This window comes from Thunnus maccoyii, chromosome 16, assembly GCF_910596095.1.
Source record: "Thunnus maccoyii chromosome 16, fThuMac1.1, whole genome shotgun sequence".
Classification (NCBI taxonomy): domain Eukaryota; kingdom Metazoa; phylum Chordata; class Actinopteri; order Scombriformes; family Scombridae; genus Thunnus; species Thunnus maccoyii.
Genome location: NC_056548.1, coordinates 3089329 through 3145172, shown reverse-complemented (window position 1 = coordinate 3145172; position 55844 = coordinate 3089329). Strand labels below are relative to the sequence as shown.

At 40.2% G+C, this 55844-nt stretch overlaps 2 protein-coding genes across 9 annotated transcripts; both read right to left on the bottom strand.

Moving 5' to 3' along the window:
• Positions 1 to 218: 218 nt before the first annotated feature.
• Positions 219 to 46219, bottom strand: ppp2r5eb (protein phosphatase 2, regulatory subunit B', epsilon). 5 transcript variants are annotated; one of them, XM_042387971.1, is made up of 14 exons: positions 45542 to 46219; positions 34176 to 34339; positions 9379 to 9575; positions 7499 to 7600; positions 6772 to 6864; positions 6524 to 6654; positions 5733 to 5792; positions 4279 to 4387; positions 3831 to 3884; positions 3119 to 3169; positions 2905 to 3024; positions 2603 to 2730; positions 1486 to 1587; positions 219 to 411 (listed from the first exon to the last, which is right to left on the bottom strand). In XM_042387971.1, exons 1-14 carry the CDS (start codon positions 45568 to 45570, stop codon positions 312 to 314), a joined length of 1440 nt encoding a protein of 479 aa, XP_042243905.1. In that variant the 5' UTR covers positions 45571 to 46219; the 3' UTR covers positions 219 to 311. The 5 variants fall into 5 exon arrangements, with proteins under 5 accessions (XP_042243905.1, XP_042243906.1, XP_042243908.1 ...); XM_042387972.1 differs by having other exon boundaries at positions 34176 to 34336; XM_042387974.1 differs by having other exon boundaries at positions 45764 to 46219.
• wdr89 (WD repeat domain 89) lies at positions 36958 to 54156 on the bottom strand. Of its 4 annotated transcripts, XR_006091608.1 has the most exons (4): positions 53927 to 54155; positions 51163 to 52888; positions 43223 to 43226; positions 36958 to 36967 (listed from the first exon to the last, which is right to left on the bottom strand). XR_006091608.1 is itself a non-coding variant. In XM_042387976.1 (3 exons), the coding sequence occupies exon 3, from the start codon at positions 52856 to 52858 to the stop codon at positions 51722 to 51724; it is 1137 nt and encodes a 378-aa protein (XP_042243910.1). In that variant the 5' UTR covers positions 52859 to 52888; positions 53330 to 53355; positions 53927 to 54156; the 3' UTR covers positions 50049 to 51721. The 4 variants fall into 4 exon arrangements, 3 of the variants coding, with proteins under 3 accessions (XP_042243910.1, XP_042243912.1, XP_042243911.1); XM_042387976.1 differs by lacking the exons at positions 36958 to 36967; positions 43223 to 43226 and adding an exon at positions 53330 to 53355 and having other exon boundaries at positions 50049 to 52888; positions 53927 to 54156; XM_042387978.1 differs by lacking the exons at positions 36958 to 36967; positions 43223 to 43226 and adding an exon at positions 53330 to 53355 and having other exon boundaries at positions 50049 to 52888; positions 53931 to 54156.
• Positions 54157 to 55844: the final 1688 nt, after the last annotated feature.

Here is a 55844-nt window from a genome sequence, read left to right as displayed (position 1 = left end):
AATCTACTGTAAAGTAAGTCGCACAAACACAGGAGAAAAAAAAAAAAAAACATAAGAAAAAAAAAACAAAAAAAAAAACAATTAAGAAACCAGCGGGCGCTCCGTGTCCATCCAGAGACGGCCTTTATCGGGGGGATTTCTCGGAGCTCTGGGCAGACATGGCTGATGTGGAGGGGAGGGGAGGGGGCGGGGGGGAGGAGGGGGGGGGGGAGTCGGGGTCAGGATGGAGGGAAGAGGGAGTCAGAGGGGGGAGAGGAGGGGATGGGGGGAGGGAGATGGGCGGTGCAGAGGGGAGCGTGGCGCTGTCTTTGTTAAGTTGGGATGATCCCGTCGCTCCTAAGGCCCCTCTTCAGCTCCAAGTCCTCCAGCTTCTTCCACAGCTCCTCCCGCTCCTTCTCCTTCTTCTTCTCACTGGAAAATAAAAACACGACACAGAGGACCAGGTTTTATCGTCTGTTTGAGACTCGGTAGCTCTGTGATTGGTTCAGTGAGTCAGACAGATCTGCCGTATCCACTTTATAAGCGTGAGGTCGGGTATTGTTTGGGTTTTATCTGATACTGGTGCTTAAATGATACAGTACTGGTTAAAATGGTGCCTGAACCGATTCTTAATAAAAATTTAATCAAGCACAAAACGACAGTCGACGACATTAAAGAGCAAATTTGAGCTTGAAACTGAACAAAATATGAACTCTTAACAGTTTAACAAATTCACATAATCAATAAAACTAAACTCAGCACTAATAACAGTAGAATAAAGGTTGAGCTAGGATCAATAACACCCACGCTGCCAGCTGATGTGCTCCGTATCGGGTCAGTAGTTATAACTAAGAAGTGATTTGTAGTTAAAGCCTCATTTCACCTTAAATATACTGCTGAGGAATAATAATCCAAATCTGATCTACAGTAACATTTACAGATTATATAATGACAAAAGAAAAACAGGACGCTGATCAGTAATCAATAACCTGAATTTGGGAATCAGGATAATAAAAGTGAGAACTGTACGTCCCTTCAACTAAACTGTTGGCGAACTCTGAATCCTGATTGGCCAATAAACACCAAACTTAATGACATAATCAGGAAGTTTCACTTTAATGTTTATATATTATTATTATTATTATTACTGCTGTGAGTTCAACAGTTACTACTTGCTGTTATTATACTATCAGTCCTTTTATTACTGCTGCTGTTATAACCACAGCTCATATTAATCCTCATATAAAGCAATAAAAATCAAGAGAAAACACATAATAATAAATAGTCAATAAATATATAAATATGTATAAGTGTGAGCTGTTATTAACACTATTGGTCATTTTACTGCTGCTGCTTTTAAAACCACAGTTAACATTAATCCTGATATAAAACATGATGATAGTAACACTGTGTGTGTTAAGCATCACATTATTCATGAATCCTCAGTCAGTGATGATGATGGTGATGGTGATGATGATGATGATGTGAATGTTGACAGTTTCTTACCGCTGGCGGTCCGACTTGTAAGTGGCTGTGAGTTCATCGAATAAGGTACTGTTCATCTCCATGAAGGCCTTCAGTACGTTGTACACCAACGCCACGATCGCCCTGCGCACACAGAGAGAGAGAGAGACCACACAGTTCACACCTGACCACCACGGCTTCACTGAACTCACACTTTATGAAAATGATGAGTTCAGTTATGATTTTATGTTTTATTAGTGTGTTTGTTTAGTTTTTCGGAACATTTGAGTCCAAAGTTTTTCTAACATGAAAAGAAACATCGCTAACGTCACTGCTCAGTTGTATTTTCCTGTGTTTTCTCGTCACGTTGCGACTTATTTTCACACTTCTGGATGTTATTTTTCCTCATTTATACTCCCAGCAGATTCTAGTTTATAAGTCTGTGTCTGTTACAAGTGTACACACGTCTGTTTTCAACCTCAATGTCAAAACTAGCAACAGAATCCATATTTGTTACTGTAAAACTTTGTAAATGTGAATATATATATATTTTTTGGTAAATCCAGTTCATGTTTCCCCCATTTTTATATCTTTATTCCCTTCTTTATGTTGTTTGTGCTTTCTTTGTTTGGATGTAGGTGTCAGGATGTGAAGTTTTCTTATCTTTTGATATTTTTCTTATTGTTGATGTTTTTTTTATTTAATTGAAAAGCGTCAAATGACATTCTGTTTTTTAAAAAAAGAAAAAGAGGATCCAGTTTCTACAAAACTAATTCACTAAAGACGCCAACCTTGACGTTTCTCTTTAAATTCATCTGTTTAATTTACAAGCGTTTAAATACCTGGATATCAAATTCTCAAGTTCATTTTCCAGATTTTTTAAAAAACTTTCCAAATTTGCCAATTTAGAAGGAAAAGTCTTTTTTTAAATATCACCAAAGCTGTGCTCACATCTGACATCATTAAATGACGGTTTCTATCAATATCAGGATGTAAACCTTGTTCAATGATAGAAATATCAACCAGAATCCAAACACAACACAACTTTCAGTGGGAACATAAATTTGGGGCCAAAATCATCTAAAACCAAACGACACCTTCTGAAATCTGAACATTAGTAAAAATCTATATCACACAAAGCTAGCGAGGAGTCACTCACGGGTTCCAGTGCTCTTTGGAGATCCTGTAGAGGCTGGCGAACATGATGGGCAGGATGACGCTGGAGTTCTCCTCGATCAGACTCATGATGTACTCGTTGTTCCAGTAGTACAGAGCTCGCTCTGCAACCTGAGACGGGAAGAATCCACGTTTAAAACCAGGAATTACTTCTATAACTCAAGCGTTCCACCTTAAAACTCTTTTATATTCAGTAGATTTTTAAAAAAAGGTTGTTACAGGTCGATCACAGTGATACCGAGTCTGTCTTTTATATTGTGACGTTGGCGCTGGATCGTCACTGACCTGGAAATGTGGGCTGGAGACGCATCTGGAGATCTGTTTGAAGAGCGGCTCCTGGATCTTGACGAACTGTGTGGGTTCGATGACGTCCAGGATTTCCTCCAGCTCCCCTAGAAACATCACCTGCATCGCAGCGCGGGAGGGAAAAACATTACTACACATAAAAAAAAAAAAAACACACAAAAACAGTTTATACATGAAGAAACAGCAGCTTCACCTCTTTTTGACTGCAGGTTTTTGGCCAGAACTTCAGTAAGCCTCTGATGACCTGATGATGAAGAGGAAGAGGAAGAGTTAGTCAAACTGAGCCGACTTCCACGTCCACAAACAAACCGTCTAACTGTCTATAGAGCGTCTGCTGCCCGAAGACATAAAACATTTCACAAAGTAGTTTTCCTTCCAAAAAAGTCACCAAAACTATCTGATGAATCATACACAGACGATACTTTTAGTTATTGTGGTTTTCGGAGCTTTTATGATTTGTTAGTGTTGCTGTGGTCTCGTGGATCTCAGGAAGACCAGAGACCACTTTGTGGAAGCTAAAGAGGATCTCAACAAAGAAGGAAGAACAATTGTTTTTGGTTTGTTGTTTTAACTTTGACATCAGCGGTTTGAATCAAACGTTTTAACTACGTTCTTTAAAAACAGTCTCAGCTCTCATGTGGTCGCTCAGCGGCTGCGGCTGCATATTTCATACTCTTTTATACTGAGATAAGGATTGTTTTATAGTTTTAAGCATTTCAAACAAACAACCATCATCAGCACTGACTGACTGGCTGTTTTTTCATTAACAAATTCATCATATTTCAACTTTAACTTGTGTTGAAATGTGTCTTACAGCCGCAGAAACACACACGCAGACGTAAACAGAAACTGTATACGAAGAGATTTTATATATATAAAGGACGTAACAAATGAAAAGTACTTACTGGTTCTGTTAATGTTGGGTCTTTCTCTAGGAACTGTACAATGCAATACGCCAACTGCAGGAGGTCAAAGGTCAGAGGTTAGAACTTTATCTTAAGCACAGAAACTCAGAGAATAAAACTTACAGTATAAATATATAAATAAAACTGTCAAGATGATTCAAACCTACATATTTGTCACAATGGAGCAACATTATCATTCATGTGGAGTCGTGTTTCTGTCTGTATCTGCTCTTTAGCTGCTAAACGCTCCACTATGTTCACCAGCTTGTTTGGTGCTGAGCAGGTAGTGAACAGCAGCTTTTTTTAGAGCTTTTATTTTGAAAACAGCTGCCTGCTTCCGCCCCAAAACGACGCTACGAGAGCGCCGAGAGTGAACCAGAACAGTGAATTTGCAGCCGGACAGCGAAGTGACTTTGCACACATGCGTTCACAATCAAACATATATTACCTGTGCGTGGAAGAGGGACAGACTCCTGACAGTGTGGAGGGGGATCAACACTTTGACCAGAAACTGTTTATGCTCCGCTTTCAGTGGCAGAGCGAAACCATTGATTATACTGGAGACAGAGAGAGATCAAGAGTGAGAGTTAGAAAGGGGGGGAAAAATATAAATATCAACATAAATTAAACATGAAGACATGAAAGAGCTTCATTGTGACCCTCTGAAAGCGAGTGGAAGATCACTGAGCTGCAGGACAAAGAGCCGGCTGTTTGTACGGGATAAATGAAGAGATGGAAGTGATGAGCTGCAGGAACCTTCAGACACGATGCTGCTGCTTTAAACTACGGCTGCAACCATCAGTCCATCCGCTGCTTTGATCAACAAATGATCATTTTAGTTGATTTTTAGGGCAAAAACTTCCATGACTGTGAGGATTTGAAGCTTTTCTGTGTCGTACATGATCGTAAACTGAATGTCTTTAGAGACTGAACAGCTGATCAGATAAACATGAGCTTTAAAGAACTACAGCGGACATTTTTGTAGTATTTTCTGATATTTTACAGGACGAAACGATTAATGTAGTGCAGCCCGACTTAAAACTACAACTACAGTCAGCTGTGGGATTGTTTACACTGTTGTTTTAAACAATAAAAACACATGAAACTCATCTTTTTTTAGATTAATCAAGTAAAGATTTGCTCTAAAATACTAAAATTTCATCAGACATTTGAATACTTGGACTGTGGGAAATTACAAACAGCATTTTTCACTATTTTCTCACATTGTACAGACAACATGACTAATTGATGAATAGAAAAATATTCATTGATAATAAAATTGACGGTTAATTGCAACCGTACTTCACTCTGAAGCTTCTCTGGTCTGTGATGCTGATTGAAGGAATTACATAAAAGGTGTAAATGTGAGTCTGGCTCAACTTGACATTAAATATTCAGAGCACAGAAGCAGCTCTAAAGGGATTATGCAGATATATTTTTATATATATATATATATGGATCAGTGTGAGATGATCATCCTCGACCTCGTCTGCATGTCAAATGACCCGACGCGACTCCTGACATGAAGCTGATAAACTGTCAGTTTTGTTTTTTTTTTTAAAGGATTAAACGACTGTTGAGAGAATTAATTTATTTCTTATCTTCAAGTCAAACTGCTTCTGAACTTCACATCTCTAACTCTGTTCAAATCCTCTTTTTATGGTGCCGAATCATCTTTCTTCGCTGTTTCTTATCGATTTTTTTTGAAAATGATAGAAATCTCTACAAGACCGCCTGATTAAATAAAAGATGAAAACATCCTCGTCGTGAGCACTAAACAAAAACAGGCAGATAGATATCGAGGGGGGGGGGCGAGGGGGGGGACTGAGCTCAGTTCTGCTGCCGTCGCTAACAGAGCAGAATGTAAATGTGCGGATGAAGGTCGGAGGCCTCTTCACATACCTCCCCAGGATCTCCAGCAACTCAGCCACCCCGTTGAAGTGCTCCGTCTCATAAACAAAACTGCACGACAGACAGACAGAGAGGAGAGAGAGAGAGAGAGAGAGAGAGAGAGAAAGGTTAAACAACTGAAACACATGAGCTAAGTGGCCCAAAAAAACAGATGATCTGGAAGTGAAAATACTGACTGGAAACTATAAATGACGAGCTTTATAAAAAGAAAAAAGACAGCAGGGACTATTTGATATGAGTCACATGTGTTTAACTCTGCATTTCACAGAAACCAGGAAGTCCAAAATTCAGATTTCCTACTTAAAAAAAGAAACACGATGGAGGAGTTGAGTCCAGATTAGAAGACTTCTCAACCTCTAGGTTTGGTTTATGAAGCTCCTTTTCATTACAGAAAAGTGTTTAAATGTGATGGAAATGTTACACGTCGCTTTCTTCACTTAAAAGAATAGAAGAATCAAATCTGAAAACTATTTGATAATCGTTTTTTTCATTTTTCAAACATGCTAAATGCTAAATATTTGATAGTAAATTGAATATTTTAACATTTTAGACCCTTTAGTCAAACAAAGCGAGCAAATTAAAGACGTCATCGTCGCTTCTGAGAAGATGCAAATGACATTTTCTCACTATTTCTTAACATTTCAGAGACTAAATGATCAGTTGATAAAATAATAAAATCTTTAGTTGCAGCCCTAATAAACACGAGTCGCCGTAACATTTCCGACACACCTCGGTCTAAACCGAACGGCGTCAGGTTAACGTGGAGACGAGCGTCGACTCACCGTAGAAAAATATTATTGATCTGTTTTCGTATAAAAGCCCTCAGCCCCAGGAATTTGCCGTAGATTCTATGCAAGACTGTCTTCAGGTAGTCTCTCTCCCGAGGATCCTCGCTGTCGAACAACTCCAAGAGCTGGACGGAGGGACGACACACAGACAGACAGACAGACGTGATGCAACAGAAAAGCAAGAAATAAACAGAAGAAATAACAGAAATATAAGAAAGAAGCAGACGGTCTCAGTGACTCACCTGTAGGACAAACTTCTGGTCTATGTACTTTTTGGCAATGCTGGGCTGGAATTCCTGACTCTCCAAGAACCGGATGAAGAACTCGTATACCAACTAGAAAGTGAAGAAGAAGAAGAAGAAGAAAAGGATGGAGTAGGGAGGGAGAGAGAGAGAGAGAGAGAGAGAGAGAGAGAGGAGGAGGATGAGTGAGTTGTTGATGTTTAAACAAACAACAACAACAACAACAAAAAAAGTCAAAATCTGTCCTGAAACAAAGAGAAAAAGTTTTCTTCTGAGAAATGAGAACTTTTAAAGTAACCCCGGAAACACTGGGACTGGACTGGATTAGAGGTCAAAGGTCACAAAAGGCACAGGGGTAGAGCTGGGTAAAGAGAAGTGTCTGGACTGGCCTGGATGTGGGTGATAAAATGGGTTTGATTGAAGGGAGGGTGGGGGTTTAAAAAAAAAAAAAAAAAAAAAGTTGTTCATGATGTTGGAAAATTTGGCGAATGAGACAAAACAAAAAAGAAAAGAAGGTTTTACCAGGAAGCTTCTCCTTGAGATTTGCATCTCATTTCTAAAGGAGTCCTGGGCAGCAGGCACACAGAGAAGGAGGAGGGGAGGTGAGACACAAGAGAGCCTGGCTCTGAACCTGGACCCGAACCACTAAAAACCCCCGGAGCCAAATGCAACAACACACTACAAACACACACACACACACACACATTACATCTCTAACTGTGTTTACCTGTAAGTGTGGCCAGGAGGCCTCAAGTGTGGGCTCGTCCTCCTCTGGGTCAAACTCATTACTGTCACTGGGCGGAAGGGTCCGGAATATGTTGTGAGACACCTGGAGGACGACAAAGAGGACGCTCAGACTGTTACGACTGCGTTAGCCACACGAAAACTGTACAATTACCTCCTTAAAAATCCTTAAAAATCTACTCCTTCTCCCTCCTGCTTCTCTAGAAAAAGTCTGATCTAAGTGTTCACATTTGTGTAAGTTGCATACTGGACCCACGATTGGCTCCAAACCAGTTGTGATGTCACAAATCATGCTGGTAGGTTCACATAGTAAACTGAGATGATTGTGAAAACAAACTCTGCACGTTCAGGTGAAGTTTTAGTGAGCGAAACACATTTTTTTTGAGCTGGTGCGAATGTTTGCCCGCCTTTTTAATACAAATGTGTCCACTGAAGTGTTTGTGTCCCTGTTCTTTCGCTGCACACAGATAATATGACAGTACAGATGTCAGCTGTATCTGCAGTAGCAACATGTACACTTCACTTCCTCTCCTTCCTGTCTCTGTACATTGAGCCACGAAGCCGTGCTGGACTCTTTTCATTGACCACGAATGAAACTATGACACCATTTAGATCATCTTCATATTCAGTCTTAAACCTGTGTTTATCAGTCACCATCAAGAGTTCTCTGCAGAGGTTTGTGACACCCTGCAAGATGTCACAACACACCAAGACACCAACTTCCTGTAACGGTTTCCTCCTGATTTCTAGGAATGACTACACACACACACACACACAAATAAAAACACTGAGAAATAAGACTGTTTACTTTTTAAAAGAAATGTTTCTCTCGTTGTTTACAGTAGACTGAGTTCATGCTTTTATAGGCAGATTGTGAACATTTCTGTGTTTTGAACTATTACTTTGGCTTCAGTGGTAATTTAGTTCACAGACATTCGCACGTTCACACGTTAACCTCAGCTTCCCGCTGCTGCTGAGATCATACGGTCGTGTTTACATTTCGTCAGCTGTTCTCTGAGGTGATGCAGAAAGTGCAAGTGAAGCTGTTAAAATCTACAATATCTTTGTATTTGGAGTCATTTGTTGGGTTTTTTCTGTTCAAGTTTCACTTTTTCTTTTGCAAAAACTCAAAACGTGACACTGAGAGGAACGAGACCCGAGTGCAGGTTTGAATGTGTTGAGTTTAAACATCTGTATTTCATCCAAAAGTGTCAGATGAGACGGTTCGTCTGAAGCGTGTTTAGACCTTCAGACCTGTGAGGGCGGCAGATATACAGACTGTGACTCAAGCTAAAAGATTTCAAGCATTTTTTTCCACCAGAGTGACTCTGTGTGTGTGTTTGTGACTTTTTCAAGAATTTCCAGAGAAATCGCTCTATCACTATAACGTGTATATATCACACTACGCTGGAAGATTTCCGTATCACGCTTCAATCAAACATGAGTCACAGTATGAACTTCTCAAATGTGAATATTTGCTGGTTTCTTTAGTCCTTTATAACAGTAAACTAGACATCTTTGGACTGTTGGCTGAGACTTTTGAAGACGTTAAATTGGGCTTCTCACCATTTTCAGACATTTAATAGCCAAACAGCTAACCCATTAATCAAGAAAATAATCAACAGATTAATAAATAATGAAAAGAATCGTTAGCTGCATCCCTATTTGAATTTAATCTCTCATCTTTTTATAGGGAATATCAGATAATTTTACCTCTTTGGGTCTTGAAAATGTGTTTAAATGAGAAAAAAAGAAGAGTTTAACAGTTGAAACTTTTCACTGGTAAACTTCTGACGTCTGTGTTTCATCAAATTAAAGAGTCATTTTGGTGCGTCCAGCGTGTGTGTTCCTCTCCCTCCTCACCATTTTGACGACCTCAGGGTAGGCCTGCTCTGTCAGGTAGCCCCGGCTGACGGTCACGTAGTCCACCAGCTCGTTGAGCGTGGAGCGCTTGTACTCCTTCATCTTGAGGTCTGACAGCGTGTCCATGAAGTCAAAGACAGTACAGCACTGCTGCAGCTTCTTCAGGAACAGCTCCGGCTGCTCCGGCGCTGGCACGTCTGGATACGTGAAACAAACGCACACACACACACAGAGGGAGAGAGAGATGAAGAGAAAAGTGAGTTACATTGGTATAGAAGTAAATTTGAACCATGCAGACGTTTCTGACTCCCGCAGAGCTCAGAAAGCATCGATAGAAAATCACACACTTGAAATAATGTCAAGCCAAGAAGTCTGAAATACAATTTTTTCCTTCAATATTCTTTGATTTACTTCATTTTTTATTGGTTTACAGTTTGTCTTCCTTTATTTCAGTTCTGCTTTACAGTATTTTTTGTCTTGTTGGTTCAGTTGTTTATCTGTAATGTTTCATTTTAGTGGTGTGTTTGTTCTTGTCTTCATGTTCTTCCTGTTTGTCGTTTCTTTTGCTGCCAATAAAGACTTGCTAGCTTGTTCCAGAGCTTTCAACCGTGTCTTCATCAGTCAGTAGAGTTTGCTCAGTTGTGACCACATGACAGACGTATATGCAGCTTTAATCACATGATAACAGGCGGGGTTTGGATCTTCATCATCATATATAATACACCTGTTACACTGTGACATAAACTTCAGTGAAGCCTGAGTAAACTCCACCCGCTGATGAAGACGAGATGAAGTTAACAGCTCTGCAGAAAGCAGATAATACTTTTAATATTATTTTGAAGGATTTTATATATATATTTTTTAATATGTTTTACACAAAGTCAGTCTGGTATAAACAGAAGATGATCAGTCCTATAAGCAGGAGTGAAGAAACAAACATAAAGGATGCAGGGATGCAGGTTAAGCAGCGGTTTCAAAGTTTTCTATAAGTGCTTTCAGACGGATCTCGACAAAACTGTTTGCCACAGAAAACAAAAGGATGCAACAATCGCGGGTCTCTGGTTTCCTGCTCTGCGTTAGCTTTTTACTTATTCATCTTCCCTGCTAAGCTGCTCTGTGCAGACAGGATGAATGCGACAGCCTCATTATCCGGAGCAGTGAATGTTTCTGTCGGGAGCGACGGAGGCTGAGCTGTCGCAAACCGTATGGATGTACAGGCGGAACGAGGCGGCAGGTGTCTTTTGTTATGATCTCACGGTGACAGACGTGAGCGGAGGGGTCACACGGAGTTCAGACCTGCTGGGAGACGCGCGGCGTTCCTTCCCTGATCGCCACAACTCAGACCTGATGTTCCCGTCCCAGCAGGACTGGGCCGTTATTATGTAAGAGATAAGCTGCTGTGTGTGTGTGTGTGTGTGTGTGTGTGTGTGTGTGTGTGTGTGTGTGAAGTGGGAACATGCTCCAAAATTAACTTCAAAGTGCCCGTTTGTCATTTTGAATTCTGTTGCACTTTACATGTTGAATCCCAACCTGCATGTAAACAAAGCTGCTTAGAACTGAAACAATCAGTTGATTGATCGGTTATTATTGATCGACTGAACATAAACCTGCAGCTATTTTGATAACTCGTTTACTGTTATTTATTGACAGGAGTCTACGGCTACGCTAGCAGCTCTGTGAGACTGTACTTAAGGGCACAGCAGTGTTTTGAGCTAAATGCTAACGTCAGCATGCTAGCACGCTAACAGTGACCAAAACCAAGTTCAAAACCCAAAGATACTGAATTTACTAATATGTAAGACGATGAAAAGCAGTCAGTTCACCCATTTAAGATGCTAAAGTTTGGTATTTTTGCCTGAAAAATGACAATTATCAAATTAAAGGATCAACAAAGGAGGATCGACTGACATCCATGGAGCTAATAATGCTAAACATTCTCCATTTACAGCTTTTCTAACTGAACATCTTTGAGTTTTGAACTTTTTTGACGTCATTATGGATTCTGGGAAACTGTGACGGATAATTTTTCACCATTTTCAGACATTTTACAGATTAAACCATTAACCAAAAACCAAATTACTGACAGATTAATTAAAAACAAAGATTATTTATGTGTTGCAATCCTGTACTGTTCACGTCCTGATTATGTAACGCGGTATTTAACTCCCTTCTGAAGGGCACCTTTTAGTCTGCACAGTAATGTACATATATGTCCACACATGCATGACCCTGCACATTCATGTCTGAGCGTATGAATGAATGCATCCATACAGTTTGTGTATCAGAGTGTGTTAACTGCACGGCGAGTCTGATAAAATCTGGTTGCTACATTAGATCTTGTAATGTAGACAGACAGATCTTGTGATGTAAATGTTTAAAATGAAGACTTCATAAGGGTTCATTCTGGATCTTGTCAAGAAATCTTGATCATACAGATACGATTTGCTAAATATAAAGATTAAATAATACTTCTGGATGACGATTCTTTCTCTAATAAACACAGTTTTAATCATTTTGCAGACCGATGGGAGCCTTGTATCAGTAAGCGTCTTCTTCTAGATCAAAAATCGATTCGGCTGTTCAGAGTGAAACGGTTAAATAGTTGAAATCCTCTTCTTGAAGCTCTGACCGCTCAAAGAAAAAAAAAGTGCAGCTTCCTGTCCTTGGAAACAACCCTCAGCAGATCTCATCAAGCGCATTTAAAGTGATTATTCTGAACATGTTTTGATCCAAATGCCACTAGTTACTCACGACCTGCTGACCTCCTGCTTCAGCTCAGCTCATTGAGGCTGCATCCAACCAGGCCAGCCACAAACAAATGCAAAAAAAAAAAACCCAAACCCCTGATTGACTGGCTGGAGTCCTGGTCTCTGCAGGGCTCTGCAGGGCTTTAATCCCTGCTGCACAAACTTAGTGGGATGGAAGAACCGGCTCCTCGCTCCCACAACACTCACAAACATCATTTATCAGAGGAAAATGCACACTAATGTTTGACTTTTATCAAGAATTACATCTCAAATAAAGACGTTAACTGACCTCACTGTTTATCCAAACTGTTTTCATCACTCAGTGATCTAAATACCTAAAAAAACACAACACATGTGGACCAGAATGTTAAAGTAGCTGCACGGTCTACTCGTCCTTGAGAAAGATATTCAATGTCTCTCCTGCTCCTCCTCACTCTTTTTAAGTTGCCCTGAATAAAAGCATCATAAAAAAAAACCTGCCACATGTAGACGGGGAACTAAAAGCAAGTGTTAAAGCCTCAGTATAATTCAAACAAAGTGTGTGTCCAATCATCTGACAGCACACGAAACCTTCCTGATGGCAGAATATCATGCCCACTTTAAACTGTGATAAACAAAGTAGTAATAATTCTATTTTAAGTGCCTTTTACGTAACCCAAGGACACTTTAAATACAGAAAAAAAAGCAAAAAAACGACATTAATGAAAAGCCTGGTTAAAAACATGAGTCTTAAGTCAAGATTTAACAACAGGAATCGGCTCAGTAAGTGTGCAAATGTGTAAAAGAGTTTGAACTTCTCTCTCAACTTCTTTTTTTTTTTTACAGCTACTTCCATCACTTTCCTTGTGAACAACCAAGTGAAACACCATCAATTCCTTCAAGGAGAGACTGACTCAAAGTGTGCCCCAATTTATCGTGCTGGCCTTTCTTCTCCGCCACCTTCGAGTGCGGCCAATCAGATCAGTTTTGCCTTTAGACACGATCAGGAAACACGTCATACGAGCTAGTTTAAGCCTCATCAAGTATGTTGTATGTTTTGTTTCTGTGCACGGGAGCGGACCCAATCACGCTCGTAGGACTCACCCGGGGGGGGGGGGGGGGGGGGGTTCAGGAAAGGCCGGCATCCTCTAATAGCCGCCGTACAACTTAGTTAATACAAAAAGCACGAAGAAGAAATCGTGCCGCCAAACGTGACGATTAGATACGTGAGATAAATCAAATGGCCGGAGTTTTGAAATGCTGTTTGCTACGTTACACTGCAAGTTTGTGTGTATATGTGTTAAATATCTCTCCTCCACAGTCTGCAGCAACGTCACTTTTACTCTCAGCCACACGTGTGTTGCTGCTGCTGTGTTCAGCCGTTCAGTCACATTATGGTTAATAAAATCACATGAGCTACTGGGAGTCTTATGTATTGTGACATGTGGACATGGAAAGGTGTGTGTGTGCGCATTTATAACATTCAAAGGTTTTATGAGTCACATGTTTATACAATATGTGCAATAAAATGCAGCGTGACGTATTCTCGAGGCTATAAAACCTGTTATTGCACACTAAACCTGAAAAGATCAACGTTCAATAGTATTTAGAATAAAAGTACAAATAAGAATTCAAAGATAAAACAACAACATGAGATCTAAGTATGAAGATGTTTAAGTGTATAAACTGGCCGGGTGTGAAGGTGAGCTAAGCCGTTTTTCACTTTATCACAATTTAAAATGTTGTTAAGTAAACTACATAATAAAATGTAATAAAATAAAAACAATAAACAAATTTGAAGGGTGGTGCAAAAGATTAGAGCTGCAACCGTTGATCGTTAGTTGATTGACAAAAGATTTATCAGCAACTATTTAGATAGCTGATCATTTTTCGAGCATAAAAGTCAAACCTTTGATAGATGTAGCTTCTTAAAACTGACAATTTGCTGCTTTTCTACATCTTACATGATTATAAATTAAATATTTTAGAGATCAAAAGAAGTTATTGGATGTTGGGTGTTGTGATTTTTGTCATTTTTTTATTGTTTTCTGATGTTTTTAGACCAAACAATTGATCAACAGATTAATCGATAATGAAAATAATCAGTACTTGCAGCCCTACTGAGGACAAAGAGCTAGAGGTCAGAGGTCACCATCGTCATGGCCTGACGACAGGAAGGAAGTCTCAGTTCAGAAGGTGGAATAATATCCAAATTATATCTTGTTGCTTTCGTTTAGTGCTGTGAATGTGTGCATGCTTGTTTTGTCTGCACACTTGCTGTATATATGTGTGTGTGTGTGTGTGTGTGCGCGCGCAGGTCCTCATGTCTCTCTCTCTCACTACAGTAGTGTACAGTACGCTGTGGTTCGTTACAGTAATTACTGGCTGCGGGCTTCGGGGGTCGGCTTGTGTTGCGGAGGCCCCGGGGCCTCAGGATCCTGCAGCTCTGCCGCTATAGGAGCATGTGAACGGCCTTAAAGGAAGCTATTAATAGACAGATAATCACACAGGACACAGTAATCCCTCTACAGAGACACAGAGAGCACAGCTAACCGGCTTGGAGCAGGGCGAGAGAGTACCAGTGTGAATGTGGGAGAGCGAGAGAGAGAGAGAGAGAGAGAGAAAAAGAGAGTCGGTGTGCATGAAAGTGTGTGAGAGGGAATGTGAATGTGTGTGTGTGTGTCTGTAGCCTAGAATAACCCAGAAACTACCCGTCTTACACATCACCAAAGAAGAACCCTGGAGAGGAACTGCTAACACACACACACACACACACACACACACACACACACACACACACACACACACACACACACACACACACACACACACACACACACACACACACACACACACACACACACACACACACACACGCAAGCCTTTGGTGTGATGCTGGCCGTCATCCATCACATGTCAAACCTCTGCACAGGGCTGCAACTAACCATTATTTCATCTATTTATCTGTCGATTATTATTATTATTATTATTTCGATTCATTATTCAGGCTAATAATTTCCCAGAGTCAAAGCTGCGGCTTTTGAATGTCTTGTTTTGTCCGACCAACAGTCTGAAAACCTCCAAATATTCAGTTTACTACCACGTATGACAAAGAAAAGCATTAAAATCATATTTGAGGATCATATTTTCTGTCGATCAACTACTCGATGAATCAACTAACTGCTGCGGCTCTAATTTTCACATATTTCAATAAAATTTCTGTAAAATGGTAGAAAAAATTGTGAAAAATGCCTGTCACAAATTCCCATAACCGAAGGTGACATATTCATATATAATAATATTTTTCCGGGCCAACATTTATGATGATATAAAACAGAGAAAAGCAGCAAAGTCTCACAACTCGAGCTGCAAATAACGATTATTTTCATTATCAATTCATCTGTTGATTACGGTCTTGGTTAATCAATAGTCGTTTGATCTATAAAATGGTGAAAAATGTCGATCACTGTTTCCCAAAACCCAAGACGACGTCCTCAAACAGTCAAAGATATTTACTTTAATGTCATAAAAGACTAAAGAAACATGAATATAGTCACATTTAAGAAGCTGGAATCAGATAATTGATATTTTTTTCTTAAAGTATGACACCAAATGATTATCAAAATAGTTGGCAACTAATCAATGAATCGACTAATCGTTGCAGATAAACCTCTCAGTAAAAGTCTGTTAGTGGCCTTAAAGATTCATATGTTCTGCTACAAGCTGAAAAGTGATGAAATAGTTCAGTTTCATATCAATATGTTGTTGAGTACGTGACAGGCAGGAGAGTTCAAGAAGTTCAAGGTCATTACCGCAAATGGAGCCTTTTGACAGCCTATAAAGTTATTTAATTATTGCTCTGCTTTATTGCCAAATCACATCATTTCCTCTCTGACTTTTTTTTGTAAACGATCCGCAGCCGACCACCAGTCCACAGCTGCCTGGTTGGGAACTGGAACCATCACTCTGGTATTAAAACTTGCTGTTGATTATTTTCTCTGAAATATACTAATCGATTAACTATTTCAGCGCTTAGTCAACGTGTTCTTTCCATCAGTGTCGGTTTCTGGGAAGTTTGAGGAATCAACCCTCTAAGAACAACGCCGACTATTTTTTGAATCCATTAATGGTGAATATATAAGGTTATAAGGTTTCACTCCACAGCTTATGTTTCCATCAGGAGCTAATTTAATGCACACCAAGGTTATCCAAGCACATGCTAGTTAAACATTTGATGAATTTTTGCATATATTTCTGACCAGGTTTTGGTACATGGCCCGATGTCAAACCACATAACACCTATACGCCTATAAAAAAAAAAAAAAACACCTGACCTGCTGTTCCTGCAGGCTGTTCATGCCTGCACACAAAAAAATATATATAAAAAAATAGATAAAAAAGCAGGAGGGGAATAAATATACCCGCCGCAAGCTAAGTGCTGACAGTTGTCATGGCAACAAGCTTCCAAAAAAAAAAAAAAAAATCACAGGAACTCTGTATGTCACGGCAAAGAGCAGGAAGATGTCTCTAAAGTTAAAAGGGTCAACTCCACACAGGAGACTGAAGTTAAAAGACGTAATGTAAAAATCATACTGGTGTCATTATAACCTAAACCTGATAATCATGACCGACCCTGTTGTTAAATTCATAATAAATGTGGTTGAAGGCATTTGAATGAACTTACGGACCCACAGTGGAGCTCTTTCCTGTTTAAAACTACCTCTATCATGGAGGGCGTTTACTTTCAGGGTTTATTTGTAGCGGCCCGCCACGTATCTGGGCTCTACAGTGCGAGTATTTCACGAGCATTTACCCCTAAAAATACAGCAGATATGTGTGAACCGGAAAGATAATCTAGAGCGTGCGAGTAAAGATTACAACCTAACGTGTCAGCAAAATACAAGACAACTGTGGTTATTAAACATGAGCAGAATGTGAAGCGCTAACGTTACCACAAGCCTACAGTTACAGCCGCTAACAGAGAAGCACAAAATATCAGTTATTACTAGCATTTAAACACGTAGCATTTCCTGTGGAAAGCTTTTATGAAACATGAGACAACACACACACACACACACACACACACACACACACACACACACACACACACAGAGTGAGAAAAGAACCTGTATTGCAGAACCAGTACGTCTGTTAAAATGAATTGTCAATATTTTAAAAACTGCTTCAGTGATTCAAAAAGTTGTTTCACTGCTTCAATGTTAAAAAAAAACAAAAACTTTCAAATGTTTTAAAAAGCTTTTGTAATTGTTTGATTTAAAAAGCTTTGTCGATGTTTTAAAAGCTGTTTTCAATGTGTCAAATTTTCAAAAAAATCTGTTTCAACGTTTTAAAAAAAAGCTTTGTCGATGTTTTAAGGCCCATGTTTAGTGTCTAATAGAAACTTCCACTGGTTTCACATCATAATTACACACAAGGAAAAAGAGAACAGTATAAATATGTACGTAATAAACTGTTTGATACTGTTTGATTTAATTTAAGAGCACTAAATGTACTCTTTGGGAAGAAAGTTAGCACTGAAGCCTGCATATTGATTTTCTATTTTTGGAGCTGCACACCCCGCTCTCTCTCTCTCTCTCTCTCTCTCTCACTCACTCTCACAAACACATGACAACAGTCTGCCAACAGCATGATGTTAGAGCCTCCGGTACAGCAGGTGGCAGCATGAACATTTAACGTTTGTTTGTAGTCCACCAGTAAAACCAAAGAAGAAGAAGAGGGAGAAGACAGCTGGCTGAATCAATCCAGAGATGACACAGTTAATATCATGAACACCTCTGCACAAATTTGTCCAAAACTGATGCTTTCAAGTTAACTCTGATAAGTTAGTCTATGTTCTTAACACAATCTCAGAGACCCAACTCTTCAAATACGTCATTAGCGAGCATGCAGGGCTCAGACAGACCTCCCGCCTTCCCAACTCCAGACATCCACGCACCCCACACTTGAATTAGCAACTATTTTGATATTTGATTAATCGTTTATGACTTTTCAGGAGCAAAAATACCAAATATTTGATGGTTCTGGGTGCTCAAATGTGAGAATTTGCTGCTTTTCCTCGACTTATGTTGTAGTAAATAGAATATTTTGGTGGTTTTGGTTGTTGTGTGATGACATCACCTTGAGCTCCAGGAAACTGTGATGTACTTTTTCTGTAATGAGTTTCTTTTTCTGTGGTTTTATAAATAAATAATTAACCTTCAATACATTTTTTTTTTTTTTTTATTAATCAGTGATGAAAATAATCAGGTGCGGCCCTACAATAAATGTGTTTGTTTTATGAAGTAAAAAATTTATGTCATGCTTCTGAGATGCATAAGGGAGTGTTTTTAATGTTTTTATGGCAGCTCCAAACGATAGCTTAAGATAACTTTCCTTTCTGTTTAGGTTAATGTTAATGATCCTCAGGGGTTTGGTTATGATTTGGATGTTAAAGATTAGTCTATGAATCTGGGAGGCGACTGTGTGTCTGCCTTCAACTGCAGCGGATCCACAAGAAATCAAATCTGACTGGTTGGTAACCGAAAAAAACAAAAACAAAACAAATGTCGCCAGCCCAACTCTCTCACTCATGAGTGTGCCGTTAGTTTCCGGGTTACTTTTTGTTTACTGAGAGCATTGATTAATCGGCTCTAATCGGCCTCTAAAAACTCACTTTCTCTACTATCTATTAATAACAAACTTTCAGTTAGCAAAACCTCAGTGCAAAATTAATATTGTGTTCTGGGAAAAGAGTGTCAGTCGAGCGGTGACCCCCCCCCGCCCCCCCTTGGTCACATTACTATAAAAGCATCGCCATATCTTAAGAAGCAAACTGGTCTCATATCAACACGACTATTCTGAGATACTTTATGAGTGCGGCCCCGGTCTGTGGAAACACTGATGCTCTGCTCTGGCTTCAGCGGCCTCAGCCTGGTTTTCTCCATCCTCCCTCCCCGCCTGCCTGCCTGCCTGCTCTGTTCTGTTTCTCAGCTTTGGAAGAGACTCATCTGGGCTCCCTTGGCAGACGAAGAGAGAAGTCGCTGCTGCTTAATTAATGGTGGAAAAAAAAAGCTTGATGACTCACAGCACCAGAGAGAGAGAGAGAGAGAGAGAGCGAGCAGTCGGAGGGCTCACCACAGGAACTCCTTTAAGTTGTACTAATTACATAACAGCGTCAACGTATTGCACATAGGGTCAGAATTTACTGCCTTGTTGGCTAGACTGGCCACAGACCATTGGTCAAAACTTCCCGGTGTTGGAGTTTCCCCATTGGCCGTTGCTCTTTCAAAATGACTTGGCGCAAACAGTTTCTATTACGTCCTCAGGGTTACCCGTGGATAAAAACAGACATGACAGATCCATTTTACCAGCCTGGAGGCCAGCTAGCAGCTTGTTAGCATGGCTAGCAGCTAGTTAGCATGGCTAGCATCGTTAGCATAGCCGTGCCATGCTCTGTGTGTGTGTAGCCCACAGACTGCATAAAAATAAGGTGAAGCCGTGGTGGGTTTCACAGCACTGTGCTGGGCAGGTGACAGGTGTGTTTACGGTGTTTGGGTGCTCTGAAAGATGTCACCGCGTGGATATAAGGTCACACAGCTGACGGGCTGCTGCAAGATGATTTTGGTCAGAAGCCAAAAAGTTTGTCACTGTCTAAATTTGCAGATATTAAATGATGCATTTCAGGTAATAGTTTCCCCCCATCACTTATAAAAAGTGAGCTTTTTTGTAATTTGGTTGAACTTTTAGGATATTATACTTTTATATATAATCGGTCAGCATGTAAAAATGGTTTAATGTAGAATGGTTCACTGCTGTGCTTCACTATTCTTAGATTATAGTGTTCTGCAGGCAGAGAGGTTTTAGTGGGAACACAAGTCTGGGAAGGTGTAAGATGACAAGGCAACATACTCTTTAAGAACAGTACACACACACACACACACATACACACAAACACACACACACACACACAGTGTAAAGGGGAAAGCCCCTTGTCACTAAAAGCAGTGAGTGTGTGTGAGTGTGTGACCGGGCGAGCGGGCTTGAGTTACGGCAGGAAAGAGAGTGAGCAGCTCCAGCAGATGGACTCAGCAGGTGACAGGACCCCAGCCTGAAGGTCAATTTGTAGGATAATATGTACGAGGTACGAGGATATTATGTACACACACTCGCACAATTCTCCGCCATCACAGACACCCTCACGTACAACATAAAAAAGGTATAAACAGTCGAGGCTGGAGATTAGGTGAACAAATCAGGCAGACACGCGGGGCTACTGATGGAGGAATGTCAGGGCACTGTGGCTGTGACCTTTGCTCTCCTTCCTGCTGATGGCTTCTAATTAACCTCATTTAGTCAGACGGAGTTGAGGTTTTATCAGCCGCGCCCTGCTTCACCCACCCCGTACAACAAACCAGTCTTCTAGCGTCGGTCACTGAGTAATCTGACGTTACAGACGCCGCATTAATTTAAAGTTTTGCCACTTTCTCACCTCTACAAAAGCAGCCTTCTTAGTGGTTGAACTGCAGGTAGATTAAGCTTCTAATGCCGTTTGTCTGAAAGTATTAATTAGTCTTGACTATTGTTCAGAGTCAACTTCTCACAGTTTATTTCTTCTTAAGTAGAGCAACAAAGAGCAGCAAAGTCAGCTGTTTAAAGCTGTGCATATGATACAAATAGGCACATGTACATATGACACCATCTGTTATGATAGTCAAAAGCCTAAAACAGACAAGAGCTGCAACTATTTATTAGATTTATTTATTAGTTGATAGTCAGAAACGTAATACTTAACAACTATTTTGATAATTAATTGATGGTTTCAGCCCCCCCCCCCCCAAAAAAAAGCCAAATGTTTGATGGTTCCAGCATCTCAAATGGGACCAGTAGTAGTTAAATTCATAATAAACAAAGTAAAATAAGTTGTTTCCTGTTGGAGGTGTGCTGGTTGTCTGCAGCTCTTCATCAAACATCATCATCACTGAGGCTGTTTCTGCTTGTACTCTTCCTCTCTGCAGTATTTCTATCTGACCCGCTGAACAAAGAGCTCCAAATATCTCCAGATCTTATTGTGTCGACTTGTTTTTATTGAAGAATAGCATCTCTAGACAAAAGATCTGCTGCTAACTCTGTGATAAACACATTTCATTTCCTATATGTTACAATAAAAGCTTTCTGTTAGTTTGTCAGTGGAAAGCTTTTAATACGAAGCAGCAGCAGCAGCAGCAGCAGGAAATGTTTTCATCAGCAGTAACTTAACACGGCGCAGATACAGCTGAACTTGATCAGGAAACAGTAAAATAAGGCTGATATCTGAGAGTACAAACAGGGACGCAGGAGAGAAATTCCAGGCGCACATGTGTCGGTAAACTGGAAAGGATTTTTCAAAAGGCTCATTAGGAATCTTGTCGATATTTATTTCTTTACCTGCTCTCAAGGCACTGAAATTTGGCACCGATTGATCTAACGTTAATAGGTGCTCGGTAGTACTGATGTAATTCAGTCTTTAACCCTTTAGAGTTCGGTACTAAACTCTAGTTTCTGGTGGACAGGCATGTCCGTCCACTGAGCCCTGTTAGTCAGCACGAGCGACGATTAAATTAAACCGGTTTGCGATTTCGTTGCCGTGGATCCGACACCCTGCATCTCCGTTCTCCATATGCCTGCTCACCAAAACTTTGCTCTGCGATCCATAAGAGTAGTTAGCATGATGGATATGATTTGGATTGTGATGTTAAAGATAAGAATGTTAAACAGAGCATGACGCTGTAATCCATGGACGCGTGCTGTGACATAACTCCCACCACCCCCTCCTAGTCTCATCACCTCTGATATGATGATATGAAAATATTTTCTAAAATCACCTGGATTAGAAATTCTTTTAACAGATTAAATATTGTCAGATTATATATTTACTATATTGTCGTATATGTTGGCTGATCAGTAACACAAATTTGCAGCACAGAAACCGTCTCTATTACAGTTTAAAGTTTATATCGTCTCATTTTGCATTTGCGTTTTAGTAGAAACAAGAAAGACAGATTCTTTACAAAACAAATTTGGTTGATCTTCATCAAAAATGTTTGTTATGTGTTTATCTTTTTTAAAAGGAATGCATGACCAATATATCCGTATCAGATTTCTTTAAACTACAAGATAGCCTGAAACTCCCGTCAATAACGTACTTGCACATCAAATCTTGTCTCCATTTAAAACTTTAAAATTTAAAACTTAATATGTTTTCAGTGTATTTAACTGTATTTCTTACAACTGCCACAAAAATGCACATTGAAATGGGAGAAAGTGTCTCTGAATATCATGTGAAAAAAGTTTTATTAAAAAGAGAATTTTTGTTTTTGAATAGAACTTTATGAGCCCACAAACTTTGGAGGTCGGTATCAATAAGTCATTAGTGGTGCTGCAGCTGAAGGTACTTTCATATCGACTCCAGCTTTCACCCAAACCCTCTTCTTCTGCAACAAATTTTATCAAACTAAAAAATATAAAACATGTGAAACTGTGTGTTTTTCCTGTTGTGGGTTGTGTGCAGCCGCTGCTGTCACTACTGGGCATAGAAGCCATCGAGGTTAACATTACATAAAGGATTACAGTGATAAACACTGACTGTCATAACATCTGTTCTGTTTGGTCTTCAAACCGGGCAGATAGACGTGACCCAGCAACATGGCCGTCATCAGCTGTTCATTGTTGACCAGCTGGTTGTGTGCAGTGAATTCGCACTGAGTCGGACTACTATCGCAAGTTTAATGTTACTTGATTACGATACCTGCACTGTTAGCACACTTTAGCTAAATTAGCTAACATTAGCGACAAGTGTGCAGCGCTCGGTGTTCCCAGCAAGCTAGCGTTAGCTTCGGTCCGAGGTAGCAGGGCATGTTTCCAGAAGGCAACACCCCACACTCCTTATATGGAAGGTCCTGACTCCAAACAGAAAAGATGGCAGCAACTCTGCACCTCAAACTGGCTCCAATGGAAACCAAGTGTAAGTTGTACAAATAAAACTTTTCAAAATGAATATGGAATACTCCCCTTTTAATACTTTTCATGCCAAATATATTCAATAAGCTGTACATCTACTACGATGTCACCTCAGGGATGTAAACATGCAGATTAAAAACAGATCAATGGAGGAAGAAGCGAAAAAGTGGACTGTATCAGTCAGAGAGAAACACGCGTAACCTTGCAAAAACCAAGTCAAACACGCGCTGCACTAGCATAACTCACAGTTAGTAGGTCAACATTGAGCTTTGCTGCATTCGGAGTGATTATTTCCTGTTCCAGTTACTCCCAGTAATGTATAGAAGTACTCCTTCGTGTACTGTACATACATATACTGGACCAGTAGAGGCAACAGGGCAGGATTTGTGTAATGGAAGAACTAGAACATATAAATACATATTCATGACCCAGATACAAACCCGAGCCCATATCTTCGTGTTCTCAGGTCTCATATAAGCGGCCCTGCGCGGCGCCAGGGTGCTGTCAATCATTAACACATGCCACCGTCCTGGGTAAACTTTGCTCCCTGTTACTGTAGCCAACAACACGGCAGATGGCAGAGTCACTTTCACTGTGCAGTGTTTAGCTAACAAGATGTCACAGGTACTAAATGTTTGAAATATATCTTACTGAGACAAACTCCTACAAACTCCTCATGAGAGCAAAAACCTGCAGGAATATATAAGCAGTGATGACAAAGACCTTTCACGTCTGAATGCATGAATGTTCTCTGAAATAAGAGAGTTGTTTTCAATATTTCCTTTTGAACTACACCTGTAAATGACACTTTGTCCATTGTGGAGCATTTTTAATCCCAGTAACTTTAAACCAATGGTGGAAACTAACTAAGTGCATTTACTCAAGTACTGTACTTAGGTATAATTTGTACTTTACTTGAGTATTTCCATGTGACTTTCTACATTTCAGAGGGAAATATTGTACTTTCTAATCCACTACATTTATTTGACAGCTTTAGTTACTTTTCAGATGAAGATTTGACACAATGGATAATATAACAAGCTTTTAAAATACAACACATTGTTAAAGATGAAACCAGTGGTTTCCAACCTTTTTTGGCTTTTTGACGTCTTACAAAAAGCAGTGTGTAGTCGGGGTCACATTTCACATGTCTATGAGTTGTTAACAGCTCCACCAAATAGTGATTTTCCCCTCTAAACTTCTCACATGCTTTCATTTCAATAAATGTTCAAATGATCCAATATTTCACCAAAAATCAAAGATTAGAGAAAAAGTCCAAAAACTGAAAACAGATTTGTGTATCAGAACTTTGTTTTTTCTTCTCTTCTCTCCCATTAATCATCTCAATAATCTAATGATGTCATATATAATAATATATCAGTCAAAGGGACCAAACCACTACTTTTGCTGCAATACTTTAACTACATCAAGCTGACGATACTTATGTACTTAAACTACTTAATCTACTTAAGCAGGATTTTTCATGCAGGACTATTTTTACATTGCTGTATTGGTGCTTTTACTTAAATAAAAGATAAGAATATTTCTTCCACTGCAGCCTTAAACCAAAGAAAACATTTAATAAAGACTTTCCTCTCTAAATACCCCAACAGGAGAACTCTCTGTCCTCTCTGCAATCAGCGCTGTCTAGTTTTGCCTTTTTGTTGCCTGAGTCTGGTATTAACACTCAGAGGTTAGAGGTGACATTCCCTGTACAGATAAATGAGTAAACACAACATAAAAACATCACCAACCCTTCCAGCGTGATGGTTTTCATTCCTGCGTAGGCGGTACACGCTAATGATGCTCATGGCGTCGGTGGACAAACGCCTCCATGAAAAGATGCATCGTTTTAAAAGTATCTGCTAATCATGTGCCCGTCTGATACAAAAGGGCAATATCGTCTATTCACAGGGGTTTATTTATTTTACACGACCTCTTTCACTATGCGGTGAAAAGTACCTGAAGTGGTGCTTTAAACGCTATTTGATGCCGATCACCTGTTTGCTCACAATCACCTGTTGTGTGCCCAGCGGTGATGGCTGCGAAGTAGAGGAGCAAAATGGTAAAAGTGTCAAGTACTGTGCTAAAGTTACTGCATTATAGAGTTATTATTAGATTAATCAACTGAAAAAAGGCAAATCTGCTAGTTCCAGCTTTTCAAATGTGAATACTGGCAGTTTTCTTATGTTATTTCTTATTTCACCGTTTTCTCACAATGAATCAGTTTTAATGACAGGAGTTACTGTCTTATGCTACAACAAATAATTAAAACAATCAGTTATGTTTTGAGTAATCAATTAACTGTTCAGCACATAAAACTGTGAGCGCAAAGTGTCACCTTGCAATCACTTCCTTTGTCTTGAATTGAAAGTTAAAAACCTGAAGGGATATAATTTAAAACCTGATAATCCTCACGCTGGAGATACTGATAGCTACAGATGTTTGGCATTTTTGTTTCATAAATTGCTTCAAACACTCAATAAATTAGTTCATTTGCACCATAAAAGCAAAAAAACATTTAAATAACTTTCCAATCACTGTAGGTCTAAATATACTAACAACACCATGAGGGCTTACATTTTTTTTTTACTTCAAATGCTTCAATTATGAGACATCAGTATCCAGTGTGGCAGCGTATCGTGGTTTGGTGCTGGCTGGAGAGACCCTGCATAACTGAAAGGTCAAAGGTTGACAGCTGATGCGTCTCGTCAAAGTTTCCTTTAGTAAGATGCTGAAATCTGAAATGTAAAAAGCTTTTCTCTGAGGCTCCAGCAGCAGCAGCAGCAGCAGCAGCAGCAGCAGCGGTGGTGGTAGTAGTGGTAGTAATCTGGGATGGTTCGCACAAAGACGGTGTTTCACGAGTCCAGGTGAGCGGGCCGTGACGTTCACATAGCAGGAATTCCACCGGCCGTGAACAACAATGAATCAAACTCAACACAACACAGGAGGTGGCTGTTCTTCACCTCAGTCTGTAACTCACCACCTTCTGCTGCTGCTGCTGCTGCTGCTGCTGCTGCGTTGGTCGACTCGTCTACATGTTTGTTCAGTGTCAGAGGAAGATGTGGCTCTGTCAGCACACGCTAATCTACGCCACCCTGACCTGGATTAGAGCTGGGTTTCCTTTAGATTTTATCGATTAGGGCTGGATGTCAAAACTCGACACTTGTTTGGTGCTGTAGACAGATGACTCAGAGTGTTACTCTACTCCTTCTTTAACTGTACAGCTACTGATTTTTTATGATGATAAAGTTTGTATATGTCAACTTGTGTTTACACTTTTTTGTTTAATAAAAAGATAGAAAAACAGAATGTACGAGAAATGTGTTGTTTTGTATCCAGCTCGGGGGTGCAAATGATAAACTGCCAAAATTATGTTCTTGACTAATTTATTGATTGTTTGGTCTGTTAAATATATCAAAAAATAGTAAAAAAAATCCCCATAATGATTCCTGAAACTCAAAGTAAAGTCAAGAAATTGCTTGTTTTGTCCGACCAACAGTCTAAAACCTGAAAATATTGATTTATTATCACCAAACACAAAGAAAAGCAGCAAATCCTGCAAACTGAGAAGCTGGAACTGGCTTTTTCACTTGAAAAATTATGTATTATACAATTATCATCAATCAACTAATTGATTGACTCTTGTTGAATCTTGATAGATTCTTCTCATATTATCTGAGCAATAAAAAAAAATCCCAAAACATATAAAGCGAAGACAACAAGAGCGACGAGTTTCTTTGGATTCTTCTAAATTTTGGATTCAATTCAGAACATGTTTCAAACTCAGTCATAAATCCAACCTTGAGGAATGTCAACACACAAACCGCACATTCTTCCACGTGGATTTCAAAAGAATAAAAATGCACGCCTTTTTTTTTTTACCAGTGAACTTTCCATTCTCCTCTCAGCTAGTGAAAACACTCGTCTTCTGTTACCGTCCCGCTCCATTTTAAGGCTTTACCTTTCCCAGCTGCCTCACACACGCATGACAGGCTGGGCCGGGTGGCAGCAGCAGCCCTTGACAGCAGAAGCTAACTTTAACCATGCTCCTGTGCTAGCAGTAAGCGCAACCCCCCCTCCTCCTCCCCCCCTCACATAAATACATAAAGCCTGTCACTCACTCAATCAGGTTTCCGCTCCCAGTATGGCACCGACGGTAGAAAAACACGGTCATGAACGTCGTGGTGTGAGCTGATTTGAGCCTAACATGTGGACGACAGAAAGTTTAGCGGACCCCCACGCTTCTCTTGTGGCTTGTTTGTAGCGAGTGGGGCTGGAAAAATGTAAAGAGACACCTCGTGGATCGGGTTTCTCCTGAGAGGAGGACGTGGAGGGGAGGGGAAGACGGGGCGGCGTGTTGGTGGGCTTCATTGGTCAACCGGAGACCAGAGGAAGCCGTGGAGAGAGCCAGGGGCGGGCTGTGCATCATTGTATATCTCAGTCTCTCTCTTTCTTTCTATTTTTTGCTCCTCTCTTTTTTTTTTTAAAAAGCCTGCTGCCCGGAGAGGTCAGAGACAGATCAGTCCTCCTACACGAGGTGGACATGTGCCCTGGGGGGAACCTAATTCAGCTTGAAAATGCCAAAGACACGTCCAGCCGCAGGAGGATTTGGCCCACATTAGCCCCGGTTGCTGTTGAAATTAGATATGTGCCTCCGACAGACTTTGTTTGTCATGTCCCCCCCCCCCCCCCCCGATTTACGCCAGCGCCTGTCGTAGGGAGGAGGTCGATTACTAGTTACGTTACGGCGGCTAACGTCAGTGTGGCAGGAGAGGAAGGAGAGAACTTCCAGGAGAGAGCTGCGGTGAAAACAATCACGCCACCGGAGCAGAAGAAGGACAGAGGACTTTTTTTTTTATTCACAAATATATCTCCTCACATGACAGCCGGTTGACTACAAATTTCAGCTGCTGCTGGCGAGTGTAAAACTTTTGGTGAGTGTCATTTCTCTTGTTGGATAAGAGATTGTTTTGGTATGATTTGACTAGATTAGTTCTTTTTGTTTTATGTTTGCATCGGTCAAGAATCGCAGGATACTACATTTCCCATAATGCAACAACAGCATCTTTCTGTTTCTACTGTTTTTACAAGCTGAACTTCACTCCTCATGGCTAGCAGACCCACCTGTATGTTTTTCTTCTTTTTTTTTTTTTACCAAAACCAGAATAAAGAAACTTGAAAAAAAAGAAAAACACTGGTGATTTGTGGTCATTTCCCATCATGCACAGGGGGCTGCAAACGAGGTGTTGATATGAAAGACCGATTGGTTTGATTGTCTCATTACATAAATGTTCTGGCACTTTTACACATTGGTGACACGTCTAACTGTGACCGCTAACTAACTGAATAATCGCTTACGGCATTATGATTTCTAATTTAAAATGTTTCAGTCCTAATATGCATATGATGAGTGATGAAAAGAGATATAAAAAGGGATGACTGGACAGATTCCCGAACAGAGGAGGAGTTTGTTTCTGTTTAGCCGTCGTCTGACAGGAACCATCTCCTTCCCCTCCTCTTCCTCCTCCTTTCCTTCCTCTGCCACAGAACATTAAAGGACTCCTAATCCTTCCTCCAGGTTTCCCGCCAGCCTCGTCACTTCTCTTCACCTCTCTCTCTCTCTCTCTCTCTCTGTGTGTTTATTCCGCCCTCGTACCGACCTCCTTAAGCGAACGTCTCTGTGGAAACACTTAATGAAGCTTAAACTATGTCGTGAACTGTCACAGGTATGTAAATGAGATTATATAATCCTCCATCTGTATATATTTACAAACTCGCTGCACAATCTTGTCATACCGTGTTGTTCTCGTGAAGGGCGGACTCATCCCGGCGATGTGATGTTGCTATGCCAACTCTAGCGGTAACCGGGGGGAGCTTGCTGAAGAATGTTTATTACTTTAGAGGAAAACTTTTCACCGTACACGTGCACGAGTAACAGCAGCTCAAAACCCCGAGACTGGGTAACGCTTCTGACGACAATCCAGCATATTTACAGCAGGTATAAACAATATACTTAATGACACATGCATCTTGGACACATTGTCATTTTCCACCTGACCTTTAACCCCGATAATTACATGACTGCTGCTAACCTAAACAATACAACAACAACAACAAAAGAACAAAAAATTCATTTTTTTGGACTTAGTTAAAGGGGACCTATTATGCTTTTCCTTATTTTAAGTCATATATATAACGTCACAATGTTGGATGTTCATATTAAACGTGGCAGAAGTGCCAAATAATAAAGTCAAATTTGTCAAATATCAGTCCACTCAGAGAGAGCAGATGATGAATGGCGGCTTGTGTGAGAACGAACACACCGCCGCTCAGCCAATCACTGCACTGTAAGAGAACGAACACACACACACACACACACACACACACACACACACACACTCCTGCCAAACCTCTGCGGGCTGTTCTATTTAATTACATAATTGTTAGATATTATTAAAAGGTTAGTTTCAGACATCATGAAACCGATTGTGTTAGCACATACGGTGTCAAGCCTGTTCTTGCATGTTCACTACTCTTCACCATGAAGTGACTGTAAAAACATAATCATAGTCACTTTTTCCTCTATAAAGTCGAATCATTTGTTGTGCAAAAGTGTTTTTCTGAGCTTCTTTTAAATAATAATATATAAAAAAATCCACTCAGGTAAGTTGCTATCTGTTGAAGCTGGGGTGTGGCTTCGGTTATAAAAATGACATTCCTGAAAGTGTGCGTCATCGTTTTGCCCGGGATCCCCCCCCTTGAGGAAACTGCACCCTCCTCGTCTTCCTCTAAACATCTAGGAATGAGCTGCGCTGCCAACCACGGGATTTATGTAATCCACTGTGCCTTACCAAGACCTTGCATGTCATTTTAGGGCTAAAGTCTGACCTGTGACGGTGACTAACATGAGATGATGAGGAGGAGGAGGAGGAGGAGGAGGAGGAGGAGGAGGAGGAGGAGGGAAAAAAGATGTAATTTGTGCATCCTGATGATGTGCTTTCGCAGCCTGTTAACCAATCGCTCCGAGGATACAGCTGTCCAGATTTATACTGTACTCCCACCTCTGCTGCAGTTTACCTCGGGGGCAAGAGGTTACCACTGACAGATTACGGACACGGAGAGGAAGAGACGCAGCAAAGACGAAGAAGTAAAATGAATATAAAAATGCACATCCCAATGAGAAAAGGTTAAATGAAAGACAAGTGGAAGAACAGGTTTGTGTTTGTTGAGCGGTGGCCTGAAAATATAAAATAGAGAAAAAGGAATAGAAAGGAAGAAAGCAGGAAGTCATATTTTCTTTTCTTTTATGTCCTGTTATGATATCGGATGTTAAACATGTTTGTGGAAACGCTACCTGTGAGTCAAAAGTCAGGGCTTCAACCTGCTCTGAACGCTTCATTTGTGACATTTTTTTCTCACACACACACACCCATAAACAACTATTTGTTGTGTAGGCTTGGTTGCTAAGGTTGTTGCTAAGGTGTTTTTTTTTCATGGGTTGTTGGCATTGTTTACTCTCATATTTCAGATGGGTTTCAGGCTCCGACATGTACAGATACAGTGTTTCCCCTGCAGAGGCTGCATAAAGGTCCGGTGTAAAGATAAATAAGGAATTTATGAACTATAAATCATGCAAAGATATTCCAGTAGGAGCCCCGGATTTTAAAAAAGTCCCCTTTAAAAAGGTTTACAGAGACATGTTGTATCCCTGTCTCTCTTCCTGGTAAAAATCAGGCAGCAAACGACTAGTAGACACGTCTGGGGAGTACTTAAAGAAGACAGATCATACAGAAATAACATCCCTGACGACTGTAAAACAACAAATGCTATGTAATCTAAAAAATGGCTAATAAAATGCAGCCTGGAGGCAACAAATAAAAATAAGATTGTCAGTAGAAAAAAAAAACAGGAAACCCCGCTGAAATTAAATAGAAATACAGAGTATATATCCCTGACCTCTTTTTCTGATCGCTGGTGTAAAACACTCCCAAATGGGTTGAGCCTTGGGGCGGCCTCAGAGACTGCCAGCCAGTTAATAAAATACAGCACTGGCCCATACACATCACCCTGCCAGTTATATAATGCTGAGAGATTAGAGGTAGGAGAGCATGTCGGTAAAAAGAGAGAAATTTGTAACAAAAGGCAGCCATTGTGCGGGCGTACCTGAAGGCCACGTATTTGTTATGGTCATCCGAGGTCGACTGTGTCGCTCTACAATGGCTGATTCTATTTATTAATTCAATTTAAGCGCTTGATGATTTAACACGGGGCTTTCGGCGTTGGTCACGGGGGGGGAGCCCGCTGTTTATCTGTGCGCTTAAAAGTTCACGACAGACGAGTGGAAGAGGCGAACTTAATCCTCGTTCTTCCGCTTGGTTTTACGTGGACATATATGGGAGTGGAGGGAGGCTCAAAGGTTGTTGTCTTGTGACCGGACGGGAGAAGGTATCCTTATCCGAATCCTGGGGAAATAAATGAGACACTCCTGCTCCTTTAGCAACTATGTGCCCCTGGTATGCTTGAGTTTCAGCAGCTCAGGATGGAGAAAAAAAAAAAAGGACACAAAAGCATCTGTAGTGTACGTGTGCTTACAGTCTTTACATACCAGCCTCTCACTGCGGGAAATCATTTTAAATGTGCTTTGTTCTAGAAAAAAAAAAAAAAAAAAAAAGGGTCCCCTATTTCCTTCAGACGGTGGTTGTTTCCATCTCTGTGCCAACATCTCATAATCATACTGTAATCCCTCACAAACATTTACCTTTCACTGTGACTCCTTTATTGCAGCTACTGTTGTTGTTGTTGTTGTGAGGATTTGTTAGAGCTTAAAGGAACTGTTCAACAGTTTAAGAAATGTTTCTTTCTTTACAAGCGAACAGTAGTAAACAGCAGGGTCCAAAAGTCTGAGACCGCTTTTCCCTTTCACGTATTAACAGCCCTGCAGCTTTTGGCCTGGCTCAAACTTGGTGCAAAATGCCAACAAATAGTGTAACTTCATCACTCAGTCAGTCAGTGAGTCAGTGACGGACAGACCGGCCCCTGCGCTTCAGCCAAAAAAGTGGAATTTCAACATTTATAATTCCGTTGAGTTAAATGGTTCTGCTGATATCAGATCCAGCTCTAAATGGACCTTGAGGTGAAATTGTTTTGTCAACAGCTGTTTCCCAGGTGAAGAATGAACATTAATCCTACAACTGCAATAAAATGATTCTGAATTACAAATTTTTTTTTTTTTTTTGGGGGGGGGGGGGGGGGGGGGTTATATTTGACATATTTGTTTCTATCATATCGTAGTCGTATCCGCTCCGATTTCCACACGAAGGAAATGAGACATTCCACTTTCTAGGAACCTCACATCTCCTTTCTTTGAAACAATTTCTACCATCCTGATGCTGTTTGGCTGTTCGGTGATGATTTCATAACAGTGTGTACTTTTCCTAATGATGTCAGCTGATCATGGAATCAACATTGAGCCTGTGTGTGTGTGTGTGTGTGTGTGAGAGGGACGGCATGCGTAAGTGAGCAAAACACACATAAAAACACAGGAAGGTAAAGCCCCGCCCTCTGTGAGGCGGCGGGGCGGAGTCTCGGGCCGTGAGGAGAAACCAGGAAGTAGGTTTTTTTTTTTCCTGGCGAACTCTTGACAGGTTGGTGAATCTGTCTGGTTTCTGTCTGGCTGCATTCCTCCCGTCACTGCTGCTGTATATACACGGATGAAACGTGACGGGGGGCGTGTCACTGTGCGCCTGATTCACTTTAAGCTGCGTCGTGATTTGTGAATGATATGAGGCAATATGTAAATAAACTAAGAAGAATCAACATATTATCATGTCAGAGAGTCATCACCAGCTCCAGTCCCTGATAACCCTGCATGATAACATTAAATCTGGGTTCTAATCAGTTTAAACTGATCTATTATGGTTCAGTAGGTCCCAACCTGTGGGTCAAATACATCTAATGAGGCACAAGATGATCACCAGGATGCTCTGCAACATTTATTCTTTTGCACTTCTGATCTAGCTCCTCATTCACAGCTGTAGAAGCCTTGAGAAGCTACATATGAACGTGGCACGTCAGGTGGATCTTTCCCTGAACATTAACAATCAAAGAATCAGAGGATTGAAGATGTAGACATGACATATTTTTTCCTGCATCGGTGACACAAACAAGACGGCAGCGCTGACTGACCCGGCTCTGTGTGTGTGATCATGGTGATGATCTACCTGTCTAGGCACGTAGCTAACAGACACAGAGCAGAGGGTACGGAAACAATAACAACACTCAGACAGAGTGAGTCCAACCAGACACTCGACTGGTTGGCGAGGCAGGAAAACAGCAAGCTCCAGTTTTAACACTTACAGTCATCGCTGTACCGATTTCACGATATAATTTCCCAACCCCCCGGGGCTCCAGATTTACTGACTTACGAGCGAGAGACAGAAAGCAGACTGACGCTGTCTGAGGGGAGAGGGCTACGTGTTAGAAGAGCAACTAGAGGAAAGGTGAAGCTACTGTTGAAAATTCCCAGCAGGATGTTGACACCACTGGGCCAACGTGGCAGGACAGAAGAAAATTACATAATCCTGTACCAATATTCTATATATATATTTATTGACCCATCTAGACTTAGTTGGTCCATCTTTACAAACTGATTACTGTTAAAACTTTTTACAACATTTTATACAAAGTAAGGTTGAATCTTAAGAGGGAAATGATGCACAAGGATGCAGAATATTTGACAAAATGTTGTTTCAATACGTCACCTAGCGTACACATCGCCGCAGCACAGGCACCGTAAATAAGGGGAAGCAGATTATGTGTTTAAAAGAAAGTTAAAACGTGGATTTTTTTTGATAAAGTGACTGTCCTATCTGATTTTATTAATGCAGGAGTCTCAAGTCTCGACTTTCAAAATACCTCTCTGATCTGAATCTCATTTCCTTTTGCAGAATCTGAGCAAAAAATAGATTCAAGCAAGTTGATTAACGTAAGTGTTTGACCTGGTTATCACCCCGCTAACCCCGACATTCCCTCTCTCTCTCACACACACACACACACACATAAACACACACTTACCCTTGAGCAGTGGCAAGGGCGTGAGCTCTATGGGTTTGCCCTGAGAGCGGAACTGGGATGAACTCTGCGACCGCTTCTGCTTGGCCTTCCTGACAGACTTCCGTGAAAATCCGTCCACTTTGTCCACAGATGGAGATGTGGTGGCTGCCGAGGACATAGCCCTGCTGGGAGAAACATAGACGGGGGGGGGGGGGGGGCAGGGAACGACCAGTTATTAACACCATCATATCAGATGTAACTTTAGAGCGAGCTCTGACCAGTCAACTGATGGGAAAAACATACTTTAAACTGGAGTTATTACATGATATTTAACAACTACAGATTTTTTAAAAAAAAGAGTTTATTTGAACTTGATTCCACTCAAAATGAAAAAGCCTCTGCAGCAGAATTTAGGCCACAAAAACACAAAGTAATGAACAGTGCAGCATATTAACTTTTGGTGAATTAAGTCTGTAAAACTACACATTCTCACAAAATTACTATAATTTTCTGGTTGATTATTTTTATCTATCCAACAGTCAAAAACACTTAAGACAGCTTCAGATATGAAATTGAGAAAATAAAGCTAATTCTCACATTTGGGAAGCTTCTAAATATTTTTGTTGAACCATAAATAAATAAAACAATCTCAGCGTTGTCCTTTAAAAGACTGGAAGAAATCTACAACTGTTTAGGAGCAAAATGACCCCATTTGGTTATTATCCATTCAAGCTTGTACTTTGTGTTGAATAATTTATAATAAATACACAGTAAATTAATACTCTGGGCTTTTTAGGACGGCAGTAAAAATATTCTTTAAAATACTACAAAAATGAAAGAAGTGCTGACGTCCCGCTCGTCTGTGTGAGCGGTTTAATTTGTGACTTGAAAGCAGTTCACTGCAATTTTTAAAGACTTTATTTAACCGAGTGTAATTAAGGTCATCTTGATTAAAGTTGAGAAGGTCTCGTCTCAGACTAGAGCTGAAACAATTAGTCCGTTAATTGATTTGTCAGCTGACAGGAAATTAAACAGGAACCATTTCAATTATTGATTTATGGTTTTAGTAGCTTTCTAAGCGAAAATGGCTAAAATTAACCAGTTACAGCTTCTAAAATGTCAATAATCACCGTGATCGTCTGCTGTGATTGTAACCTGAATCTTTTAGGAGTTTCGAACTGCAAACAACAAAACATTTATATAATATCTCACATTTTATAGACCTGACAATCAGTCAAGAATTGCAAGATGAATCGATGATTTTAACAATAATCATGCAGCCTGAAGGCCATGTGTTTCTTCTTGGTAGTGAGTTTAAAAAAAAAAAAAAAAAACTAGAAAAGAAAGAAGGAAAACAACATCCCCGCTGACTGTTTTAGCTTCATATCAGTCCACCTTCCTGCAGCGTTTTATTAGTTCCACAACAAACCTGTGCGGCAAAAGCAGACAGCCTCATTTTCTCAGCATGGGAGACTATTTGGGCCTCAAGTTGAGGTCTGGGTACAGTACACAAAAACACACCGCCTTCATACCTGCCGACCGTCACACACTCACACACACACACACACACACACACACATAGAGAAAACACCACCGTCTGACCACAACAATAGAGCGAGTTCTGCGGCTGCGAGCCTTCGCCACAGAGGGAGGAAGCTGAGGAAAAGTCCGCTGCTGTGTGTTTACTGCTGATTACGTCTGAAAAACTTCTAACAAACTGGCTGCGACGAGAAACACACACACACACACACACACACACGCACACGCACACACGCACGCACACGAGCCACCGCAGAAGTCACACTTTATTACTGTAAACTGCTGCTAAACTGCTTTGCTCGACCACACCCAAGACAAAATAGAAAGTCGAGATTTTCAGCTACCGAGGGGGAAACGATGAACCGAGACACCAACACAAAATACAAAGATCACTGGAGAGATAAAACCACATATTAGCAAACTGCTGTTCTTACATCTTTACCGCTACTGGGACAAACCTGTGTTAAATAGGAATGTCAGTGCAGAAATGCCAAACATACAATAGATTTCTGGCCGTTTAAAGAAAGTCTTACCATTATGTAAGAGTTTAATGTCCTGCTCAGTACATATGTTGACCAAATGTTATGTTATAAGTCAAGAACTGGCTTCAAAATTCCCTTATTGGATCTAAACCGAAGCTTAAAGGTCAGTTTAGACCAAAGATTCACGATGAGACAAATTGAAACTTGCAGCGCGCCGGTCTGCAACGTTCTGAAACCTGCTGGTTTACACCCATGTACTTCCGTTCTAACTGCCAGCTTTTAAGGCGTTTTTTTTGTAGCGGGATAATTTGTATTTGTAGTGTCTTAAAATATGAATTATGATAGCGAGTTAAGTTGCAGTTCAAGCATTGATGAAACGGTCAAAACATTAAAAAACTTCCAAAACTCTGCCCATTCCAACCAGCTGACAGTTTGTAACTGACTTGACCCGGTGACGTTGCTACAAGCTGATTGGTTATAAAACCAGCTACTGGCGACTTGACGAGCTGAGACAGACCAGTTTACACCGCTGCAACGTCAGGCGGCCGTTGCTCAGGAGGTGGAGCGGGTCGTCCACTATTCGCAAGTTCGGTGGATCGATCCCGAATCCTCCGGCCCGCATGTCTGCTGTGTGTTTGAGGAAGATGTTGAACCCAAAACTGCTCCTGAAGGCTGTGTGAGTTTGTGTGAAACGCTTTGAGTGATAGGACGACTAGAAAGATGCTTTATAAATGCAGTTAATTTACCTAATTACCATTTAACGCTCTAAATCCATTTCATCTTGTCACAAATCTTTGGTGTAAACTGGACTTTACAGGCATGTTGTTGGGAACTGCTGCCTGAATAGTCTGAACCAAATATCATAGCGATCCATTAAACATTTGTTTACATATTTCACTCTAAAATGTTGGAGCTTCACCACAAACATGACTAAAAATACTGATGGTGGACTGAAGCTGAGTTAAGTAATTTAAGTGTTGATGTTATGTTCTTAACTCCTATTAGGATTAAATGTTTATAGACAACAACAACAACAGGTGACACTGATGTCATGAGAGGAAATAGATCCTTACGTAGTCCACACTCACTCAGCTGGGTGACATAAAGGCGTGAGAGAGAAATGAATTAGAGGCTCGATCGACATGTAATAAGACGAGGATGAGACGCTGCGGGCCGTGCTCTCTAACGCTCTGTCAAAGTCACACAGGCAGTCATAGAGTATGTCCAGCAGGCCTCGTACATAACAGAGTGGACACACACACACACACACACACACACACACACACACACACACACACACACACACACACACACACACACACACACACACGTCATCCTGCTGCCCGAGGATGTGGACAGTGCTGGCTGGCAGTGAAAGCCTTTTACAGGCTATCTGAGGCTGCACAGCTGATCGTCTATCATCATACACGGTATACTGCGGGATTTAAAAGTGATTCATGACTGCCGAGTAGCAGCGCGTCCATCTGTGGTTAGAGACCGTGGCGGCGTTGATGCCATATGACGTGTAAACGGAGGGAGATAATAATCAAAACTGACACCTGTGATTAATACGCAGAGTTCCTTAAACTGTTGAAACTTCATTTTTCACACTCTCTCTCCGACAAAATAAGCATTAATGTAAACCGGCGGTGTAATTTGTACACATTTACATCATCAGTCCATTAAAGTAACACCTGCTGACGGCGACAAACGACAGCGTTACAGCCTCTGGAGCCGGATACACATGTTGATCTTCCAATGAATCGTGATTCTTATTTGAATGATTCATAATAGATTCTCAAAGTCCAGAGATGGATCTTTGCATTTGCGACTTTTAACTTTTATTATTCTTGCTCAACTGTTTTGCACATCTTATTTAATATGAGCCTATCAGGAGGAAGGACATTAGAGCGAGAGAAAGTTAGCGTGCTGCAGGTAGCGAGGACTTTTTTGTTCAGACGATGATGGACGATGAATGATAAACCTTCATCCCTGAAGTATTCTGGGTTTTATTTGTTAAGATAAATGAACTGAAAGCAGCGCCACGTACTGAGCGGTCAGTGTCGAGCTCACTAGAGTTCAGTAGGTTGGAAACCTTCCTCGTTCATTTGCAGCTGAGGTCTTCAATGTATGCTGTGGCCTGTTAGTGGCTGATATAGTCGTATAGCTTAGTGGAAATTAATTCCCCTGAACTACTTGCATGCTGTCACGTCAGAATAACACAATAAGTGAGCAGGAGTCAAATTAACGGTGGTATCGTTTCTAAACTTTCTGGATATAGTGCTGAATGATTAATAATCTTCAATCTAAATTGTGATCCAGACATTGTTGACTTCAGCAGCCATACTAATTCAACAAATTCAACCTGCTGCAGCAAATTTACATTAACTTAATACCATTGATGCAATAAATGTGGGCTCAATTGGTCCTTTTATCTATGGAAAAGTTGCCAAATTCAATTCAAATGGATTTTTCTGTGTTCTGACTGTGTGAATGTCAACAAGAAGTAACTTTTCTTTTTTTTTTTCAATAATTTATTTGATGCTATTAATGTAGAGACAAGATGGGCTTGTGATTCTAAATCTACGTTCTACAGTTTCATAATTGCAATTACAGTCGGACAACTCACTTCAAGATATTTTCCTCGAATCCTTCAGATCTACCTGAAAACCATCAAATCTTTGCTCCGTACATTTCCAGACTCATATATGGAATCTACACAGTCACATATGTCAGAAATAACATGAAAGCCGTTGTTATGAAGGTTTACTTGTAGAGGTGTCACGAGTCTCCAAATCCATGATTTATTTTTCAATTTTAATGTCACGATTCGATTTTAACTTTTTTTTGCTGTCGGCTTTTCGCAGGTGAAGAAACTAAGTTTATGTGTTGGACTTAGTAGACGGTGCCTTCATACTCGTCTCACAGCCGTCTGTACGTAGAGACCAGGCTCGGAGGACGGCTCGTTTCGGTGTAAATTAGGTTGTAGCTCGTCGTCTATCTTACTACTTCAGGAAAGAGGTGTTGTTTGTGTTTTAACTACATTTCGCTTATGAGTTATTAATCTGGGAAGTTCAACAGCGTGATCCGTTCTTTACACAACTCACAGAGAAGGAAAAATGTTACCACACCGGTGACTTCAGGTCATGCAGGTAACGCAGCCGCGTGATACCAGTAAGCTACACTGTGTCGTCTTTGAAATGTCGCTGGTTTTTGGGGGTTTTTTTTTAAATTTTGGACACGCACAAGTAGGCGGGAGTGGAGAGAAAAAAAAAATACTGGGAGAATCACCGATCCTGCTTGTGAAGGTCGAAAATCAAACGCTCATTTCAATCCATTTTCAATTTAGAATCAAAGTCTTTACTTGGAATAAAGCTCTAGACGTCTACACCCGACAGATACAGATTCTCATATGACAAAACCAATTACATGTACATGACAAGAGAGTCAGTCATCTGCCAGCACGGCTCATTGTCGTCTCTTTCATAACCACACAGCTGTTAATGATCCATCCGTGTGATCCGCTGCCTTCTGTATCGTCACCAAGGTGAGAAAATACCTCCAGCTGATCTGTCTTATTGGCGGCTGCTAAGTTTAACCTCTACACCCAGCCGGTCTGGCAGGTAACTCGCCGCCGCCGCCGCCGATCTAGAAATCCTGCTCGGGTTCTAATACTCCTACTGTGTGACAAATATAAGCATGAAATTTAAATTTCCTGTCCGGGTCGACTGCTTTGCCTTTCAAACCTTGGCGCAGGACTATTCAAATGTCATACAAAGTGAGTCCCAGCAGCATCTCAGCCTTATCGGTGTAATAGTGTAAACACAACAAAAAGTGCAAGTTGACACCTCGACACCTGTTCTCTGCTGCTCCTGCTCCTCGCAGAGACCAGACAAAGAGGGCCGAGGCCTCTGAGATCACCTTCGCTCTGAGATAATCCCGGGCTAATGGCTTATAGTGGAACCGCTACTGACGTACACAACCTTTAACGCCTTTCTGACCATCAGGTTTTATTCCTGTAAACAGTTAAAACCAAAATGACTGAAACAGCAGCTGCCATCAATTATTTTAAAAGAAAGTTTCACTCACAGGCTAAAGGTTGTTTTTCTCTTATCAGACACACAGGTCTAAAGATACAGAGCGTCATATAGAGCTGAAACGATTAGTAGATTAATCCATCAACAGAATTAACCGACAGCCACCATCCGTGAATAATTACTGGTTGGACAAAACATTTTAAGACGCCACTTTAGACTCTGACAAAAGGCTTTAAAAGGCATTTTAAAGGACTGCAATTAACATCCATTCATCTGACAAATATTTTTTAGATTCCCTGACTATTAGATGTCAGTAAATATTGAAAAATGCTTGTTATCGTTTCCCAAGCTGACATCTTCAAATGTCTTGTTTTATCCGACCATCAGTTCAAAGATATTCAGTTTACGTATGAATGAAAAGCATCAAATTCTCATTAGCTGGCATCAGCACATTTTTGAATTTTTACTTAAAAAGACGATGAATAGAATATCAAACAGTTGCCGTTTAATTTTCTGTCTATCGACTATTGACAATATCAGTCAATCGATTAAATGAGAAAATAGAGCGTAAGCATTAATGAGAGGAATCATTGATGCAGCTCTAGTGTCGTCTGCTGTACACACTGTAAAGCCCTTCCAGGTAAATTTTTGATTTTCGTCTCTATAAATAAAAATTTAATTTTTTAAAAATACTGTCCTCACGTTCCTACTACATCCGAATGCAACTCTCAGTCTCTGCAAGGATGACTAACACGGCGAGTCGGCTTCATTCATTCAGCTCAAACCCACTCTGTCTGCAGCATCTTAGGAAGCGACTGGGAAGTTGTACCTCTCCATAAGCGGCGAGGGGGAAAAGATTCACCAGTGACCGACTCTCCGCGTCTGCCTGCTACATCACCAATGGCAACGCTGAATATTCACAGGCGCTTTTATGCTTTCGCCAGCGGGTGAATGCCAACAGTGAAAACAGACAAACTACAATCATTCTCCCTCAGAAATTTTTTTAAAAAACGTACCGATGGAGTTAGTTCAGCTCCACTTACCTGTGCAAAGGGGCACTGGAATCCCCATGTACAACCATCAGTCCCTCACTGTCTATCTCCCCCTCTCTCCCTCTCTCTCTCTCTCTCTCTCTCCTCCACCTCTGACAAGCCGGCTAATGGCGAAAAACACTCCGGTGCCACCACAGAACAAGAGTGAGAGCAAGACTACGGAGGCTGGTCAGGCGTATGGCACCGAAGCACCAAAGCCATTCCCCTCCCCATGCCTCTTACATAAGAGACCAGATGACATCTAAACAGGCTGAGGGAGGGTGGGATTAAAGAACAAGGAGGAAGGAGAGAGAGAGAGAGAGAGAGAGAGAGAGAGAGAGAGAGAGGAGGGGGCAACGGCGAGCAACAGGGAGAGCAACAGAAAGGGAGGAAGAGGAGGGAGGGGAGGGGAGCTGCTGTTCGACAGGAAGTCAACAAATAGGCAGAGCGAAAAGGAGCTGAAGTGAGGGAACAAAACGCACACACCAATGTGTACAGGAACACACACACACACACACCGGAGATAAAAAAAAAAAAAGGAGGCTGGCAAGGAAAAGCTTGAGGATCTCGCCTGTGGTCTGAAGCCAAAAATCAAACATCGCTGCACTTCTGATACAACTTTGGGCGTGACTAACACTTCCTTTATACAATAGCTTCATCTAAATTCAGGTACGATCTGTAGGAGAACAAGTTTAATGTGAATATGATGGACTACAAGAAAGAAACAGCTTCAGAACACTGCATCACCTTTACCCTAAATACAGCCTTGACATTGATATTATTAGCTGCACATAAGAATACTGATTAACCTGCAGATTATTTACACTATCAGTCAATTAACGGATTGATCTATAAAGAGCAAGCATTTCTTTTTTCAATCTTTTTTTTCTTTAAAAAGCTACAAAAACAGAAAACATTCACATTCGAGCAGCTGGATTCAGTGACTTTTTTTGCTTAAAAAAAATGACTTTTACAAGTAATTCATTCGCCCCAAAAATATCTTTCATTCATTCGATTCCTGTCAGCTGACTAATCAATGAAGTGACGCATCTTTCAGCTCTATATATATATTCACTGTTTTCATTATGAATTCTACACATATTCGAGGGATTAATACTTATCTGTGTTTGCATCCTGTTGTTGTTCATTTGTGGACGGATGCTACATTCATGATCTACATTAAGGATCTACACCAGAAACTAAAAAAAAGTCCTTAAATTAGGGCTGCAGCTATTTATCAGTAATTTTCCAACTGTTTTTCTAATTAATGGATTAACTGTAATTCTATAAGACGTCAGAAAATAGTTTTCTAAAGCCCAAGGTGACATCTTCACATATCTTTTTAATTATAAAAAGAGTAAGAAAACCAGCAAATATTCAAATTTGACGAGCTGGAACCACTTGAGTTTATAGCGTCTCTGCTTTAAATAATTACTTACATGTTGACTGGATTATTAGAATTGCTGCAGAGTCATTTTCTGTCAACTGACTAATCATTCCAGCACTATAAACTGTACACACACACACAGTCTGATATTCAGCATCTCTGTATTCACATCCTGTGGTTTACATTTACAAAAGGGGAGCTACAAAGCATCATTCACCATGACGTAAATGTGCTGCTACAACTTTGTGGCCGTTACTGACTCGAGGAGCCAGAACTGAGCCGGTATAATCTGAGTTACATGTCTATCATGGCGAGAAAATTATTTAGACATAATAAGAAGGAAAGGTTATTTACATATTAATTTCCTAGAGTTGCTGATGAATGGATAAGTGGTCGCAGCACTAATTAAATTAATGCCAGATATACTATTTTAAATGCTTCTACTATTCAGTTTTTCAGAAAATCTCCTGTTGCCACTACTGACTGACTGCAGCACGTCTAATATTAGTGTGATTCATTCATGGGATAATTACGCTGTTCACACAGCAGAGAACAAATGAACTCAGCAACTTTGAGACCCACACAGCTACACAGAGCTGATAAGAGGGAGGCAGTTACTCCACCAGCGTCGCCATAAACACAGGAGACTTTGGATGTTAAGCTATCTTCGATACGGTGTGACATTCAGAAACCTTCGAGATGAGCCGGCGTGAGCAAAAAAAAAAAAAAAAAAAAAAACACAAAACACACTCTGACACAGCAAATACCATCACGTGTAAATATTCAACGCCACACCTGGTCTCTGGCATGCTGCTGTCATTCACACCTGACTGACAGAACGGAGGCCAGGTAGGAAGAAAAAAGAAGACATTTCAAACTGACAGAAGAAGTTTGTTTTTCACCCTTAAAAACCACCAAACACTCTTATATTTATCTTTCTGCATGTGTCTCCCTCATCACCATGTTTCTACCTCTCATCATCCATGTCTCGCTACAGTGTTATTATGACGATCTCCCTCCGACTGCTTGTAAACACACTTTCTGAGATGTTGAAACAATGTTTGGCGATACAAGAAAACATGACAGACCAGTCGGCGGTGGCATATTTAGAGTTGGCACTTTGTCAGACACAGTATCTTAGTGCAAAGCCAGTCAAAGTTCATATCAGATTATCGCCACACATTTGACAGTTGGCTTCACTTGACAGGAAAAGCTAAACTTGTCTCGGGGCAGATTCGCAGGGCTTTTTTTTTTCAACCCATGAGGATTAAACATCAGCATTTACTTTTTTTTTTTTTTTTAAAGCAAACCTGCCCAATGCTTTCCTGACGAGAGATGTACCGTTATACTGTTTCTACTATATACACCGAGATGAAACTTTCTGACGGGATCAATACAACCATTTCCGTCATTACCGTGATTGTTGTCGTTTTCAGACGACACCGTGAACATTAGCGGTTTGATTTTGTAAAGCCACAGGTGACCTGTGAGAGCCCAGTATAACTACATTTAAAAAATTCTCTCTTTTAAAAATGTATTTAACTGTTAACAAGAAGCAGATATAAAGAAATCAATCAGTTTCATCGGGAAAAGTCCTTAAATTTCCAAAATATGAATGTAGAATCAAAGAGACACTGAGATGGTTTTAAGGTGATTTCCAGTCGGCTGTCTTTAAACAACCAACTTTTGTTTACAGACTTTAAACTGTTTGTGATGTTATTACTCACACAAAGTCCAATAAAGCTGCGACATACAGACACACACACACAGCTCAGAGAACTAAATCCAGAGCAAACATGTTGTGAAGTAACTTCGCTAAATTTTAGCACTAATAGTAGGATTTAAGGAAACACTGACAATTATCATGATAATTCCGATTACCGTGATATTTTTACCTACAATAATACGATAATGCACGTCCCTAGTCACACATTTGACAGTTGGCTTCACTTGACAGGAAAGATAAACTTGTCTCAGGCACAGATTCACAGGGCTTTTTCAACCCATGAGGATTAAACATCAGCATTTACTTTTTAAGCAAACCTGCCCCAATGCTTTCCTGACATCAGCTCTGCCTGGAAAGATCAGCCACTAAGCCACCACCTAAGCCAAATAACACAATAAAGATTATATCCATTTACAATGCAATAAGGGACATTTAATATTACATATTTACTGCTAACCAGTGGTGGAAAGTAACTAAGTACATTTACTCAAATACTCTAAGTACAATTTTGTATGTCATATATAATAATATTTAAGTCAGAGAGACCAAACATCTACTTTTACTTTCATACTTTAACTACATTTTGCTGCTAATACTTATGTACTTATACTTATGTCTGATTTTTCATGCAGGACTTTTACTTGTAATGGAGTATTTTTACATTGCTGTTTTAGTACTTTAACTTAAATAAATGATCTAAATACTTCTTCTAGTACTGCAGTTATCAGCAAAGTAGGCCATCAGCTGCATAAGGTCAAAAATCAAGCCGTTTAGGGGAGCTGGCGTTAGTTGGCCATGTTGGGCCTGGCAGCAGAACATTCAAAACTTGACAGCGCGATAGCTAGCTGGCTAGCAACGTTAGCTCCCCGATTAACCGTTACAAAGCGTTTGAATATCAACGCATATATCGTTAGCTACTTGTCTCCTCAGAACACAGAAAACACTTAAATATTACTAACATGCAGACAAGCCAGCATTTTGTGAAAGCTGCCAAGCTTTAAAGGGAGAAAACGGCGTTTTACTTTGCTAGCAAAACGTTAGTACTACGGCTATCGCGGGTTAGCTAACATGGAGCTAGCCTTTAGCTTGCTAGCCGCCACCAGCAAAAGGAAACACAACAGCCGATATATAAAAACATGTGATTCAAATCTGACTTTTACATGTGTGCTAATGAGATAACGTTACCTGGGCGGACTTGGGCGATCACCCATCATCCCAGATGTAAATACAGAGGGGAGGTGGGGGGAGGCAGTGCTAATGCTGCTACCGTTAGCTAGCGCTCACAGGCTGATAGAGAGCGGCCGGGCTGGGAGACACACACCGTCCCGAGTGAGCCGAGCCCGGCGAGCTGCAGCCGACCGAGCGGGGCTGTTTGTTAGCTTTTTTCCTCGATTCACAGTACTTTACCTTGATCCTCTGCGGTTCGCGACGGAGACGGCGGCGAGGAGTTATCCTATGTGTGTTTTTTTGGGGAGGGGGGGTGATGTACCGGGGCTAACCGTGAGGCTACCTCCAGCTCGTTGCGGACAGCCTCTCCCTCAAGCAGCGGCGGAGCAGCAGGAAAATCTCGGCCTGAAAGCAGCCAAAACCCACGAGTGCCGTTTTTCCTTTCCAACAGAATAACCCTCAAACTCCCATTAATAACAGAACACGGCTGTATAAAACGAGCAGCTCAACGCAATTACATTCCCGTTACTGCTTCAACTGCTTGTCTTCGCAAAACCCCTGGATTTTTGTGTTTTCCTCCGCTCGGTTACGATCCGGGGCTGTTTCTTTTCACCCTTTTGTCAACACTGCTGGCTGGCGGACACCACGGCACACATAACACGGACGGGTTCAAGAGCGACGTACGACGACGATTGGCTGCCGGCAGCGATGTCGAGCGTTGTGATTGGCCGACAGGAGACGTCAATCATCATACGGGAGAGAAATGAGGCTCCCCGCTCCTGAATCCGTCGGTTAGGTGGAGGAGGAGGAAGAGGAGGAGGAGAAGGGAGAAAGGAAAGACAGATCGGGGCAGAAAGAGGAGTCTCTCTCCGCCACACAGCATGCAGGAATGAGGCTAAACCTGTCCGAGGCCCAGCCCTTTCGCTTCCACACTTTTATTTTAGCCGCACATTGACGCCCGATTCGTCGCAGCTTTACTGTATATTCACTGTGTTCTCGTCGTGTGCAGGAAGAATGGATTTCAGTGCAAACCGAGAGATTACAGAGGGATATATGTTAGCAGGAAGAGAGTTACATAACTATAATATATAGGTCTACTATGAATATAGCTAATGCTGGAGCACGTGGGCGTACATATGGGGAGGTGAAGGGTGGAAAACTTATTCCCATCCAGTATTCCCAGATGGGACCAGTGGTGGAAAGTAACTAAATACATTAACTCAAGTACTGAACATAAAGGGTGGGTTCACAATTTTTCAACCCCGTCCTAAAACAACATTCAGGAGCCCAAATGAACATTGAAACATGGTTTTTATTGCTGTAATCATTCCTCCTATTCATACTGACCATTAGAAGATATCTTTCAACGTTACAGTCTTTTTAGTGCCAAAGTCCCTCTTTTGTTACTATACTTCCACCACAGCTCAACAGGGAAACACTGTCCAAGGAAACACAAAGAGGGAATTTGATGCTAAAAAGACTGTAAATGTGTCAGATATCCACTTGATATGACTAACTCAGACTGATGAAGCTGAATATAAGTTTCACATCAACTTTTAAATGACTGTGTGGACACACTGTGGATTTTGGCCTCCATCACTTACATTGAAAGCACATTTGAAGGATCTTTTAATATCCAGTATGAACAGGAGGAATGATTACAGTGAGGAAAACCTCTTTCACTGTTACTATGGACACCTGACTGTTGTTTTAAGACACACTTGGAAAAATTGTGAACCGCTCCTTTAAGTACCATTTTGAGGTACTTGACCTTTACTTGAGTATTTCCATGTGATGCTACTTCATACTTCCACTCTACTACATTTCAAAGGGAAATATTGTACTTTCTACTCCACTACATTTATTTGACAGCTTTAGTTACTTTTCAGATGAAGATTTGACACAATGGATAATATAACAAGCTTTTAAAATACAACACATTGTTAAAGATGAAACCAGTGGTTTCCAACCTTTTTTGGATTTTTGACGTCTTACAAAAAGCAGTGTGTAGTCGGGGTCACATTTCACATGTCTATGAGTTGTTAACAGCTCCACCAAATAGTGATTTTTCCCTCTAAACTTCTCACATGCTTTCATTTCAATAAATGTTCAAATGATCCAATATTTCACCAAAAATCAAAGATTAGAGAAAAAGTCCAAAAACTGAAAACAGATTTGTGTATCAGAACTTTGTTTTTTCTTCTTTCCTCTCCCATTAATCATCTCACCACCCCTCAGATTTATCTGCTGACCCTTTGGAGGGGTCCGACCCCTAGGTTGGGAACCACTGGACTAAACTAGCTAACTGTATATAAAGTAGTGTAAACTAGCTCCACCTCCAGCAGCTACAACAGTAACATGCTGCTCTAACACTGATGTTTCACTATTAATAATCTAATGATGTCATATATAATAATATATCAGTCAGAGGGACCAAACCACTACTTTTACTGCAATACTTTAACTACATCAAGCTCATAATACTTATGTACTTTTACTGCAATACTTTAACTACATCAAGCTCATAATACTTCAGGAAAGTGTTTGGTTCTATCACCTCTGGTCTTCTGTTTTATCAGTATAATTTGTCAAACTTAAAGCCAACGGGAACAATTAGAAACATTAACAATAGTAAAAATTATCACAACCCACACAACATAGTCTTTACAGGCCCAAATAAATAAATAAAACATCCAATAGGGCAGAAAACTGTTCCCTTCACCCACTCAGTTGTAGTTGCCCAAAATTTTACGTTTTATGCTCCAATTTTTCCATCTTGCTAGGAAATTAAACATATTTCCTTATGAAACTGCTTCTGGTAGCAGCGGAGGAAGAAGTATTCAGATCCTGCATTCAAAATCTGACTTAAGAACACAAATATTATCAGAAAAATGTGCTTAAAGTGTGAAAGTGCTCACTATGCAGGCAGAATGGCCTCCGTCAATGACGCGTTATTGTATATTATGCATTTGTGTTATTATTACTGATGCATTCACTTGTAAATAACATTTTAATATTATAGATGTCTGCGTCTTTTGACCCATTTTTTTTCTGTTTCTGCAAAGTCACACTAACTATAGCTGCAAAATAAATATTGCAAAGTAAAAAATACAAAATTTCCCTCTGAAATATAGAGGAGTAAAAAATATAAAGTAGCATGAAATTAAAAGATGCAAGTAAAGTACAACAAGAAGCTCAGACGTGTATTTAACTACAGTCTAACCATTAGTCCCAAGTACAGTTTTAATTGTAATCATGTTTTCAGTAGTTTGACAACATTATATTGATTCAACGTCTAACTATAAGCTTTTTCTGGAGCTTTTAACTGCATCTCACTGTCTTCATCTGAGGATGAAGTTTGCCCACTTGTCAGTTCAGTTTATGATAGTAGGTTAATAGACTGGGAAAAACACAAAAGCTATAAATACATTCAATAATTTCAGTGTCCATTAGAAAATACATAATTTTTTAAATTTTGGAGTTATTCACATCTGGCAAAAAACCATGACGATAAGTGTCACAGCTCTACCGACAGAATGAAACCTTGAAAAAACATTTTTACTTGTTTAATATTTTATTTACCATCAATTTTAAATGCAGTTGTCCTTCACTTTAGAGGTCTTTATAGGTCCACTCAGTTCTTGGTATTTGAATTTTTAACCGGATCCCAAGTCAGACCAGATCCAAATAGTTTGTCAGTGTAATCAGGTCAGCAGCATCCCGCTGTATTACCTCAGGGTTCACACATGTATGTCAGTATGTTTAATGCCCAAATAGATCAGAGAAGGAGCGCTAATTCAACATACATTAATCAACAATGTTAAAATCTTCCATAGATTGTTTTTTGTAAGAATTATCTCATAAGCATCCATCGTAGGCTGTAACCAGGAAACAAAAAGCTCTCAAACACTTAAAGGACCAGTCTGTAGGATTTAGTGGCATCTAGTGGTGAAGTTGCAGATTAAAACCGACTGAATACCCCTCACCTTCACCCCTCCCCTACAAGCATGTAGGAGAACTTACTGTGGCCACAAAACTAATGAAAAACATGAAAACACGGCCGTCTCTAGAGCCAGTGTTTGGTTTGTCCGTTCTGGGCTACTGTAGAAACATGGCGGTGCAACATGGCGGACTCATTCTAAGGTAACGAAAACACAACAATTCTTATTTTCAGGTGATTATACACTAATTAAAACATACTTATGCCAAGTCTGTTCTGTTAGATGCCACTAAATTCTACATACTGCACCTTTAAAAAAAAAATCAGAACTATATTATGAATAATATTATTATATACAGATATTAATCCTACTTACTGTCATATCTGAGGACATTTCTCAAGTTATTTTGTATGTTGCAAATGAAATAAAACAAACTTAAAGCCACATTTAAGCTTCTGCACTATTACTGATTACATGTAAGTGTGATTTTCTGCTCTGAATGTTAAATGTTCAAAGTGATCTCGGCTCCTAAAAGATGAAATAAATATCATGAGATGAAAAAGATTAAAAAAAAAAAACTGGACATTTATTTTGGCAAATAACTACAGCACACAAACAGCATATTTAAGAAACATTAAAGACAGGCAACAATAAATTAGAAAAACACAAATATTATTCAGTATATTTTCAATATCAGCTTTAAAACATGGTTACACTTTCTTTTAGACTATTTTAAATACATGTAAAGCAAAGTGTATGAATTGTACAATATAAATAAACTTGTCTTGTTTAAAAAAACAATAGTCTTGTATGTTTCCAAACTTATTTTATTGCTGCTGCAGATTTGGCATATTTGAGACTAATTAGTAATAACTGTATCATAAAAAACACTGAACTGCTGTGAGACGTCTGTAAATCTTCACTTGATTAGATCCAAAAAATCCTAACTTTTGTCTGCTAGTACGAGTAGAAAAATATTCAATTTTTGCTTTAAAAATCAAACATGTGCACGAGCCGGTTTGTCTCATTGTTAACGTGCAAGTATCTGTTATTTTTCACCTGCGACAAACTCGTCAATAATTAAAAACCCCACAAAGATCAACCAGTCATCATAAAGATTCTTTAATGTCTCTGTGACTGAGATCGTTTTCCAACAGCCTCGATCGCACACACACACACACACACACACACACACACACACACACACACACACACACACACACTTGTACTGCCAATCATGTTATTCCACTCTTTGCCATTTGAGAGCGATGGCTGCTCTCTCAGCGTGTTCCCGCTGTGCCGGGAGGCTCCGGTGACTTCAGGACGTGATGCAGTAATAACAGTCCTCCAGTTTTACACTGTCACAATAATGGACAGAACTGATAAACTGGTAAAAAAAAAAAAAAAAAAACATCAAAGAAACCTTGAACTGTGTCTCCATTTCATACGTACTGTACTTGTTTACAGTGATGAGGGAGTTAATGGCGTATAGTTTTTTCAAATAATGTACAAGAATTGACATAAAATCAAATTTAACTACTGGCAAAATATATGTTCAATTAAAATTATAAATTGAAAAAATACAACAATGAATTGATCTACTAACAAGTATTATCTGTTTATATCTTATTCCTCTGTGTCATAGACGTCTGTTGTTGTACAAAATCTAGTGACATGTTCCTTCATCACCATGAACACAATCAAATGTGGATTCATCCGCCGCTGAAAATAGTCCCCAACAAATAGACTATTTCCTCCAGTTTGACTAAAGTTTGCTAAAAAAACTACAGAACCTGTTTTATACAATCAAACAATAAATCTGTGAGGTGTTTTTTTTAAAGGTTTACATCTTCAGTAGGAACCAATGAGCAAAACAAAAATGCAGAACAGTACATCACATTCATGTAAAAACAATCATATAAATATCTAATATTTGTGAAGGTTTCTGATAGTTGACAAATTTATATAGTTTCACTGATTTTCGTCACATCACTGAACCATAACAGTGTCCATCAGCAGTTTGCTCATAAAACAAACAGATTTACCGACATGTTTGAGTTTATATGTTGTCACTTGATCACAAAAAACACAAAACATGCTTAGAATTGATATGAAATATGGACACAAGGCTGCTTCAACCTGAGAGTTTATGAGTTTCTGTGTGTTGTACAGAATGTGTATATATGTGTATATGTTTATGAAGCTGTTTAGAGTTTGAATGTGTATCCAGTGACGTGTAGTTCAGTGTGACTCAGAGTTACGTTGCCTTCTTGCTCCGCTGGTAACCGTGTTTTTTATGCGGCCTGGATTTGAGTCTCAAAGCCGAATCGCTCTTCATCGACTCCCTTTTCCCCGCCGTGAGCTCCTCCCCTCCTGGTTTCCATAGCAGCAGCTGAGCGTCCTCCCCGCCGGTGACCAGGGCCTCCCCCGCCGCGTCCCACAGGAAGCAGCGCACCGTGGAGGCATGGCCGCCCTCGAGGCTCCTCAGTAGGCGGAGCCCCCCGTCGTCACACTCCATCAGGTGCAGATCTCCGCTTTTCTTCCCGCCGACCACCAGCAGCTTCTGGGCTTCCTCCAGCCACCTCCCCGCCACCAGGTAATCCACGCCGGACCCGTCGGCCAGCGGCGTCAGGCTGCGGGCGTCAGAGGAGCTGAAGATGGTCAGCGGCTCGTCCGTGTCCAGCTGGCCCAGATCCCACAGGTGCAGGCCCTCGTCGTGGCTGAGGCACAGCAGCCGGGTGAAGTCGGCTCCGCACCAGCAGACCGAGCCGGCGGAGGAGTCGCTGTTACAGGTGGCCAGCAGCGCCTCCTCCTCCGCTCCCTGGCTGAGGTCGAAAACATTGACAAGGCCGTCTGTGGAGCCGGACGCCAGGCGGTCTTTATCCCGAGGGTGGAAGCGTACCTGTGTGATGTCATCGCTGTGAGACTCAGAATACACCCCGAGAAGACCGCCGCCCGGCTTCCTGGCGTCCCAGAAAACCAAGAAGCTGTCCTCGTCGTTTACCTGCTCGGTTCCAGCGCACAGGAGCGTGTCGCTGCAGCTCAGGTCAAAGCTACAGAAGCTGTGAGATGGATCGCTTTTAAACATCTGGACCGCCGCCGTCCCGGGCCGGCGGACGTCCCACGCCCGGACCGTCCCGTCAGCAGACCCAGAGTACAAGAGGTCAGGGGAGGTGCGGGCAAAAGTGACCCCACACAGCGGCCCGCTGTGGCCCCGATACTCTCCCACCAGGTTCAGAGTGTCCTTGTTGTGCAGGTGGACGGTGAAGTTGGAGCAGGACACCGCCAGCAGGCCGGCCGGCTGCAGGGCGACGTCCAGCAGGTAGGTGGGCTCCTCCGGACGAGACCGCCGGGCGATGGAAAGACCTCTGAGCTTCTCGTCCAAATCCTCCATGGAAGCTCAGTGAGACCAGATTCAACCACACTGCACAGGATAAAGAAATAAACTCATTTAAAGTTGTATTTGAGCCTTTAGTGCATTTATCAGTCGCTCCAGGAAACTGACGGACAGACGGACAAAACAAAAACAATGCCACAGACGGAGCAAAACAATTCCCAAATGTCCCCAAATGAGGTTTGATTCAGTTAGTTAGAAGAAGTTGATGTTGTTCAGACAGAAAAGTTGGACATAATCTACCTCAAACAAAAAAACGGGCACTTAGGAAATGAAACTATACTTTTATGTTACTGACTTTATCTTAATGGCATTATTGACTGATTTTATCTGGTGCTTATGTTGAGCTGAAATGGAACTTAAGTACATTTTTAGTAGTATAATACAGTTGTTTCTGTGATATGCAGGATGCTTTTAATCGAAGGAAGTGATTACATATCACTCTTTGTTGGTAAAAATCACATTATTTACCTTTGCTTGCAATTTTTCCCCAATTCCTGCAGTTTTAGCACAAAAAGAGCACATAAAACATGACAAATTGTATCGCAATTTCTGAGAAAAGCTGCAAAATCAAACATTTGGAGGAACTGACAGCTGGACAAACTTCACCTGCTCTTCTGTGGCAAGACTCCATTCAAAAATCTGATTATTTAACGTTTCCTTGCTTATTGACCATGTCTGTATACATGTTAGGACATATTTTATGCACTATTTCAAATCACTAGCAACAACTTTGTAATCCGGCCAAGAGTCAGTAAAAAATATCAGTGATTATTCAAGTAAATCTTTCATGTTTACCACTGATTGGTTATTCTCACCTCTGAAAAATATGCCGAATTAACCACAGCATCATATTAAATTTGAAAAAGCTATAAATTACATGTAAACTAGATGTTTATATGTGAGATGAAGCAAGAAAATGCAAAATCTGCTGTTTTTTAAATGGAGTCTGGTTTAAATTCTTCTCTTTAGAGAAAAACGGGCAGAAATGCTGCCAAAATCCTCACCGTGTCATCAGTGACTAAACTGTGTTCATAAATATTATGTGTGTTATTTTTATCAACCTACCTACTTTCTAGAAATTTCCCCGAAAACAGCCGCCACGTTTTTGGCCTTTTATCGTACAAAACCCCGCAATGTGCCGTGACGTCTTACGAACTACATAAACGTTAAAGTTAATCAATTATCTGCTACAAAAGATCAATGATGTAGTTTACGTTACTTTACTAGAAACCAGGCTGTACTAAACGCATGGAGGATGTACTGTGTTACAGTATTTACGGCCCGCTAGGAACCGTCTCTTCAATAAAAGGTTCCGCTGGGTCGCTGGAAAACAACCAGATATTTAAATAAAGTTAATTTGATCGTATTTTCTCCATTTTTTTAATCTATTTGTATTTTTTAGAGGGGGGTGAATGTGTGTTTTCACCTTCAAATAATTCCTCTGTAGATATATGAAGTAAATAAGTTTCAATACCTAAAAAAAAAAAACCTAAATCCAGGTTAACGGCACCTGAGTTAAGGATAATTGATGGTATTTTCACACTTTATCATGACAATTTAACATTTCAATGCTTATTTCACTCTAGAGGGATTTTGATATTTAAAAAAGATACTCAAAAATTATATATTTTTAAAAACATACAGTATATTTGGCAATACCAAGAGATGACTGAGCAATTAACACAGGGAGACAAAGTATTAGCATGAAAATATGCATAGAAAAACAAAAGTAAAAGTAACCTAGTCATCATATTTTATTTTGTCTTAACTTATAAATGTTCTTAAATGTGTTTTTTAATATTAATCTGAATCTACAAAATAATGTAAGTTATCAAATAAATGCAACTGAGTAAAAAGTATTTGTATTAGTACTATACAACCACTATTAATACTATTTCTAATAATAATAAACTTTATTTATAGTATAAATGTCATTCTTTAAAACAGTGTTATAAAGTGCTTTACAAAGGAAAAACAAAATTAAAACAAATCAACTCAACAGTACGATAAAATCCAGCAAATAAAAGAACAGAATGTCTGTTTTACCCTTTAAATACCTGACAAACAGCAACACATCACTTTGATGTAAAAAATTTAAAAAAAATTTTTAAAAAAAATCATTAATTTGCAAATTTCTTTATATAAAAAAGTAAATGCCATGTCAAAGTTGGTGCAAAAATGTAATAAAATTAATGAGATTTACAAAGAAAAACTAAATTATTACAAATGAGCACAAAAATATAATAAAATCCAGCAAATAAAAGAAAAGAGACATAAAATGGAATAAAATAACCAAAATACAATAAATTAAGTACAATACATAACTAAGTAATTTGTAAATAAGTGAAATGAAAACAATAAAATAAACCAACTAAACACATAAAAAGGTGAAACTGGAAACATGAACACAAATATGTCAGTATATTATTTATTTATTATTATTTATTTATTATATAACTGCTCTGAGTTGTTTAGTGCAGGTGTGAGTCTTCAGTCCTCCAGCAGGCGGCAGCAGCTGCAGCTCTTCTCTTTCCAGTTGACCCAAATCTGAAGAAGCACAGTTCAGTCACACAGAAACAAAGTAAATGAAACCTCAACTTCAGAGAGAAGAACCTCCAGACTGCAAACAAACACAGAGGCTGAAACCTAGTGGAGTTTTTTTTTTTTTAATTATTATTATTGGTCATTTTAGGTTTAAACCAAGCAGGTAGTTCCAGATCTGAAAAGTGAAGCCAATGTAGAAGTGCCTTAAACCTGCATTCTCTCTAATGACCAGCAGGAGGCGACTCCACCGGCTGCAAAAAGAAGTCTGATTGTATTGAAGTCTATGAGAAAATGACTCTACTTCTCACTTGATTTAATACCTCAGTAAACACTTTCCTGATGAGTTTATGGTCTCAATCACTAGTTTCAAGTCTTCTTCAATACAGCATGATGTTCATTTTGTAAATTATGGTCCCATTTCATTTAAATTTGACAATAA

Coding starts and splice junctions, on each gene's coding strand:
- ppp2r5eb (XM_042387971.1), bottom strand. CDS start 45,570: ATGATGGGTGATCGCCCAAGTCCGCCCAG. Junction 34,340..45,541: donor GATCGCCCAAGTCCGCCCAG/GTAACGTTATCT, acceptor TGTTTCTCCCAG/CAGGGCTATGTCCTCGGCAG. Junction 2,731..2,904: donor TCTCCAGCCCACATTTCCAG/GTCAGTGACGAT, acceptor TTCCCGTCTCAG/GTTGCAGAGCGAGCTCTGTA.
- wdr89 (XM_042387976.1), bottom strand. CDS start 52,858: ATGGAGGATTTGGACGAGAAGCTCAGAGGTCTTTCCATCGCCCGGCGG.